Below are 70434 nucleotides of genomic sequence, written 5' to 3' on the forward strand. Positions count from 1 at the left end.
GTACATGCACAGGCACACATGCACACGTGGCTTGCCATGGGAGCTAGGCTGTGATCTTGCATTGCTCATGACTCTGACTTTCTCAGAAGCAAACCACACACATGAGTCGGGAGGCTTTCACTAGGGCTGATTTCCTGGTGTGTGAAAGGGGAGAAGGGGGAAGGGTTTGACAGACCACTGTGCCTCCCAGGGATCCCATGATTGATCCTGATGGGATGCTGGGAGCTCAGAATCCCAGGAGCCTGGAGGCTGGGCAGGAGCCCCAGGCGCAGAGGGCTGGATCGTGCCTTCTGAGGACTGGGTGCCCAGCTGTGTCCCCATAGCCAGCCTCTGTCTCCACATCTGGAAGCTTGGTAATGCGCATTCAGCCTTCCAGACTGCTACTCTCTGGCCTCTTCTGGGCTGTGTGCTTCTGCCTGCTTGCCTTCCCTCCCCTCTGTGTGGAGGAGAACTGGGTTTGAGGCCTAAACCAGACCCCTAAACCTAACTTCACCTCTGCCTGCATCAGAGCCCACCAGGCCTGGGGTTGGGCTTGCTTCCTGCTGGAGAGGTGCCTCTTGGGAAAGTTTCTGGGCAGCCCCTCTCCCTACAAGCCCTCCTATCAGCATGGACACTCCCATTTTACATGATCCTCCCAGGCCTCCCAGGTCCCCAGCCAGCTATTGCCCTGCCCTCCTGTCTTCTCCTAGCCAGATCTGTCAAAGCTGTCACCTACTCTTTTGTCTCTATTCCCCTCCACTCTCCTCACTTCTTCATCCACTTGTCTCCAGCCTTGCCATTCAACCAGCTCATCCCTGGCCTGTGTGTCTGGAGCGACAATGGACAGACACGCTCCCAACCCCAGCTGCCTTGGTCACTCGGCTGCTTTCTTCACAGCTGCTCTCTCCCTCCTTCCTGAATTGTCTTCTTCTCTTGGTACCTGTAATACCCTCTCCTGGTTCAACTCCCATCTCTCCGGCATTTCCTCCTGGATCCTTGTGCTGCCCGCCGCCTCCCTCTCCCACCCCCCCCTTCCTCCTCTTTCTCTACCTGATCTTTGATGTAGAAGCTCTCCCTCCCCACTTGGCTTTGGCTCCTCTCTCTCCTCCCCCTCCCCCAGGAGAACTTCCTGCCCCAGGGTCTCCCTTTCCTGTTCATCCATCCAGTCATTCATCCTCCACATGGCGGCCAGATGGACGCTCTCCAAACAGATTCGACTAGGTCACTCCCCTGCTTAAAATGCTTTGATGGCCCTGGGGGTCCAAGCATATGTCACATTTCCCGTTTTCCTGTCTATTTCACTACTCAGGGGGCCAGACTCCATATCATGCACCCACATACATCCTCCATCATCTCGCTCTCCTTCCTGCTCTCTCCCAACTGTGCCCAGTTATCTCTGTCAAGCTCCCTCTCCTCTCTCATTCTGTGTCTCTGTCTCTCTCTTCGTTTAGAGTTGCTAGAGGTGAGGGCTGTAGGAAATATTTGATGAGACTCCCATAGGGGAGTATCCCTAAAGGCATCCTGTCCAGTGCCTCAGAGACCTGCATGAAGCTCTTTGAAAGGCCCTGGGTGGCCAGAGTTAATTGGCTTCCCTGCTCTCCCACTGCCCTACTTTCACTGCAAGTTATGACCTTGACCTCTGTTCACCACACACTCTGAGGTTTGCTCCATTCAGCTCCTCCATCTGCCAGCTGGACACCTGGACGTTGGCCTTGGCTTTCCCCCCCGCGCCGCCTCCCCTGCCTGTTCCACCGGACCTCACCCTGGAACTCACCCCTTTTCCTTTGGCTGGTCCCACCCTGTGTTTGGTGCCTGAGTCTGCTGCTGCCTCTGCGTCATCTTTTTCCATGTAGCATGTGGCTGTGGCCCACAAGACAGCCAGGGTGGCACGTGGTGGGGGTGTGGGAGGGAAGGTCCAGTTCTGCCACTGGCTTGCTGAGTAACTTTGGACTCAGTCTCAGTAGCTTCATTGAAAATGTGAGAGAATAGCTGGAACCGGTTTGGCTCAGTGGATAGAGCGTCGGCCTACGGACTGAAAGGTCCCAGGTTTGATTCTGGTCAAGGGCATGTACCTTGGTTGCGGGCACATCCCCAGTAGGGGGTGTGCAAGAGGCGGCTGATCGATGATTCTCTCTCATCGATGTTTCTAACTCTCTATCCCTCTCTCTTCCTCCCTCTCTCTTCCTCTCTGTGAAAAATCAATAAAAAAATATTTTAAAAAAAGAAAAGAAAATGTGAGAGAATAATGTCTACCGCATATGCGTGTGGTGAGGATTAAAGTTCAGATATTTCATCCATCCATCCATCAGTTCCCTCTTTCCAATGTAATAAAAGTGCTTCCATGGGTTGCCTGCAGGGGGAGCCTTGGAGACAATAGCCTGGGAAAGCCTGAATTGGCCTTTAAAAGGCAACCTGAGCCTTAACTTGATCTTGTAGTTGCTCTTTGGGTAACTACCAATGAAGTAGGAAGCTGAGACTGGGTCTGGTCAGTTTGGGACAACAGGGGGTTGGGAGGTAATCGAGTGGTGAGGAAGAGAAGGGGAGGCTGCCAGGAAGGGAACTGGGAGGGAGGACTCGGGGGCTGGAGGAGTCCATGAAGCTTGGCTGCACTCTCGTCTCTGTTTCTCAGGGAAGCTCCAGCGAGCTCTCCATTTCTCATAGATCCGCCGGGAAGTTGGGTCTGGTGTGTGGGCTCAAGGTGGGCATACGGGGAGCAAAGACTGGCCCCACCACTTAGCTTCCTCCAGGCCATGAACATAATGACAACCCCTGAAATGAGCCAAGTGGGTATTACAATTTTCCTCCAGCTGCAAAGATTCTGCACCTGCTCACCATGGTGACGGGAAGGTTGGGGTGGGGGCATATTATAACTGCTAATGGGTATATTTTCATATCGGGGGTCTGATAATTTGGGAGGACAAAACAGGGCTAGGCCTGGGGTGGGAAAGGGCTGGATGTCAGGGAGAAGGGGGATGGAAAGTCTGTTGGCAGGAGCATCATGACGGGCCTGGCCACCAGCACTTGAAAGCGTGTTAAGTTGAAAGGCGGCATGGCGAGGTCTGCACTGCAGGTAGGCAGGATGGCATGGGCCAGTTGGGGAATGGAGGCAGGAGAGCAGCTCGGAGGCCGGGCCCGCGCTGTCACTGAGCACCGGGTGGTGGAGTCTGGACAAAGGCAGAGACTGTGGTGGTGAGTGGGATGGACATGGGGTTGATTGTGGGGAAGGGGGGGGGGGGGAAGGGGGAAGAGGATCATGGGAAGGACGGGGGGAAGTGAGGGTGATCACTCCGGGTTCTGGCCAGGACAGGGCAGAGTTCAGTCAGGTAAGCAGTGGCTCACTGGGGAGGTGCTTCGCAGGCAGCCAGACGCTGAGCCTGGAGCCCAGAAGGAAGATCTAAGGGAGCAATGGAGGAGAACTGCCAGCAAGAGCCTCATTTCCCTGGCTGTGCCCGGGGACTGTACACCTGCCTCTTAGGAGGAGGTGTGGGAGGCCATGGGAGCTAAGGTACAGGAGGAGAGCACTGAATAAGACAGTGTCACCTCTGTGCTGTTTGCTTAGAAATGCAAATTGCTGGAGACGGCACAAACCTCAGACACATCCGACCTGGGCCAGGCCTTGCAGATGGGGACAGGGCACTGAGACCTGCTGTCCTTAGTCCATCGGTCACCGGGGGTATTCCCAAGCAAGACTTCTCTGTGGGCTGCAGAACCATCCTCCCTCTCTCCCGCGGGGAGCCAGGAATCTCGAGGTTGCTGAGGACTTCGGGTTCTCTCTGGAACAGCTTGCCTGCCCCCTAGTGGACTTCTGAAGAGCCTCGAGGACTCATGGGAACCCAGAGCAGGAGAAAGAGCAGCAACAAGAGGCAGCTTGGCAAGCCCTTGGGAAAGAACTGGGGCTTTGGTGTCCTGCTGCCCCAGAAGCTCAGTAGCAATGGATGAGACGCCACTTCCTAGGGCTGCGCGGATGGCTCCCCAAGACAACAGCCATGCAGCGTGCTCAGTACACGTGTGGCCTTTCCTCCCGCTCCGTGTCACTTCCCTCCTGTTCTGTGTCACTTCACCTTCCCCATGAGAGTGAAGATGGAGCTCTAAAGGTCTGGGAGCAAAATGGAGTTTCCATGCATTTCCGTCCTCACCTCCCCTGTCCCTTTTATTTCTCCTTCCACCAGGATCCCCCAGCCCTGCCCTCACGTAAGCCCAAGTCCACTGCTCAGGGTGGTCAGGAGGCAGAGGAGCCAGACAGGGAGGTGCCCCTCCCACAGCACTTGGGAGAGGAAGAGACGGTTTTGGGGGAGGCTTCCTGGAGGAGGCGGCAAAGGAGCAGAGGGTCTGTAGGGTGAGGAGAAAAGTTAGCCAGAAAGGGGGGGGGGGGGCACAGAGGGTGGGGAAGAGCGCCCAGGCTGGCATAGGGGTTGGGGACTGGCAGTAGAGTGTCCGTAGCCCCGGAGGGTGCCAGCAAGGAGAGAAAGAGCAGCCAGGAAAGCCACAGGCTGACACCTGGCAAACAGGATCCCAACTGAGCATTAGGTTAAGCAAGCCCAGCTGCAAAGCACAGCGGAGGAGAAACTAGGAGGGAGACCTCAGGGGCAGAGGTGGCTCGTTAAAGGCCTTTGGGTTAATTAGTTCATTAGCTTGTTCATTCATCCTTCCACCCTCCCAAAGCTCACTTCTTCACGGGCACGGGAATGAAGCAATGACCTAGATAAGGCCGCTGCCATCAAGGGAGAGCCCAGTGTGGCAACAAGTACCTCCAAGGGGCCGTTGGAAAGGGGTTTCGGAAGGAAGTGGCCTTTTTGGGTGGACTTTGAAGGCTGTGTAGGAGTTCACAGAATGTTGAAAAAGGGATACGGTCATTTAGGGGAAAACAGCAGGAGCCACGTGTGGCACCACGAGGGGCCTAGGGTAGAATGCGCAGTCCAGGCCAGAAAGCTGGCTGTGCAGGGGGCGGGGGAGGTGAGGGCAGCGTGTGTAGGGCTTGGAATGCTACGTTGCAGTATTTGGACTTTCCTAAGGAGTCCATCCCCAATGGTGCCTGAAGAGCCATGGATCAAACAAATCCCCATCACCTGGCTCAGGGAGGACCTTCTGGAGCCCCGTGGCCACTTCTGTCAAGAATCCCGTTCCCTCGAGATGCCAGGAGTGTTCGTTGTTGGGGACCATCCCAAAGGGACAGAAGGGTGATCTCAGGCTGGCAGGGGAAGACAGGGGGACTTCATGGGGACCAGCTGGCACTGACTCATCGTGAAAGTCATGACACGAGGGCCCCATCTCTGGGGTTCCACCTGGGCATGTGCCCGGAAGCCCCATGCAAATGCTGGGCTGGCTCCTCCTGAGAGGAACCAGCTCTGAGGGCCCCTCAGCCTCACCTGACCTCACCCCGGTTTGCAGAAGAGAAAGCTGTGTGCCCCCGAGGCCATACCCTCTGGGAGCCTCCAGGGACCGCTGCCATTTCTCTGGGCTGTTGTAGCACTGGGCAGCCCCTCGGGGCAGGAGGCGGAGAGAGGCCGGCACGGACCAGTCCCTTCCCTCTCTGAGCCTCCATTTCCTCATCTAGAAAGTGGGCAAATAAGGGTGCTGTGGCTGGGGTAATATGAGTGGAAGCTCCAAGCAGGGGCGTGTCCCCCAGCAGGCAGGGGGGGTAATGTGGAATACCAGTAAATGAGTCAAAAGCCTCCCAGGACAGGGGAAACCAGCCCCACCCCTGGCAAGGGTCTAACACAGGAGCCAGGCGGGCCTTGCTCTCCGGAGAACTTGTTCGCAGCTGATAGAGGTTGGGGAGAGGTGAGGGCCCTGGCGTGTGGTGGTCTAGTCACATTCAGTGTGCCAGCTGTGGAGCCAGAGCTCCCTCCCGGAGCCCAAGGTCTGCCCTGGGGGTCTGAGCAGGGCGTCTGAGAACAGAGCGGCCTCTGTCCTTCTCAGAGGGCACAAGAGTCAGGAGACCCTTGGCTGGATGCTGACACACGACATACAACCCACACATGGACAAAGCATGCGCTTGGATACACACCACACATGCAGGCACACACGATGTGCACAGACATCAAGATAAGGAGACCCACCACTGCTCCCGGAATGGTGCCCAGACATAACTGACACACACACGGCTAGAGCAGCACATGCAAAGCCCATAGATACACAAGTGCATATACACGACTCACCAGACACTTAAATGCACATATACACAGACGGACAGTGTGCACACAGATAATCACAGCTATGCACAGGTACGCTGTCACTTGTCACTCAGGGCACTTTGAGCTCTGACATCCACATGGTCTTCATGCAGGTTGTCACATATACACTGAGTGGCCAGATTATTATGATCTCTGAACACATAATAATCTGGCCACTCAGTGCATATATATATATATATATATATATAGCCTGGTGCATGAATTTGTACATAGGTGGGGTCTGGCCAGTCTGGCCAGGGGGAGGGGATATGGGTGGTTGGCCAGCCTGCCTGCTGGTAGAACTCTTGATTGAGGGGAGAATTTGCATATTAGCCTTTTATTATATAGGATATACACTGAGTGTGGCCATATTATTATGCATTCAGAGATCATAATAATCTGGCTACTCAGTGTATATGCACCGTGAGTCACTGCTGCAGCACACTCTTCAGTTGGGAGCACGCATGCACAGCTGTTGCTGTCTTCAACATAATCGCAGCATAGGAGGCAGGCAGGCAGGGTCTGGTCCTTGTGCAGTGAGGAGCTGAGGTCTCAGAGAGGCCCACTGTCCGGCTCATGGTAGGACAGCTGGGTCCTGGTTTGCAATCTGGCCTCCTGTGTCTGCCCACCAGGGTGGGCCTCCACTACCCATAGTCACCCAGAGCTACGGACCCAAACGCCCAGAGGGGCCTCACAATCACCCAGAGCAGCCGCTGCTTCTACTGATGGAGAGATCGAGGCCTGAGAGAAAATCGACAAGCCTGACGTGCACCACACGGATATCAGTGGAGGAACCGGGGCCATGCTTCTGTTCCCCACCCCATGGCCGCAGCCCACGCTCAGACACAGCTGTGTGCGTGGCCCACAGCCCACAGGTGCAGACCCTCCCTTCTCAGCGCTCCCGCGGGCCCACTCGGGACCAGACCCACAGGTCCTCTTTGGTCCTCTGCTTTACTTCTCACGGTGGCCTGGAAGCTAAGAGTGACAGGCCTCATTTGGCACCTGAGAAAACGGAGGCATGAAAAGGTTAGGCCTAGCCCTAGCCAATTTGCTCAACGGTTAGGGCATTGGCCTATGGACTGTAGGGTCAAGGGCTCGATTCCTGTCAAGGGCATGTGCCTGGGTTGCAGGCTCCGTCCCCGACCCCTTCACGCAGGTAGAGGCGCATGCATGCCGGAGACAACAGGTCAATGTGTCTCTCTCACGTAGATTAATTAACAACAGCAAAGCTTTGCAGATAGGGACGGGCAGTGGCATCTCCCATAACCAAGTCCAGCACTTTCACACAGCAGCGCATGGCTCCAAACACATCATCCCTTTCCCATTGCCATTCTCTTACACACACACACACACACACACACACACACACACACACACACACTGGTCTCTGTGAGCCCAGCCTGTGGGCAGAACATGTTCCCAACAACTCCCAAGGGGTCTTTGGAAGAAGGACCAGTTTGTTTAGGACTGAACCTGTCCGCTGGCCTCCTGCCCTCCCCCCTACCCACCCACCCGGGAAATGAATCCCACATGTGCCTGAGGGTTCGGGGGAACACTCTTTGATGTCGGAAGCCAGGGTAAGGAGTTGGCTGTGGGTCTGTTTGTTTTTTCTCTATGACAGAAGTCTCATTTTCCTAAGAACCAAGGCATTATCACTCCCCACTCCTCTCCCGCACGGTGCTCACAGATGACCTAAGGACCAGACGGGCTTGGGGAAGACAGGCAGGGAAGGAGGCAGCGTGGTTGGAGCATTTGATCTGGGCCGAGACCTGCATCTGGAACAAGGCTCAGGTGGACCCCGTCCACTCCCGTTTGAGAGGTGACAATGCAAAGGCTCCGAGAAGAGATGCAATGTGAGTAGGTGGCCCTGCTGACCCTGGAGCCCCATCTGCCTGGCGCCAGTCCCTGGCACCTGTCTTGCTTCCGCTCATGCCACCAAGGAAAGGATCTCCCCGCTGGGCGCCTAGGCCCAGCGGCCGCACCGCGCGGCAGCGATCCTGGTTTGAGGGATAACGAGCTCCTAATAACGAGCTCTCGGTCTCAAAACCACTTGTGGAGAACAAAGCCCTGCCCGAAAGGAAGGGAGTATTTCTATTTTCATTGCTTTGGTGTCAGGAGGCAAGTTTACCCGTAGGATTCACACTGGAACACATCAATTAATGTCGCTCTGGGGCACTCTCTAATGAGCACTCTGGCTGCAAGGGAATTCTTTGAGGGGAGTGAAGCGGAGAGGGGGGCTGGGGGTGTCCAGGCTGGTGCAGGCCCCTGTCCCACGCTGTCCCTCTCCTCGGGGCCCAGCCTAGACCTCCCCTGAGCTCGAAGGTCCGGCTGAGCACTGGCGGACTTTGGCAAAAGCCGCCCTGATTTCCTGGTTTATGAGGTCCTTCCAGGGATCCCTGGGGAAAAAGGAGAAATGCAAATAAGAAAAGTCCGGAACAACAGTGCGGGAGTAAGCGCCCACACGGCTTCCAAGGAGCCCCTCTCCCTTCCTTGGGGCCGCCAGGGCCCTGCGCTGGCCCAGCCTTGGCTTACCGGTGCCCTCCCCATTGGGCCTCTAGGGGACCAAGGCTCAGCGAGGGGCAGGGCTGCTGGCTCATCTGCACATGTGGCTTCAGACCAGAGGTCTCCCAGCCCCAGCTCTGTTCCTTACATAGGGACATGACCTTGGGAGGCCAGAGGGTGAGGGGCTCTGTGACCCAGGACCCCCACCCCACACACACTCATTCTCTCGTTCACTTCCCGCAGGCGCCTACAGGCCGGCAGAGCGGGGTCATTGCCTTCGCACAGAGAGCAAGCAAGGCTCTGAGTGACTCGCAGCCACCGGGCAGGGGGCGCTTTTGAGCCTGGTTAGCAGGAGCAGAGGGGAGCAGAGGGGAGTGAAGGGGCCACTGTACAGACCGTTCCTGTGTCACACTACAGCAGGCATGTTTGTGGGCCCTGCTCCCTGGGGCGTGGCTACACCAAGCCGAGCAGGGGCATTTCACCCCCTCCCCCGAACCCCCACCAGTCTCCCAAACACCCCCAAATAGAAGGATCTATATCGTATGCAGATATGACAAATACAGAAAGTGAAGATAAAAGCACCTTTAGAAAATTTGACTTTTAAAAAATCCAGCTACAGCATGCAGTTCAAGTACAATTTGGGAACTCCCTTCTAAATGCAACTCTTAAGGCAAGTTCTCATCCACCTGGCATCCTCGCCCTTCCTTAGAGATTCCGTGTCTGTGCGTCTGTCTGCCACCTCATCTCCAAGCAGGCTGATGGGCATGCGGTGGTGTTTGTATGTGTGTATGTGCCTGATGCCCACGATGAGTGTCCTGTGTGTGTGCACATGTGTGTGCACGTGTGTGTGTGTGTGTGTGTGTGTGTGTGTGTATGCACAGTCTTCTGTGTGCCCACGTGCTGGGTATGAGCCCATGGGCCCAGGTTGGTGTGGCATTGCCCCCTGCCTGCCGGGAGGCCTGGGAGAATCTCTACTCTCCTCCCTCCCGGAGCCAAGGAGATGGAAATGCTCCTGGCACTTTCTAAGGTTTCTGTCCCGGGATGGAAAAGCCATCAGCTGAGGGAGCTTGGAATGACAAGTGGCTGCCAGGCCTGCCAGTTCCCGCTCCTGGTCAGGGTGGGGCGGGGAGGGCTGGGAGCCAGCTGCCTGGCCTGCGGGACCAGGGGAAAGGCCGGACACCACCGGGCACATGGGGGCAGGTGATCCGGGCTGGCCCATGCAGGGGAAAGTTCCATAAACATGTCAACAGCAAACACCAGGGAGCACCGAGGGCTACGGGTGGCAATTCTGGGAGAAGAGGGAGAGGGTGACAGCAGGGATCGGTGTGCCGGGTGTGAGGAGAGCTGGCTCAGGCAGCAGGCAGCGTCAGAGCCGAGACCTGCGGGATGGGAAGGCACCAGGCCAGGGCTTTCCGGGACAGGGGACAGAGAGAGCTGTCCTGGGTGGAAAGAGCTCAGGGCTGTTTAAGGAACAGAGAAGGCCCCGAACAGGTGGCTTGGCAGCAGAAAGTGGCCGGTGAGGTGAGGCCAACAGGAGGGAGACGCGGGCCACAGGGAGGAGCTGCCTGGGTGTGAGCCTCCGAGGCGTAGGAGGCCCCAGAGGGTTAAACAGGGAGCTCTCACATCGATCGTATTTGTTTTCTCTGTAGAAGATCACTCTGGGGGAGACGGATGGAGGGGCCCGGTGGATGGGGGGAATGGCGAGGAGCCCTGCCATGGCCAGAAGAGAGGCGTGGAGAGGGGAGCTGGCAGGTGGGGGTGTGATGGAGGCAGAGCTGTGGGGTTGCTGAGGGCTCTGGACAGCGGGCCCTCGCCCGGCTTGCTGAGAGGGGATGGGAGAGCCATCAGGAGAAGAGAATTCTGGAGGAGGCCCAGCTGCCGGGTGAACCCCGAGATCTGGGAGGCCATGAGGCCTCTGGAAGGAACCATCGAGGTGCAGTGAGCTGCCTGGTCCTGGAGCTCAGGGGGCGTTGGGGCCCGAGGCCATGAGGACTGGTCATCTGGACGGGACAGACAGCCCCAGGGAGCGCCTGTGCACCCCGGCATTGAAGGGCTGGGGAGAGGTGCGAGCCCCGGAGGATGAGGTGCAGAGGACGGAGCACAGCGGAGTGAGGAGGAGGCGGGAGCCGTTTCTAGGAAGCGGGAGGGCAAAGGGGAAATGTCAGTGAGAACAAAAACTGCCCACGATCTAGTGAGATCGGCGGAGGTGACCTTCAGGGAGCTCCGGCGGGGGGCAGGGGTGGAAGTCATACTGCGGGGGCTGGGCTGGGAGTGGGAGGTGAGGAAGTGAGCTCGGCATCAACAGACGGGCCTTCTGAGAAGTGCAGCTCCGAGTGGAGGCGAGAAGTGGGGAGGGAACGGAGGCCTGTGAGGTCAGGGGACTGCTTGCCCATGGGGACAGAGGACCTAGATGGTGGGCAAAGGGCACACGGGGCCGCTCCGTGCTCCCGGGCGTGGGCGGGCCATGGCTACTTCGGCGCATGGGAAGGCACAGCAAGGACAGGGACCCGCCCAAGGCCACACAGACAGGCCAGTCCCGGACCCATCCCACACCACGCTGCTGCCCCGGCCCCCCGGTCCCCCGGCCCCACAGAAACTCCTGCAGACCTGACGGCCGGGCTTGGAGGCCTTTCTGTGAACGCCAGCTGGCTCTGCACGCAGGAGGCTGGCGTGCCCTCGTAAAGCGGGCACATCTATGCTCTGTACACCTGCTAGCTTCTGCGTACGTCAGTGTGTGCCCATCCATGTGCTGTCCCGCCCTGCCTCCCTGGACCCCACTGGGGAGGGTGCTCGGAGTTGAATGGGTCAGTTCCTGTCCTTTGATCCTGAGGCCGGGGTGGGGTACACCTGATGGCAGGGTGGAAAGGAAATGGCTGCTGCAAACGGCTCCCTGCCAGTCCATCCACATCCATCCGCCCACTTGCAGGACACCCAGCCTGGGTCCATGCCCAGGAAGCCCATGTGTGTCCTACACCCTTCTCACCTCTGTGCGATGGAAGGGGCAGCCTGGGAGAGCTGAGGAGTCAGCAGGAAGTGCTGACAAAGGAAAATCTCTGGTCGGGGAGCTGTGATGAGGTCATGCTGGGACCCTGGCAGGCTCTGCCCATCCCCAGGCCCAGCCGCCCCCCCCCCCGACGGGATGACCTGTGGGCCCACAGGGACCTCCTTATTTATAGGAACCTGTAATTCTCAGTAACTGGCAACCCCTGTGACGCTCGCCCTCCAGTCTCCCCAGAAATCACGTGAATGGCCATAAGTGCCCCGCATTGGCCGTGCCCAGCTCAGAACGGAAGGTTCTACCCGCTCAGCGACAAGAGAAAGGTTGAGCTCGTTGCGGTGCGCCCACGTGCGGCAGGCGCGCCCTGTCACTACGAGTGAGTTTATACCGTGCTCTGCACCACACAGCGGACCTGTGGACGTGAGCTCCCAGCACAGATCCGAGTGAGGATCTTTGAGGCAGGGTGAGCTCTAAGGGCACGAGTGCCTCAGGGACAGGCAGCAGGACTGTGCCAACGTGCTAGCAGCGCTGCCCCTCAGGCGGGGAAGATGGGACTATGTCATCGTTAAAGAATTCTGTGTTTTCCAAGTTTCACACACTACGCAGGTAAGAGCTTGGTAATCGGAAAAGCAAGAAGTACCAAATTTCGCACGCAAATTGGTGGGGAAATTCCTCTTACTCACTCAGGTTTGATGTCCAGAGGTGCGGGGAGGGGCCTGGGGAAGCCTGCCTTCCCCGCCAGCCAATAGGTCTCCTCCACGCCCTTGCCCTGGAGGAGACAGGAAAGAGGGCTGAGCCGCCTCCTCGGGGAGAGCCAGGCAGAGGGAGGATCCCACTCCCAGCCGCCTGGTGGAGGGAGCCTGAAGCCTGGAGCCTGGAGGCAGACTGTCTGGGTCCCATCCTGGCTCTTTCACTTGCTAGCTGTGTGACTTTGGCCGACTGACTTCACCCCTCTGTGCCTCGGTTACCCTAACATCTCATAAAGTTGCTGTGTGGATGAAGTGAGTTAATATTTATCTGTCAGAAAGTAAATGCTAAGTCGTGAATTCTATGACCCAGCAGATCTGGAATGCTAAGACACCAGGCTTCTATGACCTGGATTCTCCCCCAACTACCCAAGGACCCGGTGGCCTCCCCTGGGGTGGGGATGTCGCTGCCTAGAGGTTAGGAGGGGGGCATGAGGGGCACTGGGGTCAGGGCTAGCTGGTCTAGAGGTTCCATACCCCGCCCTGGCAGGGAGAGGGATATTGCCCCTGGGAGCCCCCAGGCCAGCCCCAAGCACCTGAGGGTGGCATCCCCTTCTGTGCCTCTGTTCCTCAGGACACCAGTATCCATTCCGCCAAACAAGACACACCTGCCCCGGCTTACTCCAGCTCACTCTCCCATCACCTCAGCCTCCAGGGCAAAGCATTCCACATAGTCAGCCTCCCAGGCTGTGAGACCGTGGACACGTCACTGGGCCCCTCTGAGCTGCACCCTCCTTCTCTAACCTTCCACAGCAGAATGCAGTGACTCCCCTGGAGCACCCCGTTTCTGAGGCTAGCTGCAGCCCTGGGGGCTTAAATGCCTAGGCTGCTCTAGTCTCCCCACCAGGCCTGACTGTAGCCCAGGAATTGGGGAAAAGAGAGGAGGTAGGAAGAAAAATCATTCATAGGAATGCTGTACCATTTCATGAACATTAACATTAAAAAAGAGGACAGAGGTTACAGAGTTGTCTCTGCCTTTGAGGTGCTCATGGGCAAGGTCAACACAACACCACACCTACAACAGCAGGGTGCTGGTCTTTAGACTGATAGGAACTGCTGGGGGAAAGGAAGAAGAGTGTTCCTGGATCAGGTGGGGCTTTCCTGAGAGGTGACGTCTATGTTAGGGTTCTGAGGGATGAGTAGGAGCCCAGCAGTGCTATGGAGAAAGCACTGGCTTTGAGCCACCAGACCTGGGATCCAAGCTATGAGACTTCGGACAAGTCACTTTGGCTCTCTAATTTAATTTCCTTAACTACAAAATGGGGGCATTGATCCCCCTTTCATTATTGCTGTGAGCAACAGTACGCAAATGTATGTTGTACACCAGCATGCTACCCAGGTAGATCATTTATAGAACTAACGTCTTTGCTCTCGTCCTTCTCATGAGGAGACAAATGAGGGAGTAGCTCAAGAAAGAAATGTTTCCTTAGAATATGGGGAGTGGAGAGAACATGTGAAGGTGATCAGCCCTGTCCCAGCACCAGGCAGGCATTTCCTTCAGCCACATCCATGAGATGAGTCCCCGCCACCCTCCCACCCCCCAACAGAAACGGGGCCGTTGGGAACGATTCTCACCAATACGTAGTTTCTTACCTTCAGCTCAGTCTGGCCTCTGATGTCAATTTTGTAGCCTTCGTCCAGGCTGAGCAGTGTCTGGACAGTGCTTCCGCTGACATGGATTCTGTGAGCTGAGGAGAAAGGGAGGAATCCATGTCACCACCTGGCAGCAGCACACCCAGTGTCCGGTGGAATCATTGTGGGGCCTGTTCTAGCCAGTAACACCCACAGCTCTGACTCCTGTGATACCCCTCGCCTGGCTCTTCTGTTCCTTTAGTGGGTAGTTGGTCCCTAAAATAGAGGCCTCGAAGGAAAGCACATTACATAGATGGAGCGTTAAGAGGAACCCAAGATGCAGTCAGAATCTCTAAGAACATCATTTCCACAGGGAGGGAAGTCTGTGAAGCGGGGGTAGAGCATATAAGCAGTTTTTGTTTTGTTTTGTTTTGCTTTGGGGGGGGGGGTTGTTTTTCTTTCAAAATCAAGACTCCGCAGTGGGGCTGCCACGTCTGGTGGTCCTACGGAGCTGCGTGGCCAGGAGCCGAGGCCAGCGCTGCTCTAACCAAACCGCAGAGTGCCTCCTGCTGCCAGCAAGAACCTGAAGTGGCATTTTAACAGCGAGAAGGGGTCTCCTCGTGGTCAAAATGGGGAAACCAAGACCCAGAGGAAGAGCCTTTTGCTCAAGGACCCGAAACAAACCCATTGCAGTCAGGGCTGGGTTTCCTGCCTCTTCAGTCGCTGTTTTACCTGCTCATTTTCTCACGAGGTCATCACGAAAGCCTCGAAGAAAATTAAAAGAACCAGTGGCATGCCTCGTCCCCTCACAGTGGCTTTACAAACCACAAGGGTACGCTGCCACCAGGTGGTGATCTGGCTCCTAAGCACTGTTTCCAGCAGCCCGGCTGCAGCGTTCACAGAGACAGAGGCCTTGCTGGGCAGGATGGAAACAGGGGACACTCACGTAGCCCCGTGGACTCCATCCGGGATGCGGTGTTCACCGTGTCCCCAAAGAGGCAGTAGCGCGGCATGGTGAGGCCCACGACCCCCGCTACACAGGGCCCTGGAACCCAAACGCACGTAGTGAGCTCAGCAGGTCCCAGACCACAGAGAAGTCCCTTCGACAGTCTTTCCCTTCCTTCCTCGACCGTCGTCCCCACCCCACATTGTGGACTCCAGCTGGGGGAGGGCGGGGGAGGATGAAGCTATCCGGAGAGGAGGTGACATCTGTGTCAAGCTCTGGGGTGGGGATAGGTGGACACAGATACATGGAAGCCAGACTCTGCGCTCGGGGAGCTCCCAGCTCGGTGTGGGGAGATGTGTGAACTGGGGTCAATGCTGTGAAAAGGAAGCACCAGGACTGCCACCCCAGAGAGGGAACCCTGAGCTGGGCCAAAGGGCTTCCTAGAGGAGGTGGTGCACGAGCTGTCTTGACAGATGAGAGAATGAGTCAGCAGGGAGCAGCAGGTGCCAAGGAGGAAGGGATGGGAGCATGAGAAGGAGATGTCAGAGAGGCTGAGGTCTCTCCCAGACCCATCCCAGCAAACATTTAGATGTTTGCATGGCCACAGAAGGTCTCTGTCCTGTCCTGCCTCTTCCATCAGACTACCAGCTCGTCAGCATGGACTTAGATGCTCTTGACAGATGCTGAGACAAAAATAAAAAATAAAAAAAATGTGACTCTACGCATGGATTCTGTGATTTATAACATTCTAGAACCTTAAATAATAGAGGGGGAAAAGGAATGTAAATGTTCTTTATTAAAGAGTTTTAGAATCTCTGAATTCCAGAAGCACCTCATTGGGGTTGCCTCACCCAGTGCCCCAGGTAGGGTTAGAAGACAGTGTGGCCCATCACCCCCACGGCCCCCAGCCCATACCTGAGTGTAGGCCAGCCCTGATGCAAATGGGCACGTCGGGCGCATGCCTCATCCGGAAGTCGCCCACAGAGCTGAGGATGTCCAGGGCCATGTTGGCAATCTCGGCCGCGTGCCGGCTCCCGTTGCGCCGGGGCAGTCCCGATGCTACCATGTAGGCGTCCCCGATGGTCTCCACCTAGAAATCACAGCCTTCACACTCTCTCCCTGGTCTGCCCACATCCCACACCAGGCTGCCTCCTGGGAGCCCACGACGACCCCCTGGTCTGTGGCCCTCGGGCCATCTCTGCCTGCCTCTCCTTCCAGCCGCTCTAGCACTCTTGGGTCTATGTTTCAGATCGCCTTTGTCTGAGTTGCAGGACACCAGGCCTGTCCCATCTCCCCAGGCTCCAGGCCATGAGTGCCTCAGTGGCAGAACTGGGTGCCCCTCTGCACAGTGCTACAGTGGCAGATCGGGGCTTGGTCTGGAGAAGAGCACGTGTTCATTGAATATTATCCTATTTTCCAAACCCCATTGGCCTTCCAACATGGACTGAAAAGGATGTTGATTTTGGAATCAGACAGATGTGGGTTCAAACCCTGATCCTGCTATTTACCTTGAGCAGACCCTTTCACCTCTGCGAGCCTGCTTCCTCTCGTGTGGAATGCATATTAAAGATAAAGTATTCAAAGAATCAGGCGCATCAAGGATGCTCAATAGCCAAAACTGGTCTGGCTCAATGGATAGAGCATCGGCTTGGGGACTGAAGGGTCCCGGGTTCGATTCTGGTCAAGGGCATGTACCTTGGTTGCAAGCATATCCCCAGTAGGGGGTATGCAAGAGGCAGCTGATCGATGTTTCTAACTCTCTATCTCTCTCCCTTCCTCTCTGTATAAAATCAATAAAATATATATTTAAAAAAAAAAGGACGCTCAATAATGAAGACTTCAGTCTCCATCATCATCATCTCCTCAGCTAATGAGTTTGGAGAAGATAGAATCACAGAGTCTCAGAATTGGGAAGGATTTTAAAGACTAGTGAGGCATTGCCTGCTGTGTGATTTTCCTCTGGTCCTGCCCTGCACCTGGTTAGCTCATGTGTCTGGCCTGGGTCCTGTCTCCCATAGGCAGCTCAGGAGACCTGCTGCTTGATGGGGCCCCCACCCCCCACCTCCCACCAGCCCTCCAGGTGTGCACCTGCGATTCAGGGACAGTGCCCCTGCTCTGGGCACCCAGCATGGCCTCAGAGGGGTGAGCCAAGGCCCTGACTGGCGAAGAGGAGCAGTAGAAAGCCCCATGTTGGCCACACATCCAGACCACACTCTCCAAACTGCTGAAGCTGACCTCCTGCCCTCCACCTGCCTGCGGCTGACGGAAAGGGAGAGTGTGGTGCAATCAGCAATCACCCTCCAGCCCCAGCGGCAGAACGAGGACCAGGCACAGGCTCGGACTCATAAAGATGATCTCGCAAAGACTTAGTTAGATCTCAGGTCATGGCTACAAGGGAGGGTTGTGGTTCTTTTAAAGATGGCGGAACACAGCCGGGGGGAAAGATGAGAGCAAAGGTTTCCATACTGACAAACAGATGTGAATGCTAACTCCACCCCTGGCTTGCTGAGGGACCTTGGGCAAGTCACTCGCCTCTCTGAGCCTGTGCTCTCATCAGGACAGTAGGGAGGATGATCCGTCCCTCCGAGGAGCACTGCAAGGATTAAATGAGAGGCCCTGTGGCAGTCCCCAGACAGGGCCAGCCTCTGTGGGTGCTTAGCTAGTGCCGGTGCCCCAGTTCCCAGGCTGTGCTTCCAGGGAGAGGCCTCGTGGCTGCACCTCCAGCCTACAGGCCGCATGTGTTGGTGAATGAATGACACAGCTTAGTCCGCAGAACCATTGTAAGCCATAGACACTTTCAGGTCTGTTTGTAAATGGGAGCTTGAGGTTCAGAGTGGTGAAGCGATTTGTCCAGGGTCACTCGGCAGGCAGTATGGCTGGGGCCAGACTCACCCCCTGGGGCAGCCCACGTGGGCTCTGCTCTGGAGTTCTGTCCGTAAAAGCGCTTACTCAGCGCATGCGGGGAGGGAATCACAGACCCCCGTGGAACCAGGAAATGATCGCCTGGCTGCCTCCCAACCCAGACCGGATTAAAGAGCAGTAACCAGATCCTGCTGGGGGGGGGCGAGGGGAAACCAAGGCAGATGGCGTGAGTGATGAGAGACGGGCTCGTACATCGTGAGGAATGGGCCTCCTGCTCCCCCACATCTGGAGGGGTGTGCGGGCCTTGTTTTATGTCATCTCACTCTGCCAGAAAGACGCAGACCTCTTGGCCAGAGTTCAGAGCAGATCAGAAGGCATGATTCAGAGCTGGGAGGGACACATGTGTGAGATGAGATTAGCAGGGGAGGAAGAGACAGGCGAGGGTGACTCAGGGCAGATCAAAGCTGCCAGGGCTCAGCGAGGCCAGACGAGATGAGATGAGGAATCTTTCCCTGGGGCCGTGGGCCGGGGCAGCTCTGGAAGGAAGAGGGGAATCAGCCAGCACAGGAGATGACACCTCAGCATCCAGCTGAACAGGGAACAGGAGGGAAGCAGCATCCTTGGGATGTCCCATGGCTCAGGTCTCCGCATCCAGGTTGGGCAGTGTGGTGCAGTGGGCAGGGCCAGGTGGTAGTAGTGGTGGGGGTGGTGGACATTGCAGATTCCTATTCTGGCTCTGCCACCTACCAGCTGCATGACCTTGGGCAAGTCACTTCTCCTCCGGGCCTCAGTGAGCAGCTCATCCCGCTAGCACACACTTCCTGAGGACCTGCACGTGCTGGACATTGCCAGGCACTGGGGACAGAGGGGTTTAGGTCGGAAGTGTGGCTTTGTACAAGGGTAGGTACGAGAGCGTCACACAGGCCGCTCCTAACCACGTCTGGAATGACAAGGAAGCTAACCGGAGACCAGGATGACCAGAGGGTGTCAGGCAAAGAGGAGGGAGAGCAGCGTTCCCGGGCGAGGGAACAGCGTGTGCGAAGGCCTTGTGGCTAGAGACAGCAGAGCGTGCGTGAGGAATATAGAGGGCGGTGGAGGTGGAGCGACCAGAGGTGCAGCTGGGGAGGTAGCCGGATCAGCTCCCGGGGGACCTTGTGGGCCACCAGGAACATCCATCTCACGGGGGTGGGAGCCCCACTAAAAGGGGGTTTGGGGACTAGAGAATACCCAGGCTCAAATTTCAGCATCATATCCCACTGGGAATAAGTAACTAGACAAGCCATTCCATCGTCTCATTCTCCTCACAGGGTACCAGTACCTACCTCACAGATGATTGTGATGGTTAAGTGGGTTCATACATATAAAGTACTTGGAATGGTGTCCGGTATACAGTGAGCACTCCATAATTACCGGTCATTGCTGTCTGGGATGCTGTGCATGATGCTGTCAGCAGACCGCCTGGCACCCTAAGCACTTAGTTCTCCCCCCTGAAGCTTCCTGTCCAAGCAGCCTGTCCACTCTGCCTTCAGCCCCAAGGCCCTGTGTCCTTGGAGAGCTATGGCTGGAAGGGGGCTGGGGAGTCACAAGGGAGGGCTAAAGCCAGTGAGTATGGCTTTCCTGGAACCTCCCTCCCCACCGCCTCTGCCGGCTGCTGGCTGCCTGTCTGAAGCTGACCCATGACCCCCAGCAACTGGATCAGAACAAAGAGCAGGGTTGGGGGGAGGGAAAGTCCCCCCAGCAGGCCCAGCAGGGCAGGAAGCTTTCCCCAGGTTACAGAGCCCTTCTACAGGGCGGTAGGATCCAGCCATTATCTGAAACCCCTGTCCCCGCCCCCCTTTCTGGGACTGAGGTCATTATTTCTGTTTTACAGATAAAGAGCAGAGGCCCAGAGCCACATGAAGCTGGGGGCCAGGTGGGGATGTGAAGCCAGGATGAAGGGGTGCACAGATCATGAAGGGTCTTGACAGGTCTGCTAAGGCCCCTGCTGCCCTCCCCGGGGCCCCCTCCCCTTTGTGTCCAGCCATCACAACCCACTCAGCATCCTTCATACTCACCAGGCCCACTCTCTCAAGCCTCACGCTGCAGTACTCATTCCCCCCTTGTGACAGGAGCCACCACACCAGAGTGAGCAAAGGTAGGAAGACAGCCCTTCCTCCACGAAGCCTTCCTTGCTCTTTATTCTGCATGTCTTCCCCTGGCTGGCTGGAAGCCTTCCCGGCCTTCACCGCCTCCCCGGTCATCACTTTCCCTGTGGGTTGGGTTGCCTTCATCATTTACCTACAGCACTAAGTGCTCCCTGAAGGCAGCCATGAAGCTGACTCCTTGTCTGCCCTTGCCCACCTAGCCTGATGGAGGCTGAGAGACCATGGGAACCAGAACTGAGTTTTCCCAGCCAAGGCTCCAGAGATGCGAGAGAGCCCAACCAACACCAACAGAGCTTCCTGTCTCATCCACATTTGACCACAGATATACGACTGAGTCTATATGAGTCCAGAGAACTTTCCAGCTCACCTATAGGTTTATGAGCAATCTACCTAGTAAAAGAATAACATGCTAATTGACCATACCTTCATGACCATACCCCCCAGCCAATCAGGAGTGAGAATGCAAATTAAACCAACAAAGATGGCAGGTTAATTTGCATGTGCAGGCACTGAGCAGCTGAGGCGGGGGGCGGGACACTCGTGTCATTGCCATGGCGATGACGTAGGCATTTTGCACCACCCCAGCCACTCCAGGCCTCTGGGCAGTGCAGGAAGGTGGAAAGGCTTCTCCAGCCAAAAGGCAGCTCTGGCCAGAGCAAAGGTGGTGCCAGCAGCCAAGGGAAGGAAGGCCCATGAATCTTCATGCATCAGGCCTCTAGTAATACATATCATTTCACACACCTAGGTTTGGGGGTTGTGACACAGCATTAGCATCCTATGCAAATACATGAAGAAATGACTGGGAACAAATGTGTGACATCAACACTGTGGTAAAGGAAGGAGAGATGGAACACCAGCCTCCTGGTACTCTCACCTTGTACACATCGTGGCTGCCCAGAACGGCATCGAACAGCGTGTAGAGGTCATTGAGCAGGCCCACCACCTCCATGGGCTCACTCAGGGCCGAGATGGTGGTGAAACCCACAATGTCACTGAAGTATATGGTGACGTGGTCAAAGTGCTCCGGCTCCACCGTCGCCCCCGTTTTCAGAGCTTCGGCCACAGACCTGGAGGGATGGGTCGGATCAGAGTCACAGGCAGAAGGATCCCCATCCCACAGTTTGGAGGTAAGGGCTGGGGGAATATTTTGGAGGAAATCCTGGGTTGAATGTTAGAAGATCTGGGACAGATCTGCTGGTGTTCTGGCCGCCCTCCCGCAAATGCCTCTCCCCCTCTGGACACGACTTTCTCTAAAGTGAGTGAGGGGACATTGTGCCCTCTCCTTGGCTCCCAAGAGAGTGAGGTCGCAGAAATTCCAAACCCGTGTGCCCAGCACAGAGCCTCGCTCATGCAAGAGCTCTAAGAACGTATGTTGGATAAATACCTGGTAAACAATGAGTGAACTGAATGAATTCATGGGACCCAGATTTACTGGGCGCCGGCTATGTTCCAGTGCCATGCTCAGAGCCACCGAGGCTACAGGCACAGCCAGGTCCCAAGGGGCCACTCACGGAGGGAGCATCTGAGAGAGCAGCCGTTCCGTCTTCTGCCTCTCCAGCTCCAGCTCCTCGGTCCGCGCCCAGACCAGGTGCTCCAGGTTCTGGGAATACTTCTCCAGCCTCCGCAGCATAGACTCGGCAACGCTGGTCTTCTGGCCTCGGTTGATGCTTTTGAACTGAAGATGGAATGAAATTCCCCATTCATCCCTGAAGGTCAGTACACTCAGCCCGCAGCTTGTGCACAGTCTGGTTCACAGGAATGAGCCAGACACAGTGCCTGCCTGGAGGACACGGACTGGTGGGGATCAGACAGGGAGTAGATGGGGTGGCAGCTCGGCTGAGGGAAAACACAGACGGCCAGGAGATGCTGGATTGGATCTGTGTGAGGTGGGCAGAACGGACTTTGCAAAGGAGCCCAGGCTCAGCACAGCATTGCCGTTAGCAAACCCTGGCCCTGCTGCATTGTACTTACAACAACCCTGTGGAAAAGGCACTCTTTGTTCCTCTCAAAGATGCATGACGGACAGATGGATGGATGGATGGATACTAGGTGGATGGGTGGATATGATGTACAAATGGATAAGTGGATAAATACATGGGTAGATAAGTACCATAGGTAGAAAGAATATATGTAGATTATTTATATAATAATCTGTTTCTACCTCTCAATTTCTCTCTAACCTCCAAAAATTTTTAAGTACTAAGAAAAATAAAGCAATGCCACAAAATAAAATAATAAATAGGTAAGGATACTGGGAGCAAAGAAGAATGAAGTTTTTTTTTTTTAAGCTATTTAGCACTGAGGTCTGTGTGCAAAGTGCGCACTAGAATTTGGTCCCAAGTTTAGATATGAGCTTCCTAGCAGTGAGGCAAAAAGGGAAATAGAGATGGCGTGATCCGTGGAGCCCGTGAGATAATGGGGCATTAAACTGGTTTCTACTGCGGGCCCTGAGCAGAGAGCTGAACCGCCCTGAGGTTTCCTGTGAGCACAGCTTGTGTGGTTACAAACCGGGCGGTCTCCCTGACAGCGTTCTGCTGGGCTGGGGCGTGGGGGCTGGAAGGGGAGGCACGAAGGTATCACCTCAGGCTTGATGGGTTGGCCCCGTGGGAGCCATTAGCTGGTTCAGGCAGGCCCACACACGCCACTGCCTCACAGACTCGTACAGACTTGCCTCACACCTCCTTCTGCAGTCCCCAGGGCAGGCCTGGGGGCCCCAGTGCCCTTCACATCCCCCACTCACTCCTCAGGGAGCGAGTGCTGCCACCGCAGCCACAAACAGCCTCTCTGCCCCAGTGCCAGGAGGCCCGGGATAGGGTCAGGGTTCCCAGTGCCAGCTCTGCAGACAGACGAACCTGAGCTTGCCCTCCAGACCCCACCTTTCACCCCCTCAGTTACCGTGGGCAAGTCCCCTCTCCTCTCTGTGCCTGGGTTTCTCTCTGGAAAGCCCAGATGATAACGAGAATTAAATGAAGTCAGCGGAGCACAGCGTGGGGCGTGGCACTCAGGAAGGCACTCAGAGGCTGAGCCTCAGGCCCCCCTCAGGGTTACTGTGCTGGTCTGTTGCCCCCTTTCAGGGCCCCAGGGATAGTGTGGGGCTCCCCCTGGGCAAAGTGAGGTGCATTCATCAGCCATTTCTTGTGAGCGCTCACTCGGCTCCTCCCGGGAGCACTGACCTGCGTGTAGATCTGGTCCAGGCTGGGTCTGTCCTCCGGAGCCTCCTCCCAGCACTGCTCCATCAGCTGGATGCACTCGGGCGGCCCGTGGTCAGGGGACACCCGTGGCCGGCACAGGGGAGGGGCCGAGGCCACCTTTCTGATGATTTCTGCAACAAACACCACGTGGTGGTGGCCCGAGGTCCCCCGAGGGCTGCGGGCTGCCTGGGCCTGAGAGGGAGGGGAGAGTAGGCTTCTGTGCGGGGAAGTGAACGGGGCCTTGAAGGTGCCCCTCGGCCCTTGCTCTGGGCCCCGAGGCATGGTGGTCGGTGGACCCAGGACTCTGGCTAGGGAAAGGGTCTCAGAGACAGGGCCTGCTGCAGGGTGGGCTTTACATTCTCGGTCTGCCACCACCTGTCTGTGAGAGGATGGCCAGGGCAGTGGCATGCCTGAGCCTCTGTCACCCCATCTATGCAATGAGTGTAATGAACTGCCCTCTTGAGAGGGGTGCTGAGGAAGGAGATAGTGGAGGTGAGGTGCCGGGCACCCAGCAGGCTCTCCCCACTCCCCAGATGCTGAATCAAGTGCTGCTGCTCTGTTGTCAGTGCTGGCCACCGGCTCTTTTCACCAGCCCTGCCTCCTGGAGACTCTCTGGTGCCAGCTCCTCACAAGTGCCAAGCAAAACCACATCTTCGCCATCATCATCACCGTCATCATCATCATTTCCCCAAGACAGCCCTGCCGTGGACCTTCCTGCATCCATGTGATAAGGCCAGACTAGGATGCTGGGAGGGAGGGAGAGGGGCTGACGTTCAGGCTTTCAACGGGTCAGGAGGGAACCTCGACATTATCCGTTTACATTCTCTGCAAGCTGCATGGCCTCTCTGAGCCTCGGTTTCCTCGCTGGTAAAAGGGGCAGAATAACCGCACAGACCTGCTAGGGCTGTTTCCAAGCAGCTCTGAGTAATCCCTCTGAGGAGACCCTCCTCCCCTGGTGGGAGGAGGGCATCCTGGGAGCCAGGGGGGAGAAGAGTCTTCCTGGGTTTCACTCCCCTTCCCATCTCTTTGTTGGCCTCCCGGTTGGGGGGAGTGCCTGCCTCACTGTCCCATTTTACAGACAGGGAAACTGAGGTTCCTAAGTCGCCCACAGCCAGAGGGCGGCTAAAAAACAGATCCCAGTACAGAGCCCAATCTCCTCCCGACCTGGGCGATTTCCTCCTTCCGCCCAGAGGTTCCCAGCCTGCGGCCCAGACCCGGGGCCTCCTCCGAGGGAAGGGTCTGGAAGCTGGATGTGCTCACAAAGGGGTGTGAGCAGATGGAACCCATCATTCCATCCCGCGCACACATGCCCGACACATTTTCAAAAGCACTCGGCGGGTGCCATGATGACTAACACACAAATCCAGTTCAAAGTGTCGCCGAGTTCAGAGCAGATTTTGTCTGTGGGTATGCTCTCAGGCAGCGGATAATAAAAGTCAAATAGGAGCATGTGAGGCTTCAGCCTTTTCTGACCTTGAAATGGAGGCCTCCCAGGCGAACCTGCTGGAACCGCTGGCCCAGGCCCGGCCCGCTGTCCCCACCCCACGCGTCACCGTGACTGATGGGCCTGCTGCGCACCCGGCCCCGTGGGGAGATGCTCCGTGGATGGCACGGCGAGATTTCAGGGCAAAAGCACAGAGCGTGAGTCGGGGAGCTTTTGTTCAAATCCCAAACCCACCAAGGAGTCTCCTCTCTGAGCCTCACTTAACTCTCTCTGAAAAGACCGCCCTCACCCACCTCCCAAGTGCCCCGCAGACAGATCTTAAAAAGATGCCCTTTCTAACGGGGTCTGTGTCCAAGGGGGAGAGTCAGGAGGAACCCGAGAGCCTCATTAGCACAGCCCTAAAACCGCCCACAGGAAGCCAGGCACCCTGTCTGAAGGACGTCACTGAATCCTCACGACTACTCTGGGAGGCAGGCGTGACGGCCCCATTTTACAGAGGAGGAAACTGAGGCTCGGAATCTGAAAGGGATTTACTCAAAGTCACGAGGTGAGTTGGTGTGGAGCTGGGCTTAGGCGGGTGACCCCTAACATGTTATGCCTGTGCTCCTAGCATTTTACTCCCTGTGATCAAGAAAAGCACCCCAGGCAGTAGCAGACCCTGGTCTCACAGCCCAACCCCAGGGTGGCCACGGGGTTCCAAGCCTGGTCCCTGCACCTACGGCAGACAGACGGAGCCCCGGCTGAAGGGTCCTGCACTGGCAGGCAGGTGTGACTACAGATGGCTTGGAGGTCCCATCTGGCTGGTCTTCCCTCTATCAGTGCAGAGGGGGCGGGGGAGGAGGGACAGCTGGGGAATGTCGAACAAATGGCCTGATGAACCCCCTCCTTCCCACTCCTCCACCTCACAAATGTGGGGCCTGGAATGCTCCTTAGTCACCGAGCAGCGCTTTGGTGGAGACAGGAAGTGGGCCGGCCTCTCTGTGAGTCACAGAGTGTCCACTGGGGGGCGGCGAAGGGGCAGGAGGGGATGGGATGGTGGGCTTGGCCCCATCACTGCCCTGCTCTTCAGGCTGAGGTGCCAGGGCCCCTGTGGGGACGGGTCCTGGGACTGGGTGGAAAGAGCAGCCTGGAGCCCGGAAGCCCTGGCAGAGACCACGGAAGGAGAGGAAACATTTCTGAAGTTGGGCCCTGGCCCTGGGGTCAGAGATGAGAAAATGTCTCAGACCGGGTGACAGTGGGAAAGGTGTGATGATTCTCCTGTCCACCCCAAAGTGTGGGCACAGAGAGGCTCTGGAAGGCGCCCCACCCAGCAGAGAACCAAGCCCCCAAGACCGAGCAGCCTGCCGCATCAGACATGGGCCGGGTGTCTGGCACATCGTAAGTCTGATTCCTGTTCTAAAGGGGAGAAATCGGAGGCTCAGAGAGGGCGAGTGATCAGTGTCAGGTCACACAGGAAGGACATGCTGGGGAAGGACCGAGGTCTGCATGGACACAAAGTGTGTGCTGAGCACTCCGCCTGAGCATCTGTACCCTCGGCAGTGACCCTGGGAGAGGCTGGGAGGGTTGCGGCTCTCCCCGGAAACCAGTGTCTTTAGCTGCCATTTTGGCAGAGCTGCTGAAGGCTGCCTGGCTTAAGCCAGAGAAACCCAGCAGCATGTGATCAAACAGGCCAGTGTGTCCGTGTGGTTACTTTCAGGCCCGAATTTTGTGATGTCACGGAGCTCCCTGGCCATGTGGGGAGGAGGGGGATGCTGTACCTTCCGCCGAGAGCCCCGAGGAGCTGTAGGGTGGGCCTCGGGTCAGGACCTCCTGCAGGATGATGCCAAGGCTGAAGACATCTCCTTTGAGGGTGCCCCGCCCGGGCCCCCCGGGCCCCCGCAGCAGCTCCGGAGCGGTCCACAGCAGGTCTGCAATCACAGGGCAGGGCCACACCACGTCACCCTCCATCCACCCACGCGGGGCTGGGCAGGGCAGCCATTGCCCACACGTGGTGTCACCACCTCCTCCCTTCAGCCACGGGAGGAGCTGGTTCCTCCCCGTTCACAGTGAGGGGCCCAAGGCTCAGGGAGGACAGCCGCCAGGTCACCCGACACGGAGTGCTGGAGGCCTGGAGAGCTCGCCCTCGCCCTTGCCTCACAAGCACCCGAGGCCTCAGAACCAACTGCCCACCCTGGGCTGACCTTCCGGGGCGGGCCGCGGGCAGGGGGCCCGCCGAGCACCCAGGAGCCCTGCGTAGCCGTGGTCCGTGACCTTCAGCACAAAGCGCTCGTCCACCACACAGTTGCGGGACTTGAGGCGGCCGTGCGGGAAACGCTGATGGTGCAGGTACCGCACGCCCTGCGGTGGACATAACGGTGGTCCTTTACGCCTGTGGTGAGTGAAGGGGACCCTGGTCCTCTCAGAATTCCCACGCACCCCAGAAACCCTTCCTGCCTCCCTCACCCTTTGCCACACCATTCGGACTTGTCTCAGACAAAGTGAAGAGAGCCCGGGCCTGGGAGGTCTGAGCATCTTGTCTCCCTCCCCTCCCGTGGCCCCACCCAGGCTCCCTGTCCCCAGTTGGAGGCCCAGGGGGGGTTCTCACACGAATCAAATCCAGCAGCAGGGAGGCCTGGAAGGTCCAGTCCAGCCGCAGAGCCTCATTCTGCAGCAGGTCCTCCAGGCTGCCCCGGGCACAGTGCTCCAGCACCAGGGCACTCACCCCAGGGGCCACGAAGAGCCCCAGGCAGGTGGCAACGTTTTCGTGCCGCAGCTCTCGCATCTGCCAGGGCAATGAGCATCGTGGGGCCCCCAGGGGTTGGACCAGGTGAAATCCACAACTCTCAGCACATCGGCACAGGGCTGAGCACTGAGAGGCTTCAGACATGTGGATGGGTAGATGGATGATGGATGCATAAGCGGAAGACAAATGGATGGGTGGATGGATGGATAGATGGATGGATGAATGAGTAAGTGAGTGAAAACACAATAGATGAATAAGTGAATGAGCTGTAACCAGTTCCATGGTACAGGGATCTAAGCCTGTTTCCCAACCTAAGTGGCACCATGATCCTGAAAACCCCAAGACTCAGTGACCGCTAAGGAGGAGAAGAGGTGCAGAAGGGACCAGGGCCGAGCAGAAAGCAGCCTCCCTGATGGCTGCCCAGCAGTCCAACCTGCGATGCTAGCATTTGCTCAAGCAAAAACGGTGGAACCCTTGCCTAGGAAGGCCCTCCTCACAAAAACAGTTCAGGGGTCAACTAAGAGACAGAGTGCTAAACACTCTCTCCCTTAGGGGTTCACAGGCATATTAACATGCTAGAGACCCGGTGCACGAAATTCATGCAAGGGGCTCAGCACTCGCAGCCGCAGCTTTGTCCAGAAGTTGGTTCCATTGTCAGTCTAATTAGCATGTTGTGCTTTTATTATTATAGATGTGGGAGGTAAGAATGGCCTCAGATCCTTTGACACTCCTGCCGTCAAGAGGTGGGGCCTCTGTGGCCTCCCCTTGAGTCTGAGCGGGCCCTGTGACACTGACCAACAGGCCATGGTGGAAGTGGTCCGGAGTTTCAGGTCTGGGTCTTAGATGACTGACAGCTTCTATCTCCTGTCTGTGGGAACCCTGAATGACCACAGAAGTCCCTCTACCCAGAGTCACCATGCAAGAGAGACCACAGGGAGAGGCCCTAGGAAAATTGTTTAGCCAAGCCCTGCCCAAATTTCCTATCCACAAGATTGTAAGATACTATAAAGTAATCTGGGGTGTTATTTTAGTTGTTGCTTTAAGCCAGTACATTTGGGGCTAAATTGTCCCCCAGGCATAGATAGCAAGAACAGCATGTTAGAAATCCCGAGAAGTCCTATCTCGAACCCAAGCAACTTCCAAACTCATTTGACCACAGTCGAGCCTTTCCTTCTAGGAAACATCTACGCACATTGGTTACAAGATGTCTAACCTCTGGTCACTTAGTCTCTGCAAACCCAATTTCAGATGTTGGTAATAAAAATAAAATTCACAATTTATCAAAGCTGTATCACTTGGCAGGGCAGGGCTAGTTTTTTTCATATATTTTCTCCCATCCTCAGCGTTCCCCTGGGGTGGTTTTATTAGCTCCGTTCTACAAGGAAGCCAAGTGTCCTGTGAGGGCAGGATTCCACCTGGGATCTTTCCGTCTCTGATCCTGGGCTCCTCCTCCATCCCCCCACCTCTCAGGATGGTGTCAATCTCAGGGGTGAAGGGACTTATATGATTCGTGATGATAAGTGAATGGAAGGGATTCTGTCTCTTCTCCATGGCCGTATCCTCCAATCCCAGAACACAGCTTGGCAGAGTGGGTGCTCAATAAATAGTGAATAAATGGTGGGTGGGTGTGTGGCTGGATGGAGGGATGGCAAGTGCAGGATGAGGCCCTTGGATGGTTCTGAATACACACAGGTGATGAGACTGATGGGAAGGTGGCTCTTGTGGTCATGGCGACGATCACATTAAGGTGGTGACATGACTTTGGGATGCTGGTGTGTGATGGTGACAGTGAGGGTGTATTATATGCGATGGACGTGGTGGCCAGGTGGTGGCCATGGTGCTAATAGGAGGATTTCCTCTCTGAGGCGAGAAGCTGCCACATTGAGTAGGGACCAATTCAGACCACCAGGGCCTCCTGACAGCACCCTGCCCCAGCCCACCCTCCATGCCCTCTGCAGCCCTACCTGTCTCAGGAGACGGAGGCAGCTGGGCCGCAGCTCCGAGGCCGTGCCAGCTTCCAACGTCTTCAGCCGCACCCACTCCCCCTGCTCAGGGAGGAACACAGCTCAGCTGCTGCCGGTTCCCAGCTGTGTGACCCCGGGCGGACCCTCAGCCGCTCTCAGCCTCAGCGTTTCCCCATACATGAGTTCTCTCTGTGTGCTCCAAGGCTAGGGCACACAAAGCTGGACTTGGGCCGTGGCCCTGGGAAAGAGCCAGGGGCCAGGCTTGGCGGACAGACTCCAGTTCCCATCCTAACTCCACCACTTCCAAGTTCTGTGGCCTTGGGCAGGTGACCTCCGATCTCTGAGCTTCACCTTTCAGTTCTGATGCCCACCCCCATGCAAGGCTGACAAGATGGTGGCTACCAAGGCGTTAGCGCCTGGCCCCAAGGTCAGTTTTACTCTGCAGGGCCTCAGACACCCCACACCCTGGAGTGTGACCCAGGGACTCCGGGGCAGGGGCAGAGGCAGAGGCCTGCAGCCCAAAGCTGCCGCCTCAGCCCTCTCTCCCTCCCAGCGAGGGCTTCCTGCCTCCTCAACCTCAGTGGCAGCCGAGGGCCAACTTGGAGAAGCAAACAAAATGTGCTTTGTACTCTTTAAAGCCTCCTTTCAGCAGGAAAGAAAAAGAGATGGAATTCCCCGAGGAGAAGGTAGAAAAGGAGCCAGAGCCACATGTTCCTTCCTGCAGGAACCGTTAGCGTGAGTCAGGGAGGAGGGAAGCGGAACCTCGGTGAACTGCTACCTGTGAGGATGCAGCACCTGAGAAATCCAAGTGTCCTCAGCGACCTCCGAATCGCCCAGTCTAACCTCTGACCCCCCAGCTCCCTGTCAGCTGGGAGAAGGAATGGCTGTCCTGGGCTGGTGCTGCACCTACAAGTCAGGGTCTCAGGGACCAGGATCTCACTGGCCGTCACTGGAGCAGGCAGGTGTGTGATCTGGGCTGGCCCCGGTGCTGAGAGGGGCCCTGGGGTGGACACACCACTGACAGTGCCCAGGAGCTAGCTGGTCAGACCACCAGCCATGCTGGACCGGGAGCTGGGCGTCCTGCTTCCCAGTCCTAGCCCTGACACCCACTTGCTAGAGTCCCGAGAAAGTCACTGCCCTTCTTCAGGCCTCAGTTTCCCATTCAGTGATTAGGGTGGGGCACAGAGACCTGGGAGGCCTCTCCCAACCCGACCACAGCTCCCCAGGTCTGGGCATTGGGGTGGCAGAGGCTCCCACCTGGTACAGGGCCACGTTGGTAGGCTCCTGGGAACTCCTTGCTGACCCCTGGGCCACCGACCTCAGGCTCCCACCATCTGCCGCACTTCTTGATTCACTCGCACTGTCCCTATCCGTCTGCTGCCTCTGGAGGGGGCAGGCACCGTCAAAAGCTTAGACGGGGCCTCAGTCCCCTGCTTGCGCACCCAGCCCACACCTGGCCCACCCACCCGACTGCTCAGTGGTGGATGGACGAAGGTGAGCTCCTGGGCTGTCAGCAGGATCCGGTGAGGCCCGCGCACCAGCTGCAGCTGCCGGACGCCCAGTCTGGAGGGGAGAGGAAGTGCAGGGCAGAGGGGCTGGCACAAATGTCCCTTCTGCCTCTGACCCAGAGCCCTCACCTATCCTCTCTCCATTTCCTTTCCTGCAGTCCTAGCTGGGCTGAGAGGGCACCAGCAAGCAGTGCCCGCCTCAGAGGCCCTCAGCCCGGCTCAGAGCTGGACTCCCAGCCTGATGTGCCTGCTGGTCTTAGCCTCAGTGTTCCCATGTCGCCTGGAGGCCTCGGGGGCAGCCAGAGCCAGGGGTGAGGCGTGGGAGGGGAGGGCTGCTCCTTCCTGGGTGTGGCTGAGGCTCAGGGAACAGGTGTCTTCGGACCCAGAAAGAACTGTTTCCAAAGCTGAAGGAGGCCCTGGCCACGCCCACTGCACGGATGCTTGGCTGAAACTAGGGAGGATGGGGTCTTGTGTGAGGCCCAGGCTTCTTCCCCAAGTCTCCCATGGGCCTCCTCAGGGGACACCCGGGTCGCACAGACTCTGACAGAGGCCCTGGGATGGTCAGGAGGGCAGGACCATCCTGAGGTCCTGGGACCAGACTATGGGAAAGCCCCCTGCAGATTGCCAGGACTCTGCCCGCAGGAGAGAGGCCCTGAGGGGCTAGGGCGCGGAGGGGCATGCCGGCTCAGGCACACAGTCTCACCTGAGGAGGCAAGTGAGGGCCCCGCCCACTAGCACCATAACACAGGCCAGGGCCAGAGCGAGGAAGCTGCCCGGGGGCTGGGTACCTGTGGCGTGGGAGGAGGAGAGGGCAGGCGTGAGTCCTAACAATAACGACAGCACAAGGAGTGCAGCCCCCACTCAGCCCCTGCACCTCTGGGAAATGGGGACACCCACCTCTGCCCACCCCCTCCCAGGGGTGAGGTTCAGAATGGCCCCCAGTTAGGAAATTCCTATCTGTGGCCAGATCACCACACACAGATATTGATTCCAGGACTGTTGCCTGGATTCTCACCTCCGGCTCCCTGCCCTGGCCAGGAGGACCCTGCTCAGACCCCATCAGAGTCCTGATCACACACTGCGGCCTTTTGTCTGCCAGATCAGGTCTCTTTTCCCTGAACTGAGAGCAGCTGGACTGCGGGGCCTGTGTCTCAGTCATCTCAGCGTCCCTGGCTGCTAACACAGGGCCTGGGCACGGCAGGTGCTGGATTAAAGCTGTGTCTCCCTGTCCATGGTTATCCTACGTCTTCTCACATGCCCTTCACAATGGGCCGCTCACTACTTGTTCTGGCGGTCAGCGCCATTGTCATTCACGTTGACTGTCAGAAGAGTCCTCCTTACACTAACTCCAAATCTCTTGATGTCAGGAGTCAAATGAGAAGCAGCTGTCTGGGGCCACATGCTCTGGCAGTGTTTTAGCCCTGCTCAGCGGAGCAGATGCCTTGCCAACCTTCCCTGCACCTCACAACTGCTGGTTCAATCTTCTCAACACAGGTGCCAAGTCTCTTCTTTGTACTTGTTCCTGCGCCTCAGGGGACTGACTTGACTGTCCGCATGGAGAGCCTTAATGAGTGACGGACAGATAGATGGATGGATGGAGAGATGGATGGATGGATGGATGGATGGATAGATGAATTACCTCTGATGCAGAGTGCATTGGGGTCAAACCAGCAGCTGGAGTCACGTGCTGGAGGGGCCCCTCCTGGAAAGTGGATGGCCCTGCCCAGGGGCTGCACCTGCCACGTGTCTGTGTCCAGGATGTGAGTGGGGACCAGCTGGCTCTCCTGACCATCTGAGTCCAAAATGACATACTGAGCCAGCCTCCTGCCCTTCTCGTCCGTGCGGATCCTCTGGCTAAAGCCGGCCACATCCAGAGCCCCTGTGTGGGCCCCTAAGTGGCCCAAGGGCCCTGCCCCATGGCTCCCAGAGCGGTTTAGGGCATGGGCCAGCAGGACCACAGCATCATAGATGGTCCCAAAGAGCGGGGACGCCTGTGGAAGAGAAGGGCCCTCAGCCCCATTGCCCCGGGCACAGGCTCCCTGAAATGTCTGAGCCCTGGCCCTCCCGCCAGCAGCCATCGCTAGGATTATCACCCCCTAACCATCACCCCCCAACATACTCCTCTCTTTGATCCCACCATCACCTCAGTCCCCACTCAGCAGCCTCACAATCCCCATGACTGCCACCATCATGGCCACCAACACCACCCGCTCTGACGTCTCACAGGCTTCTCAAATCTACCTAATATGCCCCAAACAGAACTCCCAGTCCTGCAAGGTGCTGCCGGCTCTACCACACCATACTCACCCCCCACCACACACACACACACACACACACACACACTCACTCACACACACACACACACACACACACACACACACACACTTGTTTTAGGAAGTGAAACTGCCTCCTGCCTAAGCTTGATTTCTGAGTCCAGTTCACCATCCCATCCTTTTGGCTTCATTTCAGAATTTGTTCCGAACTCAACTGACTGCCATCTGGGTCCGTGTTACCCTCACTGCTCACCTGACCACACAGGAGCATCCCTAGGGCCTCCTTGCTTTTAGCCCTCTTCCGGCCATTTCCCATAAAGCAACCAAAGTGATTTTTAAAAAGACAAATCAAATAATTTCTTACTTAAAGCCCGTTGATAGTTTCTCATGTTAAGTTCGGGATCCTAGCCCTGGCCCAGAAAGACCCTCATGAGGAGGCCCAAGCTCACCTCGGATCCCTCTCCCCATCACTCAGGACAGTCCAGCCACTCCTTCGACCTGCTCCTCTGGCTCTGAAGTGCACACTGCCCCAGGGCCTTTGCACTTGCTGTTCCCCCTACCTGGCTGCTCTTCATCCAGAGCTTCACCTGGCTGCCTCCTTATCACTCGGCCCTCAGCTCAAGTGCCACCTCCTCTGCGGACTTCCCTGCCCATCCTATCTCTTGTTGCCCACTATCCATGCCAGCCACTCTCTGTCACGTTACCCTGTTTTACCTTATTGGCAACATTATCACTATAAAATTTTGTTATCAGGTTGCTCAGTTATTGTCTATCTCACACCAACAGAATGGAAGCTGCTTGAAAGCAAAATCTGTCTTGTCCGTCATTATGTCCCTGCCACCTGGCACAGTGGCACATGAGAAGGACTCACTTCACATTTGTCAGATGAATCACTGGTTCAATGCCCCTTCATCAGCATCTGAATCTCTGTCACCACTTCTAGACACCACTGTCTTCTTATATCAAGAAGCAGAGCCACCTGAGTCCTGTGAACCCAAGTCGAGCCACAGTCACATCCCCCACCCCATACTCCTCAGATTCACCATGGTGACTCCAGAAAGCCTGCCAAAACTCTCTCCTTCTCATCGGCACAACTTGCTAGAGAGATGCAGAGGAAGGAGAGGAAGAACGTCTGCAAGAGAAAGAGCAGCTGGGCCAGAAATGACAAATGGAAGAATTGAGTCAGAGATTTAAAAATTAGAAGCAAAAGAGACTCAAGAGGAGAAGTGACCCAGCAGGCCAAAAGAGTGAATAATATGAGAAAGAACACACACACACACACACACACACACACCCTATGAGAGAAAGAGTATTCCAGAGACCAGACAAAGACCCTTTGTCAAGTAAGGGATGGGTCCTGTGCCCACAGGGGAGGGGGACTGACAGGCCAGGAAGCCTGCATGGGGGAGGAGCGCGTGCACACCTGCCCCTGGCTCCGTGCTCTGACCCCGGTGAGGGTCTGCACTGACCTACCTGCTCTGGATCCAGGTGGGCGGCTCCCTCCTCACTGGCCCCGGCAGCTCTGACGACCTTGTCCACGGGGCCAGACTCCAGGGTGACGCTGAGCACTGCATCATAGACCTCCTGTAGGGCCCCCCCCTGGCCAAGCACTGGGTAGGAGCGGTTTCGGTAGGGCAGGGCGAAGAGCATGGTGTCGTAGGGCAGGAAGACCAGCCGCCCATCTGCCAGGCCCTGGGCCCGCGCTTGTCTCAGAAGGGCCGCCTGCTCAGAGCCTCCCAGGAGCGCCGAGTGCATGCACAGCACCACAGCTGGAGGCAGATATGGCAGGCTCACTTTTGCAGGCTTTCCCTAAAGCCCGGAAGTCAGTGGCCCAGAGTCTTGGGTCCACCCCCACCCTCTGCTACCACTGCCAAGCGTCCCCCCTCCATCCCCTGGGTGATGGGGAGAAATATCCCTTCTATCTGCTCCCTCTGTAACCTAACATCCAGGACTTCCCAGTCTCACCTGAGAATAGCTCCCTTGTAGCCTGCACACCCAATCATCATGACCCACTTCCCACCCTCCCTGTGCCCTGCTGTCTCTGACAATTGCTCATGTATGCTGACAGCTTGCTCTGGGTTAGCCTAAAGTACTTTTGCAAACGTTTAGTCATTTGCTATTACAACCGTGCTAAGAACTATGTTTATCATTATCTCTACTTTCAGACAGGAAACCAAGGCCCAGAAAGGTTAAGGAATGGCCCAGGTCCCTGTTGCAATCCCTTTCTCTGAAAAATCCAGGAGTATGGAGCCACCGAGGAAGGTCGATGGCCTCCTTGCTGGGGCCTGGGGACCCCTGTCATGTGGAAGTCAGAGCCTGAAGCCCAGCCCCTCTCTGCTGAGCCCTGGGTGGCCATGCTGTGTGGACATGGGCAGGAGCCACCCCATCGTGGCCTCAGAATATAAGAAAGGTCCTCGGAGAGCGACCCATCAGGACTGAAGGGAAACCGAACGAGGGCTTCCTTTGTCCCTTTCCCTCTGCCTGGCTTCCTTCCACTTCCCACCAAACCTCCCCTCTCTCTTACTCGCAGTTGGAGCTGTTCTATATTTGGCCTCACGAGGGAGCGAATGCACAAAACTGGGGGGGGGGTCATGGGTAAAAGCCTGCATTGACTGTAAGCAATGCTCTCTTTATCTCCTCTTCACAACCCATGAAGTAAGGACTTTTATTAAGTTCATGCCATTGAGGAGGAGATTATCGCACAGAGAGGTTCAGTGGCTTGCCTGAGGTCACACAGCTGGCAGGAAGTGGGTCAAGTGTGGGATCCTGGCTATCTGAGTCCAGAGAATGTGCCCCTAACCACTCTGCATCCTGGCTCCTGAAAGTCAGCACAGTGGCCTGAGATAGCCCCGGGCTCCCACCCCACCGCTGATGTTCGAACCAGATTTCAAACTCCACCAAACTCCTTGCCAACCCTGGGACTTGGGCGTGTTACTTCCCTCCTCTGAGCTGCAAAGCGCAGGCCTCAGCGGGACTAGCTCCCAGGGCTTCTGGGGGGATGAAGTTGGGGGTCAAGTGCTAATCCCAGTGTCTGATTTGGAGGAAACTCCCCATCAGTGACCACATGGAGTCCAGGCTGCCCACGGGAGGGAGGCCCCGCGTGCACTTACCTTTCAGGCCGTCCACGCCCCGCAGCTGCTCCAGCACCTCCGCGGCCCCCTGCTCCCCGGGGCCCAGAGACGTCACCAGCACCACAGGCAGCCCGTGGGCCCTGAGAGCCACGGCCACCTGCCGGGCTGTGGCCGCCCAGACGTCCTGGCGGGAGGACACGATGGCCACGCGGGCCCAGCCGAAGTGTCTCATGACGGACAGCAGCACGCGGGAGGCTGACGGCAGCGTGGGCACCAGCTCACCCCCGCCCGGAGGAGCCTCGCATGCCCAGGAGAAGAGGGTCTTGCCCCAGCCTTGGGCCAGCAGGGCTGCCGCGGGGCAGTAACCGGGGTTGACGGGGCCCACAAAGGCAGCCACGGTGTTCCGGTGGGCCAGAAACGTGGCCAGGGCGCTGGGGGTGTCACAGCCCGTGGGAAGAACCACAGAAGCCAGCCACGAGCCCAGCGTCAGCGAGGCGTCCTGGTTGGCCCGGTCCACGGCCAGCTGGGCGGCCTCTCTGGGGAGAGCCTGGGCAAAGATGGGGTCGCAGTCCCAGGGACCCAGCACCCCCAGGGTAAACGTCCCCACCCCCCAGGCCAGATGGGGGAGGGAGCCAGCCCACAGAAGGGCGCCCCAAAGAACCACAGAGAAAGGCGGCAGGGAAGGGGCGCTCCACAGACCCTGGCATGTCCTCCTGGGCGGCAGCCTCCAGTACCAGCCTTCAGGGTACAAGCCCCCCTGCCGTCCTGGGAAAGAGGAAAACGACCAGGTTTCCGGCTTTTTCTGCCAGCACTTTCAACATAATTTGGAGGGAACCCCCCCCCCCCCTCCAGAAACTCAGCCTCCTCATTAGTAAACAAGGGATTTGGACCCATGATGTTGGGAGACAACCCCCCGCCCCCCATGACGCCCAAGGCTGGTTCTGGGCTGGCGCTCTGTGGCTCAGGGTGTGGGCTCTGGAGCTGGCCAGACTCGCTCACTGCTTCCTATCCCTGTAGCCCATACCAGTCTCTGAAGTTTTCCAGCCCCATTTTCCCCTTTGGCAAAACCTGGATAATGAAAGCTACTTGAAAGGTAGGAGAGGGTGGGGGAACAGGGGAGAGATCAACCAAAGGACTTGTATGCATGCATATGAACCTAACCAATGGGCACAAACAACAGGGGAGTGAGGGCATGAGTGGGGGGGGTGGGAAGGTAATGGGGTAGATGAGGACCCATATGTAACCTTAATCCAGTGATCGGCAAACCATGGCTCGCGAGCCACATGAGGCTCTTTGGCCCCTTGAGTGTGGCTCTTCCACAAAATACCACGTGGGGGTACACACATACAGTGCGATTGAAGGAGTGCCCCAATTAAGTTAATAACAATGTACCTACCTAATAGTTTAAGTTTTAAAAATGTGGCTCTCAAAAGCAATTTCAATCGTTGTACTCTTGAATTTATCACTCTGTTGACTAATGAGTTTGCCGACCACTGCCTTAATCAATAAGGAAATTAAAATGCAAAAAAAATAAGAATAAAAAGAAAAGAAAGAAAGCTACTTGGTGGAGTTACTGTGGACAATATGTGAAGCACTCATCACAGTCCCTGGAGCTCAGGGGTTCTGTAAGTCCTACCTGGTCCATCTATTGCTATTATTTCTCCCTGCACTTGCCCTCCAAGGTGGGTCGAGTTCTCCTGGTGCTTGGAGCCTCCCCTGCCCTTACCTCAAGCCCAGCACCGTTCCACAGCACCTGACCCTGCTGGACCCCAGGGGTCCCACGGTGTAAGCGGGGCCTGGGGACAGGTAGCTCCCCCGTCGCATGTCTGTGGCTGGAGGGCTTACAATGCATGTGCACCATTCCCCCTCTGGCCCTCACACAGCCCTGTGCAGACAGAGAATTCTCTGTCCTTACTGCACAGGGGAACTGAGGAAGGGCTTCTGGACTGGGACATTCCCCACTTAGTCCTACTGTGCTAGGACCTCGATGCCCTCCTGCAGCTCTGCAACTCCCACCTGGCCTCTGCCTGCATCCCTAGCATTGCCCTTCCCCACCAAGTCCTCCCACACAACTCATGCAGCCAGCAGCCTTCCCCTGTGGGCACCCAGGAAGGTGTGAGATCCCTCCTCACCCTTCAGAAGCTGCCAGGCTGGTAGGGAAGCAGGCCCCAGCCAGGAGCAGAGCTGACCACAGTGTGGGCTGCAGGCAGGGCCAGTGGGGAGGCTCTGAGGGCCTCCTGGGGAGGCTCAGCGAAGGTTTCCTAGGGGAGGCCGCACGGGAACTAGCTGGCCCTGGGGAGTGTAGCTCGAGAGAATAAGAGTAAGCCCTCCTGATGCCAACAGTGAGGATGGCTTCTGCAGAGCAGCTCCTTAGAGATGACATTCAGAGCACAGGAGTGAAAAGGGCCTTGGAGTCTCATCGGTGAATACATCCTACTTTCATCCCTCAGTAGCCCCTTGCCTTGGGCAAGATGCCTGGCTTCTCTGAGCCTTGGCGTCCTCATCTGTAACAGGGAGCTGAGAACAGCCACCAGGCCCTGTGTGCGGAGACTGCCGTGTGGAGAGCACAGTGGGACTGCTCGCTGCGGTAAGTAGGTAAGTGAGCAGCATGTACTGAGTCGGTCCATGCTAAATAACTCAGTTATCACAGACATCACTCTCTGTGGGTCTTTGTGGGGAGGCAGGTGCACTGCGGTGCAGAGAGCTGGCTGGGAGGCGAGCGTCTGAGTTTCAGCCCCAGTCCTGCCTCTGCCCCTCAGCTGTAAAGAAGCCAGTTTGCAGAGCCGGCCAACTGTGGCTCCTTCGGGTCTGTGAAACCAGGGTTCTCCCAGCTCAGGGCTCAGTGACTTGGGGAGGTGGCTGCTCTCCCGCCAGCCTCTGGGGAGCCCTCTGCACCCTCCCTCCTCTTCTGCCATGATGCTCCGCGTGGTCTCCTAGCATCCCGGCCTCAGGACGAGTCCCTGGGAGGAGACAGGCTTGTTCTGGGCTCGCAGAGAGCTAATCATTCCCAGGTGGGAAGGCAAGCGTATGTGGCTGATCCTAATGACAGCCACCTTGCCCTCAATTTGTACTTTCCAAAGCACTTGCGACCCGCTGCTGTGCCTGTATTCCCCGAGGCCCTGAGTTGAGGCAAAATGACTGAGTGGGACAGTGACTTGAGGTCTCTCCGAAAGTTAGGGCTGATCCCTAGCATTGCCCTAGCATTGAAATAGGGTTTAGCTTCCCATGGCCCAGGCAAAGGCAAAAATCACCTCTTTTTATTGATGACCTCAAACATCAAAACTGAAATATCCTAGGAGAGCTAAACTTCTAAACCCAGGCCTCTGTGTACAGATGGGGAAACTGAGGCACAGAAAGAAGGAATAAGAAGGGCCTTCCCTAGGTCCCACAAAGCAGCAGTAGGCTCCCCTGACCCCACTGTCATGCTGGCCACTCTCAGCGTCTGGGAATTCTGCATCTGATGGCCTGCAGGCACTCACAGAAGGCCAAGGCCTGAAGCAGGGTCAGCCGGCTGGGGGGCGAGGAGAGAGGGGGTCAGAGCAGAGCCAGCATTAGCTGCAGCTCTGCTGCTGGTTTGTGGGATGGAGTTCACATTTCTACCCATGCCTCTGCTTTTCCATTTGTCCTGGAAGGGCTTAATTTAAATGTTTAGGTCTCCAACAATCCTTCAGCTCTGATGTCCAGGTTGTTAATAAATATCAGAAAACAGGTGACTTTTGTCTTTGAGGGTGGCTATGTCCCCTCTCCCAGGAGTGTGTGGGCTGCCAGTGCCCCCACCTCCGACACAATGGGCTAACGCACACCTTCCTGGAGAGAGGTCACTTGCATTTTTAACCACAGATTGCTTGGCTCATAGAATCAAGTTCAAGTAGTTAGTCAACTCCATCCTATCATAACCCAAAAAGATGAAGATGCCCTTAGCTACATTAACAGAAAAACACCCTCCCCCAATAGGGAAGGTGACAGGAACCAGGGAATGGGGCTGGGGGATTCCTGTCACCCTCCTGACCCCCACCCTGGCCCTTCTTGCCTTCCTTCACGACAAGAAGACCCACCTGCCATAATGCGCTGTTGGGGCTGACTCCCTGCCTCTTTGGGGCTCTTGGGCTCCCACACCAGGGTCCTCGATGCCAAGCTCTTCAAACAGGCTCAGGGCTGGGGAGCCCCTGCTGTCACGACAGCCTGTGTGTCACCATTCCTGCTGCCGTAGGCTGCCAGTGACTCCTGCCTGAGGGCTTCATATATGGCTCATTCCCTCACTGTCCCCCCTCAGGAACCTGAAGAAGCCATTTGGAAAATTTGATCTGTACAGACTCCAGGGCTCCGGGGAACCAAGCCAGAAAGGAAGGAGGGAATGAAGGAGAGAGGACCTGAGGGAGGAAGGGAGGGAAAGAAAGAGGGAGGCAGGGAGGGAAGGAGGGAGAGGAGATGTCTTCAGCACTCCGGACAGCTCCAGACCTGGCTGGGACTCCCCGGAGGAAGGATGAGCCAGCACCAAAGAACCCAGCATTTCGCTTATACCACATGATCTCACTCATTTATGGATAATAAAGAACCTTAAAACTGTTGAACAAAAATAGAGACAAAGAAGCATAGAGCAGACTGTCAAACTACAGCGGGAAGTTAGGGGAGGGTTGAGGGGTAAAAGATCAGCCAAAGGACTTGTATGCATATATATAAGCACAACCAACAGACTCAAGACACTGGGGGTGGGGGGATGAGGGCAAGTGCTGGGGGGTAAGGGAGGCCAGGGAGAGGTCAGTGGGGGGGAAAAGAGACATATGTACTACCATTTGTAATACCTTAAACCACATGTGTCAAACACAAGGCCTGCGGGCCAAATCCGTCCCGCCAGGCCTTGCAATGTGGCCCGCACCGCGCTGTCATCACTGCACTCCGCTGCGTTTCCATCACAATGACAGTTTATGACTGTTCAGTAAACCATTCGGCCCGCGATTTAGGCTGGATTTTAGATTTTGGCCCCTTCTCTGATTGAATTCGACACCCCTACCTTAAACAATTAAATAAAATAATTTTTTAAAAGAACCCAGCATTATTGAACACCCACTGTGTGCCAACGCTATTTATACAACCCAGTGAGACAGGTATTAATATTACTGTATTCCCACTTTATAGATAAGGAGAGTACAACTCAGAGAGGTTAGGTAATTTGACCAAGGACACAGAGCTAGTAAGTGGAGGGGTGATGATAGATCCAGGTTTCTGCTCATCACCACACATTGATCCTTTGGGAATTATCATGGAGGCTTTCCAATCTTCCCTTTTAGGGTGGAACCTTATGGGCAGATAGACACCACTCTCCAGTGGACTGTCAGCCCTTCCTCCCACACCTGCTCTCGTCTACTTCAGTGAAATCAGCTTTCACTAAGTGCAATAAGCATCTATCAAGTGGTAGGCTCATACATGCCCCCTCTCGCTTAACCCTTACAACAACCTTGTGACCTGAGTGTTGTATTTTGCCTTGTTCATCTCACTTTATCCATTTAGCAATATTTACTGAGCACCAACTATGTTTCAGGCACTGTTCACTTGAGCTACATTAACAGCAAAACAAAAAACTCCAAGTTTTTGCCCCATACAAAGCTAGCTTTATAGCAGAAGTAGAGAGTGATGAGTGTGTCAACAAGCAATACACATGATAAGTAAGTAGATTTATCTTTTATGTTGGAAAATGATAGGTGACATAAAAAAAAGACTGGTAATAATGTCATATTATAATTCATGTGTTTCCCATAATTCTACAAAAGCTTTATAATTATAATTTAATGGTCAAGGAAAGCATTGAGTGAATGTGTCATAATTTAGAAATTATACTTTTGTTGGATATTTCCATTTAGCCCTTAGTTTATGCTGGAAAGATTTTAGGGCCTCTGTTGATGTGCCAGACATATGCCTGTTTGCTCTCAGATTATTCCCTGACCTTCCCAAACCCTACTGGGCTCCCAAAAAGGAAGTTAGGAAGGGACCTGTGTCCTGCAGGTGCTAACCTTGAAAACTTTACTAGTACTTTCTGGTACCCCCTGCCACTGGCTTCTGGCCAGATTCAGCCAATTGGAGACACTCACAGGAGATTGGAGGACAAGAAAAAGGGAGAAGCCAGAAGACTCTCTGTGTGTGTGTGTGTGTGTGTGTGTGTGTGTGTGTGTGTGTGTGTCTGCACTTTGGACAATGTGCCAACAGGGTTGGGTCTCTTTTCTGCTTCTGGCCTCTTCAGCCACTCCTTCCTATGTGGCCCCAATGTCTAGAATCAGGTGCCACCACCTCCTTCCTCCCTTTGACCTTCCCCAGCAGGAGTGGGAGAAGCTTCCTGCTGTTACTGATCTCTGAATGGCTTCCAATCCCAACACCTTTGCCATCACTTCCCCATTCTAATTCCCCACTATTGAACTACTGGTGAGGACTCTGTTTTCCAAAATGTACCCTGACTAATACCCTACATATCTGATTTGTTTGCAATTTCTCACCATTGTAAACAACTTTTTAATAGCTACCATGTTTTTGTAATCTTTTGAATTTTTTCCTTGGGATAAATCCTCAGAAATAGCCATACTGGATCAAAGAATAGAAATGTTATTAAGGCTTTTATTGCATATAGTTTCATATTGCAAGTTCCAAAAAAAAATCTATTGGATCAAGATATTCTTTAAATAATGGAGATTTTTTAAAAATATATTTTATTGATTTTTTACAGAGAGGAAGAGAGAGGGATAGAGAGTTAGAAACATTGATGAGAGAGAATCATCTATCAGCTACCTCTTACATGCCCCCCACTGGGGATGTGCCCACAACCCAGGTACATGCCCCTGACCGGAATCAAACCTGGGACCTTTCAGTCCGCAGGCCGACGCTCTATCCATTGAGCCAAACCAGTTTCAGCAATGGAGATGTTTTAATATGAACTGAACATTAGCTATATGGATTTCTTTTAAGCTTTTTGGGTATGATAATGGCAAGGTGGTTATATAAAAAATTAGACATTTTTTAAAGTAAGCATACTTTAATGTTTGTAAGGGAAAATGGCAAGAAGTCTTGAGTTTGTTTGAAATTATTATACAAAAAAGAGGGAGGAATAAATGAAGTATGGAAAGAATCTAGACCATGGTTGTAGTTGGGTTCCTTGTACTATTCATCCTACTTTTGAGTATGTTTGAAAACTTTCATAATAAACGAAAATAGCATTAATACCCATTAAAAATGTACAAGTTTCTCCAGCCAGCATGGTTCAGTGGTTGAATGCTGACCTATGAATCAGTAGGTCACAGTTCAATTCCTGGTCAGGGCACATGCCTGGGTTGCATGTTCAATCCCCAGTGTGGATTGTGCAGGAGACAGTCTATGATGATTCTCTCTCATCATTGATGTTTCTATCTCTCTCTTCCTCTTTCTGAAATCAATCAAAAATATATATTTTTTAAATATAAAATTTTACCATATCCTCCTCAGCATTTAGTATTCTGATCATTTCTAATTTAACCAGCATTTTAAGATATCATGCATTGCATTAGTTTTCCATGTTGTATAACAACTTACCACAACACTTAGCGACCTAAACAACAAACGTCTCTGTAGGTCAGAAGTCTGCGCACAGCCTAATTGGAACCTCTAGTTGGGGTCTAACAGGCTGCGATCCAGGTGCCAGTCAGGGCAAGTCCTCATCTGGAGGTTCAAGTAGGGAAGGATCCACTCCAAACTCCCTCGGGGTGTTGGCAGTGGGATTCCTGGCAGCCCACTTCATCAATGCCAGCAACAGAGCCAGAACCTGTAATCTGGGTGGGCTGGGTGCCTCCCTTTTCCAAGAGAACAGTCAATGGTAAATGACCTCAGGACCCCTTGGAGGAAGATGTATGACATACTCTTTCCTCAAACCCAGGATGACATTCAGTCCAGAGCTCTGAGCCTGCGAGCTGCTCAGTCTGGGACCTGGGTCTAAGGCAATGCATCCACATGGTGATGACTCCAGGTCTCCACCCTGCAGACCTGGGTGTTTTCTTCCTGTGTTTGTCTAGCAGCACCTTGGAAGGCTTCCATACACTTCCCCCGGGGGACCCTGTGGTTAGTCAGCCACCCCCACAGATCCCTAACACACCCCAAGAACCAAGAACCACTCCACATCCGTGGCTTATTTGGTCATTGTGTTCATCTTGTTTCTGACGGTTAAGTGCTGCCATCTATCTGGCTCCCGTTATCCACACGGAGATCATGAACTTGGATTACAACCTCCCCTCCCCCAGCCACCTCTGGCTTACAGAGGACCAGCATCATAGAGTCTTTCAAGGGTGCTGAGGTACCCCCACCGCCATGCTGGCGAAGGGGGGTCCTTGGCTTCTCCCAGGGCTGTGAGCAGATTGCATGTAACAGATGCACTTCAACTTGTCCACTTTCCTGAGCCTCAGACTCTCTCCTCCCAGTGTCCCGAGGACGTTCTGGCATTTCAATGCCATTTAGTGAGGCAAGGACCCCGGGGATATCACTTATGCAGAGCAGCGTCCTGAGGCCCAGAAGGCGTGGGTAAAGGCAGGGAGGAGGTCCGGTGGGCAAACGGAAGACACTGGCACAATATTTCCCTGAGAGAGTCCATGGGAAGGCAGCTTTCGTCCATCCAGGCCTTCGACAAAGAGGAGGTTTTCCCAGCAGCAGCTCCGGAGGTCACCTAAGGAGAAAGGAGTAACACTAGCTAGTGTGCAGACCAGAGAGTGCCAGGCATATCCGGCCTGGAGGGAAAGGGTCAGGGTCAACCCATGCAGCTGACAGGCAGGCCTGGGGTCAAACCAGGGCCCAAGTCCCCTTTCACCTGGAAGACACTCTATTTCTGAAGTCTGTCCATCTTCCTGGTGTGGCGCCTCCCGCGTTGGCACCTGGAGACCTCAGCAGACTCGGCTCACAGGGGTCCATCCAGGCTGACACCCCCAGCTGGAGCCCTACTCACTCTATCCTGCCATCCACCCCGTAGCCAGGGCCTTTCAGGTCCAGCTCTTGCCAAGACTCATCTGACCAAACCTAGCCTTTAACCAACTTGTCCTGGGGGCCCAGCCCTGCAGTCAGACACGCTTCTGTGTCTGAGGGGGCCATGGTCTAGCGCTCACCTCCACAGAGAAGGACCTGGTAGAAGCACGAGGTGTGCACGGAGCCAGAAGAAGTCTTCATCCAGCAGAGGGCACCAAGGCCCCAATAACTGGCCTAGACCAGAGTTTCTTGGCAGCAGAACGCTGCCTGCAGGAGGGCGCACCTGTAGCCAGCACCAGGCCTGGCTGTAGCTTGTTGGCAGCTCTGGCAGAAGAAAGAATCAAAGACAGAGGACCAGGTCAGAGACTGTGAGGAGCAGGGGGAAAGCGGGGGAGGCACAGGCTTAAAGACAGACCCAGCTGCCCTGCCTCCAGGAAAAGGGGTACTTCATAGCCCGGATCCCAGTTCCCTTCTGTTAAATGGAGAAATAAGTGCACCTCCTGTTCTTGTCATGAGGATTAAACGAGAGATACACCCCACGCAATGCTCAGTACGCCCGAGGCCCTCAGCACTCACAGGCGAGGCATTCGTGGCTCAGACGGGTTTGTATGACTTCCAAGTGCAAGGTGGGAAGTAAAGGGGCCTCTAAAGTCCCCAGTGGGGTCTCTAGGCGAATAGAGAGGGTTAGGATACAGGTGGTTCTGGGGAGCGAAGGCAGGTCTGGGCCCGTGTGGGAGTTCTGTGGGGGCAGCTGCTCGGGGGCGGGGAAGGTTCTTGGAGACGGAATCCAGTGAGCTCATCCTGCCACCTTGGGTGCATACCAAATCCCACCTCACAGCCCACCCAGGAGCTGCAAGTGCCCCTTCTTCGTGTGGGAAATGAACATTTTTAAGGTGGAACTGGAAGCTCACCGCCTCCGGCCACTAGGTGTGAATTTGCCATCTGAACGAAGGGTTTCAGGAGGCTGCGCCTTTCCTGTGTGTTTATGTCATGTGCTACTGTCATTCCTGATCTCTGCCAGGGAGTCATCACAGGGACCAGGCCTGATAAACTGCCTCAGAATGAGCTTGTGGGCAGGCGGCACCCTGCAGAAAGTTAAGCCCAGTTCCACACATTTTATTAGTATTATTATTATTATTATTTATATATTTTATTGGTTTTTTGCAGAGAGGAAGGGAGAGGGATAGAGAGTTAGAAACATCGATGAGAAACATTGATCAGCTGCATCCTGCACACCCCCTACTGAGGAGGCGCCTGCAACCAAGGTACATGCCCTTGACCTGGATCGAATCTGGGACCCTTCAGTCTGCGGGAGTGTCCAGCCCAGAACACAAAGGAGCCAGTGGGCCTCAGATGGAAAGCTGGCGCCCTGGCCTGGGCTGTGGCCCTGAGCCTGCGGAGGAAGCTTGTCCACACCAGTGTCCCTATTTCAGAAGTGGCATTCTCAGGCCAGGCCTCGAGACTGGGAGAGGACCAAAGAGATTTGCCCTTTTTTCACTCAGAAGGTGGTGGCTGGGGCCTGCCACGGTGCTGCAGGCCGAGCAGGCCCAGGCCCAAGCTGCCGGGGCCCAAGGCTGCCTTTGGGCTTCAGCAGCCCCCAGTTCTGGTTACAGTGTGGAGTGGCACCTGCAGGGTCTGCTCTTCCACCAGCAGCGCCTGCCCACTCCCCTGTCCCAGCTCGAGCAGGATCTTGGCACTCGTCCTTAATAAACTTACTCTGGGCGCCTCCCATCCATTAGTCCTGCTTGTTGGCATTTGCCTCCTCATTCATCTGTGACGTCAGCAGTTTCTGATCCCCCTACTCTGTGTCAGCTCTGTTCCTAGTTCCCAGGAAGACGGGAGACGAGGCCAAGGCCCCTGCTGTAGCCTAATGGAGGGAGGAGAGGGTTGCAACCCAGTGGAAGGTGGCGGCACAAAAGGTGGTGGGAACAACTCGCTTTGGCATGGATTCCGTGGTCTGGTGAACCTCAGACCCGCCCTCCCTCAAGCGTGTGCGGCTGATGAGTTGGCCTGCCGTTTCATCCCAGCAAAATGACAGCAGAGAGAAGCAACACGGGGCAGCTGGTGAGACCCACCAGCTGACAGAGAGCTAGAGGCAAATAACAGGAGTACACGGGAGCATCTAGAAAACCTTGAGCAGCAGCATGATGAGGAAGTGAGGCACGCTTGTCAGGCGGGCCCTGGTCAGCCTCCTGGAGGGCATGGGCCTGAGAGTTTGCAGCCCGAAGCACTGTCGGAGTATTGTCCATGGCCCAGGACCCCGGGCAGGGCAGGCCCGCACAGCATCTGTAGAACTAACCCCGGCTGGGAGCAGGACCGCGTGCACAGAGCCAACACTAGGCCCAGGAGGCCTGAGGCACCCACTGTGACTCCATGTCAAGGGGTCTGAGCAGTGAGTCAAGCAGAGGGCTGCTCCTTCCTATACCATCAGACCACCAGCTGGGCATCTCCAAACAGGCACTGCCACTCCTCACTCTGACATCTGAGGCCTTCTGGCTGCTTTTAAGGGTGTGATATCCATGATGGGGGCTGCCCTCCAACCCTGAGGGCCACACTCCCTCACCCTGATATGCAGATCCGAGCCTTTCATCAGAAATATGACGTAGCCTGGCCCCCACTGGGATATCAGACCTAACTGCAGTTCAGTTCTGCTGTTCCTTCTCCAGGACTTGAGCCGGCTGCCAATGGTCAGCTCCCACAGGATCTCTCAGTGTCTCCTCCCACTGTCCAATGGCCACTATTGGGTTGTCACGGTGGGTAATGGACAATGTGGGCAGATCAGGTATGTGTGTGTGTGTGTGTGTGTGTGTGTGTGTGTGTGTGTGTTGTAAATCCCGCCTCTGACTGGCCTGTGGCCTTGGGAGCCTAAGTCTTTCTACTGTGGAATGGAGGGCCGTTGTGCCTGCCTCCGGGGTTGCTGTGAGGTGTGAGTGGGGGTGACAGGGCACTGGGAGAGAGTTGCCCAGTAAATAATGTTAAATCTAGATTCTGCAAAGCATAGGGCCAGACTGCAAGGTGCAGAACCTGTGGATTTGATGGAAACAAAGCCAGATCCAGATCCTAATCCATGGATGAGTCAGAATTCTCTCTTCCTACTGAGTCTTGATCCATGTCCACGTGGAAAACATTCCAAAGGCTGGAAACTGGCAATTACAGCCAGAGTAGCCTTCAAAGAGAGGAAGCACTTTTTAGATGAACCTGAGTGCCAGCAGCATTTCCCAGAGAGGTGATTGCCAGTGCTCACGGCCTGGCTCAGTGTGCGTGTGTGTGTGTGTGTGTGTGTGTGTGTGTGTGTGCGCGCAGGTGCGGGTGCATGCAAGCATGGGATGAGGTTGTTTGTGCAGCTGGTGCCCGCTCCCTGGGTTTGGGCTTTGGCAGAATGGGACACGGGTCTGAGTGAGAGCCGCATCTGATTTTCTGAGCTCCCTTGAGACAGAGACAGCCAACGGGACCCAACCTGCCTCCTGGAGCCAGTCTCACAGCTGCTGTTTCCATTACAGGGAGGAACCTGGCTCTGGTAGGGGCTCCCGGCTCCCAGCCCCGGGCCAGGGCACGAATGAGAGAGGAGACGCTGGGCAGGAATAGGAAAGGGTGGGGACCCAGAAACATTGACTCAGGAATAGGCTGAGAAAGCAGTGTTGGGCAAGGAATCCAGGAGCAGTTGTAGAATAGTAATGGGATAAGAAGGAGACACCGAATTCAGAACAACTTTCTCATAGATGGGGAAGAGGTAGGAAGATGGGAAGAGGACAGAAAGAGACAGAGACTGTAGAGCTGGAAACAACGGAAACAGAGAAAGGGAGAAAGAGAGAAATAGGTTCAAGAAAGAAAAGTTAAGATAGGAAGTAGATGTGCAAAGGGGCAATAAAATCATAGAAAGAGGAAGGAGAGAGACTAAAGAGAATCAAAGGCAGAGGGGAAGAGTGAGACAAAGAGCACAAGAGAGGGGCAAATAAGAGACCGATGCCAGAGTCAGGAGCTAGGAGAGCACAGAGCCAACAGGGCTTTAGTCTCTACCACAGTCATCCCTCTTCTATTTTACAGGTGAGAAAACTGAGGCCCAGCAAATCAGTAGCAGAACCAGGCTTAGATGACAGCCAACAAAGATAGTGAAAGGAGAAAGAAACTTGGCGAGAAGTTGAGAGCCCGAAAGAAAGCCCCAAAGGGGAGAGGAGCCGGAAGGGAGGAGGAAGAGGGCCAGCACCTGGCCCAGAGGCTGGGTGCTGTGGCAGGGAGACCCAGACACCCAGAGCAAAGAACACCTAGCTTCTCCCTCAGCTGGGGACCTGGCATGGTCACAGGCCCGAGAACCTCTACCTGATCCAGGTCATGGCCATAGGCAGAGCAATGCAAGTGTGGTGTAGGCTGAACGAAAATGAACACAGTGATTTTCATTTCCAAAAGCTGTTATCCATCCTCGTGATTCGGCTCCTCAGGTAAAACAGTAAATCCAGAGGAGGCATCCTGGAGGAGGGCACGCTGGCAGGCGTAAGAGACGTGAGCTGACAGCAAAGAAGGAAATGGCGTAATGTGGACAACAGATCCCAGAAGTCGCCATGACTCTCAGTCAGGGAAGTAAGGAAGTGCTCAAACAACGATGGAGATATAGGAAGAGGACACAGAAGTCTCTGGTCAAATCTGGGACGATGTGTGCATCAAAATAAATAGTGACAGCAACAGATTATAACTCACTGAATAAAATAAGAGGCCGTGAATCCAAACTGCCAGGGAGGGAGGGAAGGAGGAGGAGCGAGGGAGGATTTGATGAGGAATGGAATGTTTATGTAGTTTCAAAATACTTCCCCACATAATACTCATTCATTACAAATTAAAAAAAATGAATAATTGTCTGCAGTGTTTTTCCCTGTGAAGAAGCTTGGAAAATTGAGGACTTCCTGGGGCACAGATGCCAAACCACCCCCGAACTGCATTCTCCAGACTTGTGTGGGAGAAAGACAAACTCCTCTTTTACGTTTAAGCCACTATTATTTGGGGGTTTCTGCCATTCATAGCCAAATCTTGTCTTAACTAATATCCAGCAATAGTAGATCAAAGGAGAAAAGCCATAGTTTTCTCTCAGATGAAAAAGAAAAAGTCAATAAGTTTCCATGTTCATTTGTGATTTTTTTTTTTTTTAAAAAAACAAAAAAACAAAACCTTGGTATATGAGAGCTGCATTGCAGGTGAAGAATGGACAATTCACTGAAAACGGTGCTAACACTTCTGGTTATCCTGAAAAAGAAATAAAATGAAATGTGATCTGCACCTTACACCGTACACAAAAGCCACTTCCAGAAGAAGCAAAGACTGAAAAGTGAAGGCCAATGTTCTGTGACTGTTGGGAGAAAATATAGGAACATTCCTTTATGAACTTAAGATTGAGAAGGACTTCCTAAAAGATACATTAAAAAAATGCAAACATATGCCAAAACCGGTTTGGCTCAGTGGCTAGAGCATCGGCCTGCAGACTGAAGGGTCCCAGGTTCGATTCCAGTCAAGGGCATGTACCTTGGTTGCGGGCACATCCCCAGTGGAGGGTGTACAAGAGGCAACTGATCGATGATTCTCTCTCATCGATGTTTCTAACTCTCTGTCCCTCTCTGTAAAAAGTCAATAATATATATATATTTTTTTTTTAAATGTGACTACTATGGAGTTCAGAAGTTCTCTTCATCAAAAGGTGCCATAAAGAAAGTGAAAACACTAGCGACAAAGTGGGGTGTGCAGCCATTCGCATTTCCCCAAGATGAGGCGCCAGCACCTCCATCCAGGGCTCTTTCAGAACCTGGCCACGCCCCATCAGGAAGTGGAGTTTGTACCCTCTTCCCCCTGGACCCAGCAGGTCCCTGTGACTGCCTTGACCAATCAGGTACAGCCAAAGCAATGCGATGGGACTTCCAAGGTTCGGTCATAAAATGCCAAACAGGTCAACCTCCATCCCCTGCTCTGGCCTTCTCTCCCCCACCCCATGCCCACCCCCTAGCACTGGGCAGGTGACACAGCTGTTTTCTGGTTCCGACCCTGGCTTCACCACATCTAATGGGATAGTGTGGGGTTTTTTGTTGGGGTTTTTAAATATATTTTATTGATTTTCTTACAGAGATGAAGGGAGAGAGATAGAGAGCTAGAAACATCGATGAGAGAGAAACATCGACCAGCTGCCTCTTGCACACCCCCTACTGGGGATGTGCCCTTAACTAAGGTACATGCCCTTGACCGGAATCGAACCTGGGACCTTTCAGTCCGCAGACCGACGCTCTATCCCTTGAGCCAAACCGGTTTCGGCTAATGGGATAGTGTTTACTTGGGCTTGACTTCTCCAGCTGCCTCAGCACAAACTCCCAACCCCCACCCCTGCCACTGCCCCCAGGATCACCTGGCCTGGAGACCTACTTCAGTTTTACCTGGGAGCAGACACTTTCACAGCCTCCAACCTCACGGGCACAGAAAACAGAAATCAAAGGCATAGTCAGCATCCATTTGTGCTGCAGAGTCGGGGACAGGGTGGCCCGGGGCCAGCCTGCGGGGATACCCTCAGAGCAGGGAGCCTGACCCGGGGAGCTGCCTGGTGCTGTCCTCCAGCGTGATGCCCAGGAAGGGTGGGGAGAGGCTGGGACTTGGAGATTCTGAGCCCTGATGTGCCGTGTGACTGAGCACGCCACTTTGTGCTCTGGGACTCAGGTCCCTCACACCACATTCCTGTGTTTCTCATTTCATACAGCCACTGCCTCACAGGGGGGCTGACATGTGGAGCAGAAGGAATGCCCTCCTCCCGTACTCCCCACATCGATCCTGGCCAGCAAACTCCAATTCACCCATCAAGACCCATCCTGTTCCTCACCCCGGCAGGAAGTCTATCTTGACTCATCGAGCGCCTCAGAGTTTTCATGCTGCCCTCCACCGCAGGACTGAACTCTGTCTCCCACCCAGCCACCCCGAGGGTGAGCCCTCTGAGAGCAGGAATCATGTCTGAAGCACCTGGCAGGCACCAGGAAATGGCTGCTGACCGACTGCTCTAATGAGCATATAATAACATCCGTACCTGTAAGAGGACACAGAAGGGTCTGCTCTGGCTGAAGGCCACCCAGCGTGTTGCCCGCAGAGTCCGAGAGAGTCACGGGGCTGCTGGGGAAAGTCACCAGCTTCCAGGCAGCTGCCTTCTCCCCTGGTCTCAGGATACACACGAGTCCCTCCTTTATTCACTTAGCTCCCAACATTGGCAGTGTTCCAACATGGGCATGCTTGCTGTTCTGGTCAGATCGTCAGACAGACGTGGGGAGATTAGTTGGCATCCATGCTGATTTGCATACATCTTCAGACCCTTCCTGCCTGAGCCGGAGCCACGGGGTCAGCGCTCACTTGTCTGCATGTGGATTGTCCGTGGCTGCGGTGGACTCTGGGTGGCCTCCCCCTCTCAACAGAGGCCAAGGACCCACTTTCCCGTGCAGCCATAACCAAAGACAGTCTGAGGTGCTGAGGCTTCTTCACGCATCTCTGGCCTGTTTCAATCCAGTCTTGTACAATTGTATGGCGTCTGCATCGGATTGTATACTCGTCAATGGAAGGCTAAAGGCAATTGCAAAAATGATGATGTAGAAGGATATTTAATTTGATGACAGGGGAAAATGATTACAGGATTTTAAGTTTTCAAACAGAGCCTAAAAATTAGGTATATATACATGAGAGTGCATGCGTGATCATGCATGTAGGTAAGTATACGGAGTGAATTCCAATCGCAGGCCACGCAGAAGCAGCAGTGCAAAACTAAGCGGTTGCTTCATTTCCCCTAATTTAATGTCTACTGCCACCCCCATTTTATGAGATGAAAACTTAATCTCATGCCGAAACCGGTTTGGCTCAGTGGATAGAGCGTCGGCCTGCAGACTGAAAGGTCCCAGGTTCAATTCCGGTCAAGGGCATGTACCTTGGTTGCGGGCACATCCCCAGTAGGGGGTGTGCAAGAGGCAGCTGATCAATGATTCTCTCTCATTGATGTTTCTAATTCTCTATCCCTCTCTCTTCCTCTCTGTAAAAAATCAATAAAATATATTTTTAAAAAAAGAAAAAAAGAAAACTTAATCTCAGTATTTGTGGATCCCCCACCCACCCACCCACACAGCTCACCCCATCTCCTTTACCTGGTTCTTACAGGCCTGTCCTGTTCTTACAAGTGCCGTCAATCTGTCCACAGTGGTGTCCCCTGAGACCTCCCCTCAGCTTGTCTGAGCCCTGGCCGCTAGTCCTCAGTGGGTGCTGCCTGCTCAGGCCTTGCCCTTCAGTTCCAGGCAGCTTTCTTGGCCACTGCCCAGCCCCTGTGGTAGCAGGGGGGGGGGGGGAGTTCTTCTCCCCACAAACATAGTCACTGTCTAAGAACCCCTGGAACCTGTGATATTACGTTATCTGGCACGAGATGAAATGGCAGCATAGGCGATGCAGATACAGATCTTGAGAGGAGTTTATCCTGGATCATCCAGGTGGGACCTCCCTGCAGTCACATGAATCCTCTGAGAGAAAGGCAGAGGCAGAGTGGACAGACACGGAGACGAGACAGAAAGATGCAGCCACACGCTGAAGAATGCCAAAGCCGTCAGAAGCTGGAAAAGCAAGGAGAATGCCCTCCCCGGGAGCCTCCGAGGGACCATGGCCCAGCAGCACCTCGATTACCGATCAGGGAAGCCGATTTCAGACCTCGGGCCTCCAGAACGGTGAAAGAATAAATGCCTGGAGTGTTAAGCCAGCAGGTGTGTGGCAGTGTGCTGCAGCAGCCGCGGGAAACGGATACAGCCACACAGCAGGTGCACCTTCGACCTGTGAGTGAGCCAAGGGGACCCCGGGGGCGTTCCATAATGCCCTACCACACACACACACACACACACACACACACACACACACACACCCTTGGAGCCAGGCCCCTCCTCTTTCACCTCCAAGCCTCTCCTGGGGCATTCTGCCAGGCTCCCGCGGCCCCTCTGCTTGGATTTCTGCAACCATCTCTGCTCTGCTCCCCAGAGCCTCGGCCAGAAGTCAAGTGTCTTGGCCTCCTCCCAGCTCACGGAGTCCCACCACACTCTCTGCCTCCCTGGGGCTGGCCCAGCACACTGGCTTTCGGGGGGGGAAGCAAGGTGGGGTAGGGGAGTGTGGGTGGATGATGCTGAGCCCCTTCTTAGCACCCCCAATTCTTCACCTTCCCTCCACCTCTCTCCTCTCCATTAGAACATTCCTTGTCTGGTCTGGAATCTCACTCTTCATCCATTTTTTTCAAATGTGTTGCTTACACTCAAACCTCAAAAGCTAACTGTTTTCTACCTTTATTATCTGTGTTCCACCATGGTACGCAGGTACAATTCCCTGGCAGCCTGGGCGAGGACGTGACGGAGTAAAAGTCATTATCTTTGAACTTATATGCATGTATGCATAACCCATGGGCACAGACAGCAGTGCAGTGAAGGCCTGGGGCGATGGGAGGGTGTGGGCTAGAAGGGGTCAATGGAGAAAAGGGGGGAACATCTGTATACCTTCAACAATAAAGGTTTTGGGGTATTTTTTAAGTTGTTATCTTTGGATCACCTATATTTTCTTTCTTTTTTTAAAATATATTTTATTGATTTTTTACAGAGAGGAAGAGAAAGGGATAGAGAGTTAGAAACATGGATGAGAGAGAATCATTGATCAGCTGCCTCCTGCACACCCTCTACTGGGGATGTGCCCGCAACCAAGGTACATGCCCTTGACTGAAATTGAACCCGGGACCTTTCAGTCCGCAGGCCAACGCTCTATCCACTGAGCCAAACCGGTCTCGGCGGTCACCTATATTTTCTTCATGGTACTTTACATGCCCATTTCCCCAAATATCTAACATTAGCACGTGTGATTTTTGTAATCTGTTCTATTAAGGAAATTATTTAAAGCATGTACCATTTAAAGTGGCTTAAAAAAAAAAAAAAAAAAAAAAAAAAAAGCAGGCATGGAAAGGAACAAGCGCAAGAACAAAGCTGCAACTGCCTCCGGATCGATCGATGCCTTGGCTCCGGGCAGACACCCGCTTTGCTTTCAGCTTCCCGGCAAGCACTGAGCATGAGAAATGCCTCCGCCGTGCTCGTGAGATTGAAAGGAACCAGCTGCTCAGCGAGACTGCTATTCTTAGGCCTCAGAGCAGACGGGAGTTTCGGCCAAGTATCCGTGAGACACAGAGTCTCATTCTGCTTTTTCACAGAGAGGAAACCGAAACTGAGTGCCCAGCGATGCGGCTACAAAGAGATGGACCTGAATTTAAACCCACGGACTAGGCAGGCAGGGCGATCCTTTTAAAAGATGTGTCAATCATGTCACGCCTCCGCTCAAAATCTCCACAGTGGCTTCTTAGTTTGTTCAGGGCTGACGTCCTTCCAATGGCCTCGGAGGCCCTGGTGCACTGACCCAGTAACACCCTGGACCCGTTATGTAATGTTCCCTCTTCCCCTTCTCCACCCAACAGGTCAGGCCAGCTCACCTAGGGCCTTTGTCCTGGCTGTTCCCCTGGCCAGGAACATGCCTCCCACAGAGAGGTCATTGGCATATCAGTGAACTCCGTCAACCCTTTCAACCTTGGCTCGAAGGCCCACACAGACCTCCCTATTTAAATTGTAACCTACACTCCCCTCCACCCCCCACTCCCCCTGGTTACGGCTCTATTTTCATTCATAGCACTTGTCACCTGCTGTCACGCACTGCCTGCTGCTTGTCCTTCGCTCCCTCTGCTGGAAGACAAGCTCCATGAGCACAGAGTTTGTGGCTCTTGTTTACTGGTGTTGCCTAAGTGCCGTGGACAGAAGCTAACATGCAGCAAATGCTCACTAAGTCAGTTGTTGAGTGGTTGAATGATGCTCAGAGAATGCTGCCTGGCACGTAGCAAGTCCTCAGAGGATGTGGCTTAATTTATCTTACGATGGTCAGGGCCATGGCCACTTCCCTTGGCGCAGGTTGGGTTGGGTTGGGTTCTGTATTAAGCAGTGCGCATGGGAACCGCTCTGTCCTCAGAGACTTCCCATTCTGAAGGTGCACACGTGCCGACTAACGTAAGGGGGATAACAAGACAGATGTTTTATTGGAGAGAGAAAGGAAGTGTCATGATAAGGGAGAATTTGTGGGCAAAAATCATGTTGGACACTGTCATATGTGTGTTCTCACTAAATGCTCCTAAGACTTACAGGTAGGTATGAACAGCCCTATTTTACAAATGAGTAAACGGAGGCTCAGGGAGTCAGGCAACTTGCCCAAGGTCAGGCTAGTGAGTGAGTCCTTCTGACCTAGAGAAATCTTAGGGGTTGCAGGAGAGCTGGCAGCTGAAAGGTGAGCAGGAGAGTAACAGAAAGAGAAGGCTGGACTGCACATCTCTGGGGCAAGGATAGTGGAAGCCAAGATGAGTGGGTGTGGGAGAAGGAAAAAACTTTCCCCTACCCTTCAAGGTTCTTTCTGAAAATTAAATTTACATGAGCAAGATTAACAAGAGAAAATAAATGTAATTACATGTGCATGCATGGAAACCCCACATACATGAGAAAGTCAGAGATAGCCCCCCCCTCCACACACACACATATATGACAGGTTCATAGACAGAAAGTATATGTGGAATTTCAAGCTAAGTATATGTGGAATAGTTGCCTTGGGGTTTCAGAAGCAAGGAAGTTCGTTGCAGGATGAGCAGATGTTCAGTAATTAGATGTTTCCTTGCTTAATAGGTAGGTCATAAGAGGTTATTTCAGATGATAACTCTTATTATGGGCACGGCCCCTCATTTAGACTCTTTAAGGGAGAGGCAAATGTTTCCTGTGAGCCCACAGGGTCTCAATTGCCTTCAGCTCAAAACAATTCACATGCCAAAGTGGCACATCTTGGGGAAGCCAGTTCTGCACCCCCCTCAGTAGCACGTGGGCCGTGTTCAAGGGCAGCCAGAATCAGGCAAGGGCAGGTCTGGCTGCCTTGCCATGTGGTCTATGCTCAGGTGGGACAGGGTTCTGGTGCCCAGCCTGGAGATAGGATGGATCCAGTCTCAGTATGGAAATGGGATGAAGCGTGTGGTCATGGAAACAGCCTTCCACCCGTGCCTCTGCTCTCACTGGCAGGACTGGCCCCCAGACCCTTGCCTCTTTGGGTCTGGCCCAGGTTGTAGTGTCCCTGGATTTGGAGCTCAACAATCATTGGTCAAGAGCCTGCCAAAACAATTTTCAGCATCTTCACTCAGTCTGCTCTGAGCACCACAAGGGCCATCAAAAAGTAAGCCAGGCCCTTTGTCCATGCTCTTAGCACTGTGAGCTTAAATGGGGCAACTGGCCTATGTTGTATAAGGATTGGCCTTACACACTGAAATTTTTTTTAATTTTATTGATTTTTTTACAGAGAGGAAGGGAGAGAGATAGAGAGTTAGAAACATTGATGAGAGAGAAACATCGATCAGCTGCCTCCTTCACAACCTCTACTGGGGATGGATGTGCCCACAGCCAAGGTGCATGACCTTGACCGGAATCCAACCTGGGACCCTTCAGTCCGCAGACCGACGCTCTATCCACTGAGCCAAACCAGTTAGGGCAACACACACACACACTGAATTTTTCACTTTAATTATTGTGCTATGATTACTATAATTTGTATAAAGGTAAGATTTGTTGAACACTGATTATGCACTTTCACATTCCTTGTTTAATTTCATCCTTGCAAGGTAAAAAATATCTCTCCGTTTTATTGAGGACCCGTGATTTTTTCCAGGGCCACAGTTGATCAGTGACTGAGATTCCATCATTCATCGCCTCATCCCTTCATCTGCTCTTCAGCCCTTTTTGAGCATCTATCCTCCCAGCCCCTGCACCAGCCTCCGAAGGCATAAATGGGATTTTAACACAGACCCCCTGACCCCGAGCTCATTTCTTTCTCAGACATTTTCATTCCATGGCCCGTAGCATTTATTGTTATTATAAGCCTTCCGTGTTGGATGCTTTATCTATGTCTTCACTGTAATTCCTGGAGGGAATTGGATGTCCCATCCTACAGGAAAGAACACAGAGGCTCAGAACATGGAAGTGATTTGCCTAAGACTGCGGGTAAGGGGCAGAACCCAAGATCCAGGCAGGTGGAATCTTCCTCGTTTAATTCCCACATCAGTTTTCACATTCCAGTCTCACCCTCTCCATCTCCTGTTTGTTCTTGGGCTCTTACATCCCTCTGTCTGGGCCTCGGGGTCTGATTCCTCTCAGCTGAAGCAGTCCTGCCACCAAAGGGCCCCGCTCCCAGCAGGCTCTGCTGGAAGGAGCCGACAGAGGAAGGCAGGCCCCTCAGGGAGCCATGAATGCAGCCCTTGTTTGGGGAGACCATGGGGGAAGTCAGGGACAGAAAGGGGGTCCGGCTGCCTCACACAAGGTGGGGGCAGGGTCTCTCCAGGCCAGAATGGCCAGACAACCCTGGCCCTGAGTCACAACACCTCCCTCCTCTTCTTCACAAAGGCAATGCTAGGGTGTGTGAGCCCAGCATGCCCCCTAGACTGTGCTGGGGCCAGTGGCCGCGCCAGATCGCCCTCCCAGCAGAGGATTGTGGGTGGGAATTCAGGCTGGCCAGGGCTAGCGCAGAGGAGGCAGGAGCCAGAAAGGGGCTCGGGGAGAAACTGAGAGCAGCCCTCAGCCAGTCGGGGAGGCTAAGGCCTGTGGAGGGACAAAAGGCCTCTAGGGGTCTGGAGAGGAGAAATAGGAGAAAAGAACACAGATAACCGAAGACAGAGAGAGGAACAGGAAAGGTGTGAATGGAAGAGGAGTTCTACGGAAAATAACCTCACAGGGTGATCTGATCATAAATCCCTAACTGGGCAGGACGTGGTGGGTAGTCAGTCCCAGACCTACTAACTTCTTTGATAAAAGGCTTATCTTTGTCGTTAGCAAGCCCTGTGTGTTGATTGTTTCTGCACATCAAGGTTCACACAGCTTGGGGCATGCCTCTTTCCAGCCCCCACGGGAGAAATCACCCTCAGTTACCAGAGGGAAAGGGGGTGGGGGAGGTAGAAAGGGGATAGAAGGGGTAAATGGTGATGGAAGGCGACTTGACTTGGGGTGGTGAACACACAATACAGTATATGGATGATCTATTATAGAACTGTACACCTGAAACCCATATAATTTTATTAACCAACGCCACTCCAATAAATTCAATTAAAAATTTTTAACAAAGAAAAACCGCTCTCAAGAAAGCACGTGATCTTGTTAACTATCCTGTACTCTAATCCCCGCCTTGCTCTCTCCCCGCTCCATGGAATCTTCCCTACGTTCCCTCCTTAATTCCAAATGCACAAAAGAAGCGGCAAACTGCCATCCCGGGGAGCACACGTTGCCATCTGGTGAGATCTTGCTTCCAGGCTTATCCTCTGTTTGGCTCAAATAAACTTTAATTAAAAATTCTCCCCAGGTTTGGATGTTCTTACGTCAACAAAGCAAAGGAAGGTACAAAGAGCAAGGAGAGATAAAGGCAGGGAGAGAGAGAGAGAAAAACAAACACACGGAGGGAGAGGGGAGAGGGGAGGGGGGAAGGGGCGGGGGTACAGGCAGGGGGGAGAATGGCAGAGAGAGAGAGAGAGAGAGAGAGAGAGAGAGAGAGAGAGAGAGAGAGAGAGAGAGAGAGAGTCTAAGGAAAGGGGAGGGGCCCCCTGCGGGGCAGAGAGAAGCTTCGGGCAGCTCCTCCGAGGGGGCTGGGCTGCTGCCTGCTGGACTCCGGGAAAGAGGCAGAAACCACACCCATCTGGAAGCTTCAGGGTCCCTCAAGGAGGAGGGTGTGGGGAGGAACCCAGACATGAGCCACGTCTGGAAAGAGGAAGCGGGCAGGATTTTGCAAAGGCCTGCCTTGGAGAGGGCAAGGCGGTTGCACCGACAGGGTTCTCTTGTCTGGATTTCTCAGTGGCAGACAGAACAGAACACCGGAAGTGTTGGGCTCCCTGGGCAAGAGAGGACTGGGGGGGGGGGGGGGGGAGGGCGTTTGTCAGAGAGAAGCCCAGCTCCTCCACCCTCACCTCTTGAAGATGGAAAACAGGCCTGGGGAGGGGGAAATGACCCGCCCAAGGTCCTATGGTGTCAGGTCTACCATAAACGCAGGCACAGATTCATTTATTCACTCCGTTATTCGGCAAGCACTGACGGAGCAGCTGCCATGCGCTGAGTACTGTGCCAGGTGCTGAGGGTACAGGGAAGCCCAGTAGATGGCCTCTGCCCCCCAGCACTCCCCGTCTGATGGGACAACACAGTGAGCTAAGTGCCGTGACAAAAGGAAGCTCGGGGGTGTGGAAGCCAGTCTGGGGGTTCCAGGCCAAGTCCCTGAGGAGGAAACCAGGGCTAAGCTGAGAAGCCAATAGGAGCTAAGGGGAGGGAAGGGGGCACATGCCAGGCCCAGGAAACGGACTCAACAAAGGGCACCGCATCAGGGCCCCAGAACTCAGCTCCAACGCAGAAGGAAGCGCTAATGTTTTGTTTCTTACGCAACTGACTTTCCTCTCAAACCACTCCTCTCTTGGCTGGCGGGGAAAAAATTACATAACGTCATCTAATGTGGTTTAAAGCTTGGTCTGACCTGGCCATTTGAACAGTCTGGCTAGGGAAGATTCCGTCTGTCTGGCATAAAAATGCCCTGCTCCTCGGGGAGCTGCTACCTCCACCTGCCTCCCCAGGGTTGTACGTGTGGGGGGGGGCCTTCCTGTGAGCCACCAGGCAGGGACAGGATTGCCCTGAGGCGGTGGGTGCAGTGCAGTCCAGATCCCTCCAGGGCGATCCTGTACCTGCCAGGTTGCTGAGCTTCTCACGCGAGGTCCTGAGCTCATGAGGTCAACCCAGGACACGCCTCACCTGGCCACACCTTGGCTCCGGATGCCTGCAGAGCCGCATCAGCCTCCTGCCAACGGGCTCCCCTCAGCCTTTGCCTTTACCCTCCTGCTTTATTAGCTCCCGGCCCTCAGTCCAGCCTCCAGGCCCCTTCGAGCGCAGGACAGCCCGGGGAGCAAACACGCAGGCCTCTTTCTCTTGGACCACCTACAAGTCCACGTTTGCAAGGCTGCACGTCCCTGTGGTTGGTTGGTATTTCACAGGGTGAATGTACCATCCCTTTTTCCTGTACATTTTCCTCCAATGTTACTCTCAGGAGCAGTCCTGTAATAAGCCTCTTTGAACCTTCCTCTTGGTGCACAGCTGCAGGTGTTTCTCCGGGGTAGAGACGGAGAGCTGAATTGCTAGGTCAAGTGCACCAAAGCTACGTGTAGTTTAAACTCGGATGGAGTCTGCCAGTTGGCCGCCAGAACAGCTTTGCCAACTTTCGTTGCCAGAAACGCTTATCAGCATTTACTATCATCAATGTTTTTCAGAATTTGTCAATCATATAGGCAAAATTAATTTCCCGATCAATGTTCATTTTAAACTTTCTTTCTCTGAGGGGCAGCAAGGTGGGCATCTCGGCATGAGGAAATCCTTTTTTTTTTTTTTCCTCTCTCTTTGTGGCCCTCCTGTTCACTTTGTCCAGTTTTCAAAACTTACTGATTTGTAGTTCTTTCTATTTCTTAGACATTGATTTCTTCTCATCCATGTGGCAAATACTTCTCTTGATTTGTCCTTTGCATTTTAACCTTCGAATGTCTTTTGTCACAAAGAACTTTCTAATTGAAGTTGCTCAAATGTAGTAAACTGATCTTTAGGACTGATAGCGTTTTAAAAAAATTAAAAATAAACATTTGCTCAGGTCTCCAATCTGGTCTCTCTTTCCTGGGGAGGGACCTCCTGAATTGTCCCCCACACAAAGGACAGTCCAGCCTTCCCCGCAGTGTCAGAGCCCCTGTCTCCAGCAGCCTCCGCCCCCACGGCTCCTGCCCGCCACCCGGCACCTCCACACAGACAGCTGGCCCCCACGATCTGCAGCCAGAGCAGGGCCCTCTGCCAGGCCGCCTGTCCCTCCGAAGGGCCAGGCTGCCACCTCCACGCCGTGCTCAGATCATCGCACACACTCCTGGGGTCCATGCCTGTCAAGTCCCTGTGCTGGGCTTGTGGCCACAGGCGGTTCCAGCAAGACAAGGTTTGGTCTGCAATTCTACCTTTTTCTCCTCCAGGATCTGGCAGCTTTTCCTTTTCAACCCACAAAACATGCTAATTACACTCTAATTACACTCCCTCTCCCTGACCACGCTGCTGGTCCCACCCAGGGCCGGCTTTCCTCCCTACCTCCGTCTCCAAGCCTGTGAAAGGGTGGTTGTGTTCCCCAGAGCGGGGCACAGAGGAACGCTCCAGCCCACCCCACAGCCCCTCACACAGGCAGCCTCAGCCCACAGTGTGGCAACTCTTAGGGGCCTGTTAACGAAAACAAAAAAAACACCAACAACATTGAAATCTGTAAAGAATTTTGTAGTTCATTGGAGCCAAACTGTCAACATATGCCCGGAAGCAGAACCTCAATGAACTGAAATAATGCTCAGGAGAATGGAGGGTTACATCTATATTTATACATTGCAATCATAGGAAAGGGACGTAGGTGAGTTACATGAAATCCATTGGTGATAGATTAGGGAGGTGGGATAAAGCAAAGCGGGGAAAACCTCTGGGATAGGGCAAAAAGTGAAATGATGGACATGAGCTTCTTTTACAGAGATGGATACAGGATACTCTAACTTAATTAACAGTTGACAATTAACTTGATAACAATAACAATGAGGCCATTTGTTGTGCTCTGAGGGTAAAAAGGAAGTTACAAGTTAACCAGACATCTCACAGATATGTTATCTTAGAGGCAAAAAGGCAAATGGGCTCAGTAAAGAAGATCTAAGTTGATCTTTGTCAGGGAAAATAACCGGGCTAGGACATGACTACCCACTATAACCTGTTTGTAGTTAAGTATTTAATCTTCAAACCATCTTTTGTGGTTATTTTAGGTCTCTGAGTTTGCAAGACTGGACTCCACTGAGCTTGTCAGGTTGGCGTGTGGCTCCTTTTGTCCACAGGCCCTTTCTCAGCTTTCAAACCCAGGAAACCCCAGAGCCAGGCTTTCAGGTTGCTTCCAGTGTCTGCCTTCTCAGCACCCCCGCCCCACTGCCCTCTCCCCACATCCCTGCCCCACTGGCCTCTCCCCACATCCCTGCCCCACTGCCCCTCTCCCCACATCCCTGCCCCACTGCCCTCTCCCCACATCCCTGCTCCACTGCCCCTCTCCCCACATCCCTGCCCCACTGCCCCTCTCCCCACATCCCTGCCCCACTGCTCTCTCCCCACATCCCTGCCCCACTGCCCTCTCCCCACATCCCTGCCCCACTGCCCCTCTCCCCACATCCCTGCCCCACTGCCCTCTCCCCACATCCCTGCCCCACTGCCCCTCTCCCCACATCCCTGCCCCACTGCCCTCTCCCCACATCCCTGCCCCACTGCCCCTCTCCCCACACGACCTCTCCTTTTCTTAGGACAGCCTGGGGAGGGAGCTTTCCTGAAATGGGGGTTCTAAGAAAGACCACACTTGGGGATTCCAAAGTGATTGACCAAAAAGAAAAGAAAAATAAATAAATACAAAAAAACAAAAAAAACAAAGTGATTGACCACCTATAACTTCTCTCATTAAAGAAAATATGACTTAATTCCTTAGAGGACACGCCCTGTGGCCCTCTGATGTGAGAACCCCTTTCACGTCCTGCGTGGTTCAGGGTTCAGGCTCTGGAAAAGGCCGCACACAAATGAAAGAGACTAGAAAAGTATTAATTTGGGAATATTGGGGCCAGGTGGAAGCCCAAGAGAGGCCTACACCCGGCTTTGGCCTGGCTATCCCTTTTATTAAGACTATGGGATACACCCATAGCCTTTAGGCAGGAAATGCCATTAACAGAAATTTACATAAGACAAACAGGTGGAGGCTGCTTCATCTAACCGTGTTTCAACTAAACAGCGAGTGATTGGCTCTGGCCTTTCAGAGCAAAGGTTGTGCCCAGATTTTGTGATCCCCAAGGACCACCAGGGAGCCGAATCTGACGCAACTGCAGAAAGCCTGAATTCCAAGCTAGTATGGGCTCTGTCCCACTCACACCGACAGCATGGCAGACGAGAGAGCGAACTTCCACAAGTCAAGGGGGTTTTATAGGGGTGGTGATGTCACTGCTTGGGCTGATCCTGATTGGCTGGGTGAGGGCTAGGGTCCAGTTACACAAAATGGAGGATAGCTCCACCCTGCCCCACAGTACAAAATGGAGTCAGGAGTTAGCCTCGCCCCGCCCTGCCCTCTCACAAGTAAGGTTGTTGACCAGCTTGCCGGGTTTCCTGGCCACATCTTTCTATTAGTGAGACAATGATAATTTCCAGCACTCTGAGCTGTATGTAGGGTGCCCTCTGAGCTGGGCCTAGACATTCAGAGTAGCACCCGTCAGCCACTGTGCCTGCAGTGTCACACATGTGAACTCCATTCCGTAGTGCAGGGCCTGCCCCTTCCCCCTCTGCTTCCCCAAAGTAGGTCTGTTGTGTGTTAGGGAGTAAGGGAGCCGCCAGGATATGATGGAGTTTTCTCCTAAAGGCTGTTCGGCCTTTACAGGCTATCTCCCTCTCCGGCAGCGTCTGCTTTTTTTCTCCAGAAAGTGGGACAATGAGGAAGGGGAACTGAGTTACCCACGAAGGACCAAGTGCAATGTCCAGGCAAGCTCTGCTCTTTCCTCCTTCCACGCTGGGTCCTCCCACCCCCTCTCCCGCCAGAGGCCAGGTCCTCTGCGCGGACAGATCCAACGATGGCCTTCTCTGTGAGACCTAAGGGTCATGTTTGTTTCGGGTGACACGGAATTCATCCTCGGCCTCAGTCATTAGTCTCCCCCTTCCCTTTCAGCCTGTGGAGCCTCTCATCCCCAGACACCAGAGGCTCTGGAATTCTAACTGGGGTCTGTTGGCTCAAACACGCTGAACTGGCCCACCACGCAAGCTGACTGCTGAACGCTAGATCCTCCCTTCCTCCACCTGATGGATGGAGAATGACATAAACTCCACCTGCAGTCCGAACATTCCTGAGCACCTAACCAGGCACCTTGTATGGACTATACATTGAACCACCAGTCAGCACCTGTCAAATACCCTAAGCCCCCGATTCCTAAGTCCCTAAGTCCCTAATCATGTGCTTTACATGAAAGCACCAATCAGCGTGTGCTGAGTGCCCTAAGCCCCATCCCCTCTCTTTCCTCCCCTTAAAAGGTGCCTGCACCCCTGCTCTCTCTCTCTCTTTCCCGTCTGGAAGGCAGCCGGCAGTGGGACTCTTCTCTTCAGTAAAGCCTGTGTCCTGGCATCCCGGTCTCCAGCCCCCTCTGTTTCATCTTTCGCTGACTCCTCCTTTGAAACATGCACCTCGACTCAAAGGCTGAAGGCCAGGAGCACGTGACCGTCTTTGTTCCTTTAAATTTTGATGAGGTTCCTTGTGTGGGTGCACGTTCTCACAGGCAAACCTCGTTCTCGCTATGCTCACAGTCAGGCCCACAGTCACACGTCGTCACCGCCAAGAATATATAATCCAAGCCGCCAGCTGCTGCCAACTGAGGAGGGGGTGCAGTTGGCAGCGGCTGGGTGGGATACAGAACTCCGTGACAAGGGAGAGGTCCTAAGTCTGCACAAGTGGGGTTCCGGCTCCGCTCCCCTCTACAAAGGGAGGGGCACTTCCAGTTGGAATGGGCGGGCTTTGACGCTCCTGCCATCCGAGCAAAACAGAAGGTCTCACCTGGTGGGAACCCTGACACAGGCTCAGGTTAGAGACGGGGATGGGCCTCGTCAGCCAGGCTCCTGGTTGCACAGGTGCAAACGTGAGGCTTCCCTTCTGCTGCCGATGGAAACGACTCTGGTCCATGCAGGGTCCTCTCAGACAATGCAGGTCTCCCCCTCATCCCCCCAGCCCTTTTATCTGGGGTGCTGGAGTTCTGGAGGTGGGGAGGGTGCATAGGGCCAGGGCAATGACAAGGGCTGAAAGGGCAGAGCAAGGCTATAAGCAGAACTTCCCTTTTTGGTGAAGAGCCAGCCCTATGTGCACTTAGTGGTTATCTCAATGCTGGCCTTGAAAACAACACAGTTCTATTCAATCGAAAAATGCACCTGGCATGGCATTGAGAGTATGGGCATATCTAGTCTCTGGCCTACAGAGTCATATAGCTGAGTTTATCTTCAAACAGGCTAAAGCAGGCCAGAAAGCAAACATTTTTAAACAGCAGTTTTTTACAAAATATTTCCAGTTGCCTAACCCACCCTTAAATCAGCCAATAGGAATGCAGAAGGCCAAATAAGCTAACCGCATCCAGCCACCTGTGTAACTGGGCCCTGGCCCTCACCCCACCACCCAATCCTAAGCCCTATAAAGAAGCTGTACTCTTAGAACTTGGGGCTCTCTGCATCCTGCCCCTGCGTCGGTAAAGACAAAGAGGCTGGGCTTGAGCTTGAATAAAGGCTCTTTGCTTTTGCATTGTACTCAACTCCCTGGTGGTCATTGGGGATCTTGAAATCTGGGCATAACAGGGCCACCTGTTCTTGGTCACTCTCATCCCATAACATCAGTCCCCCACTGCCCTCTCATTCCCACGGGTGGCTCTGGTCACCCACCTCTGCCCCCACAGGCCTCTGTGGAAGGGCCCAAACTCCCATCAGATGGTACCTACGCTCACATCGGCCGTCTGCCACAGGCCCCTGACAGGCCTGGTGTTCTGGAGGCTCATGCATCTCACTAAGACAGAAATAGAGATATCGATACATATAGTCTTGTAAGGAATTATTCTGGAAGCCCACTAAATGACTGAGCAAACAACAACCAAAATCAGAGAAGGAAGTAAGGGACAAGTGGACCCCATGCCCACCAGGCCAGAGACTCCAGGGCTGAGAATGCTCAGCAGATGAGCATCAGGCACTCCTGGGTTGGACACACTGAGATGTCAGGAGGCAAGGGAGCATCAGAGAAGTGAACCCCTCGCCCCCTCACACATCCAGGCAGACTCTCAGCTGCCCCCGTCATGCCTGGCCCTTTGAAGTGGCACTGCTAGTACCAGTAACTTCACAGCAGGTGAAGTGCCCAGAGGTAGTGAGATCGGAGGGGTTTCGGCGCAGTAATTAAATCAGGCCTAAGGGGGGCAGGTGCTGACTGAGTGCAGGAAAGTGAGGTGGCCACCTCGAAGTTCTGAAGGGAAACAGACGTACAGAGGCATCCATACATGTATGTGGGCCTGTCCAATGCTCTGGGGATGGTGTGGGGAAAGGGAGAGGCGTCCACAGCTGTGGCCCCCTCCCAGAATCAGCCAACCTCAGAGCTGGAGTTCCCAGCAGTCTTTGTACAGCTAAGGAGGCAGTCTCAGAGAGAGGCAGAGCTCCTTCAAAGGGTTGTAGCTGAGCTGGAGTAGAAGCCAGGTCCTGAGGTCAATGAGGTGGAGGAACATGACTGAGTACTTGGTGGCATCAGTGACTGTGGCAGTTCAGGGGAAGCCTCTAGACCAGTGGTTCTCAACCTTTCTAATGTCGCAACCCTTTAATACAGTTGTATTGACACCCATGTTGTGGTGACCCCCAACCATAAAATTATTTTCGTTGCTACTTCATAACTGTAATTTTGCTACTGTTAATGAATCGAATGTAAATATCTGTTTTCCGATGGTCTTAGGCTCTATAGCAGCGGTTCTCAACCTGCAGGTCGCCTAAGTCTGACCCTGCTAGTGGTTCAAAATTACAGTTATGAAGTACAATAGCAACGAAAATAATTTTATGGTTGGAGGTCACCACAACATGAGGAACTATATTAAAGGGTCACAGCAATAGAAAGGCTGAGAACCACTGCTCTAGGCCCTGCAGCCCCCAATAAGCTTCCAACTCCGACATTTCAGAAGATCCAGCAAAGGTCAAGAGCAGTGGGCCTTCTATTGAGGGGCATCTTAGGCTGCAAATCCCAGAGAGGCTGGGAGGGATTTCCCAGAATCTCGCTCTTCAGAGACCTGAGGCCTGGGCAGGAAGGACTTCTGGCCACCAGGAAGGCAGCTTCCCGCCCCATAAGGAGCAGCCCTAGTGCCTGCAAGCCACCCACTCCCAGTCCAACCACATGTGCTCCCTCTGCCCCACAGTCAGGGAGGGTCACTGACGCCCTCTCTGAACCTGGGAGCGCATACGAGCCAGCCTTCGCGCACATCACACAGCCAGAGGTGGCGACAGTGAGCATAGTGAGCTCCATCCCTCCCTTTATAGATGCGGACAGTGCACCCAGCCCTTTGGGACAGAGCCTGTTCCTCCCAGCCCCCAGGCCAGTGTCTTTCCACTCCTGAGTTAGCATGAACTTCAGGACAGGGGACTGTACAAAGTGGCTTTTGGCTTGAGGTCCGGGAATCGAGGGACTTTGGAAACTGACCTGAATTCACAGCCTGGCCCCACCACTGACTTGCCACTGGAAGGAATTGGCAAGTGACCAGAACACTCTCTCAGCCTCCGTTTCTTCAGCTCTGAAATCAGAATAATAACCTTCCTTCCAGAGAAGACAGAACATCCTGTGTGGTGTCTGAATAGCATGCATTAGGTTGAGCCATCAGAAATCGTTTGTTTTTCAAATAATGGTTTCAACAAATGATATTCATTGTATTAGTATTAGCATAGTCGTCATTAACTGTGTACTCTTGTACATATTACTTTATCTCTGTGTCCTCATCCCCAAAAATGGCACATAGTGGGTGTTCACTGAAGCTTGGTGTCTTCCATCTCATTCCCCTTCTCATGCAGTCACTTGTTCTGCTGCCAAAAAGGAACCTCTTTGATGAGAACCGTGGTCCCGTGGGGACAAAGAGGAAATTGCGACAGAACTGGGAAAAGAGAAAGGAGCTAGCCTCTATAACCATCTTCTCAGAAAAGTTGTAAAAGTCCTGGCCAGTGTGTGTGTCTCAGTTTGTTGGGCGTTGTCCTGGACACTGACAAGTTGCTGGTTCAATTCCCGGTCAGGACACATGCATGGGTTGTCTGCTTAATCCCCAGGAGGGGGGATGCAGGAGGCAGCCAATTGATGTTTCTCTCACACTTCGATGTTTCTCTCTCCTTCTCCCTTCCTCTCTCTCTAAAAATCAATAAAAAAAATATTTTTTGTTTGTTTAAAGTTTTAAAAATTAAAAGAAAGAAAAAAAGAAAAAACAAGTCATGCTTTTGGAAACCTGACAGAGCGCATCGCTAGTAAGTCATGCCTGGGGCTTTGGTGTGCTTGGGGATAGGAGACCAAAGTTCTGCAGATGAGGCCTCTCCCTTTTCCATCTTCCCTGCCAGCACTCTCCCGGGGTCCCTGAGCAGCACCTAACAAGAAAGTCAGTTCAATGTGTTCTGGGCCACAGCTGAGCAAACAACCCAAACTGTTCTTTTAGCAGCTGGATGCCACATGGAGCCACAGCAGAACAGAGGAAGGCAGATGTGAGAAGGCCCCACACCTCCGAGTCCAGCCTCCTTCCCCTGCATGGGTGTCTGTCAAACACTGAGTGCAGAGGCTGGTGCTCTCCAGGGATGGAGATGCCACCCACCACTTACTCCCCCTGCAGGGCTTTCTCTCATGCCTGGCAGGAAACCCTTTGTCCATCCTCAGCTCTTCCTTTATCCAATCATCAATAGCCCCTGACAGCATAGCTGTGCTGGCCCCAGGGCACAGGGACAAACGGAGCAGCCCTGGAGACTCCCTAGTCTGTCTCACTGTTTGGCACCCACATCCTCCTCCAGCCTGGACCCAGGTGAGGGCAGGACCAGGGGGCACAGGTCACATGGGGGGTTACTTCCTAAATAGTTGTTACATAGTAAATAAAGGATGAACAAGTGACTAACATTTTCAGTAACAAGATGCTCACTGCTTCACACCTTGCTCTTTTTCCTGAAGGAATCAGGCCTGAGGTAGTGGGCCCCGGAGGAGGCAGGGGGAGGAGGCAGGGACAGCCGAGTCCCCAGATCTCCTGCCACTCCCATTGAGCAAGGCCATGAGCCTTCCTTCACCCTGGGCTCCAAACCAGGATCTAGGGGATCCCCACGTCTGGAAATTCCCTCGTGTCTGGCCCTGGGCTTATCCCACTCCACCCTGCCTCTCCCACAGCCTGGACATTCTCAGCACCATTTCTTGGAAGGAGACAATGGCTGGTGATAGATATTCTGGAATTCAGCACCGGAAATGGTAACTTGAACAAGAGGAAAGAATGCTGACTGAAGAGATAAAAATCCTTGCCTGGCTGGTGCTGCTCAGTTAATTGAGCGTCATCCCAAGCGCAGAAGGTTGCTGGCTCAATTCCCAGTCACGGCAAGGTCCGGGTTGCAGCCTGATCCCCAGTGGGTGCCATGTAGGAGGCAGCCGATGGATGTTTCTCTTTCATCAATGTTTCTATCTCTCTTCCTCTTCCTCTCTCTGAATTCAATACAAA

General features: G+C 54.3%; 1 protein-coding gene across 1 annotated transcript; it reads right to left on the reverse strand.

The window, feature by feature from the left end:
* Positions 1–8234: 8234 nt before the first annotated feature.
* Positions 8235–40157, reverse strand: LOC118713730 (guanylate cyclase D). Its single transcript, XM_036428640.2, has 19 exons — positions 40151–40157; positions 36135–36860; positions 34498–34793; positions 32391–32742; positions 31455–31539; positions 30710–30806; positions 30501–30620; positions 29244–29324; positions 27142–27318; positions 26738–26894; positions 26315–26464; positions 23096–23244; positions 21434–21597; positions 20797–20989; positions 15832–16006; positions 14917–15015; positions 13992–14086; positions 12336–12421; positions 8235–8548 (listed from the first exon to the last, which is right to left on the reverse strand). The coding sequence occupies exons 1-19, from the start codon at positions 40155–40157 to the stop codon at positions 8452–8454; spliced, it is 3306 nt and encodes a 1101-aa protein (XP_036284533.1). The 3' UTR covers positions 8235–8451.
* Positions 40158–70434: the final 30277 nt, after the last annotated feature.

Source organism: Pipistrellus kuhlii, unplaced genomic scaffold (genome assembly GCF_014108245.1).
Source record: "Pipistrellus kuhlii isolate mPipKuh1 unplaced genomic scaffold, mPipKuh1.p scaffold_m20_p_9, whole genome shotgun sequence".
NCBI lineage: Eukaryota > Metazoa > Chordata > Mammalia > Chiroptera > Vespertilionidae > Pipistrellus > Pipistrellus kuhlii.

Excerpts from the sequence above, each read along its gene's own strand:
- LOC118713730 (XM_036428640.2), bottom strand. Across the intron at positions 31,540-32,390 it reads CAATGCACTCTGCATCAGAG|GTACCCAGCCCCCGGGCAGC; the intron begins GTAATTCATCTA and ends CCCACGCCACAG. Across the intron at positions 27,319-29,243 it reads GCCTCCGTCTCCTGAGACAG|ATGCGAGAGCTGCGGCACGA; the intron begins GTAGGGCTGCAG and ends TTGCCCTGGCAG.